General features: G+C 28.8%; 5 protein-coding genes across 11 annotated transcripts; 3 read left to right on the top strand and 2 right to left on the bottom strand.

Moving 5' to 3' along the window:
- The first annotated feature begins 21,596 nt into the window (after positions 1–21,596).
- On the top strand, positions 21,597–25,162 carry LOC113867340 (calcium-dependent protein kinase 24-like). Of its 3 annotated transcripts, none has more exons than XM_027502605.1 (5): positions 21,597–21,825; positions 22,258–23,134; positions 23,253–23,549; positions 24,033–24,443; positions 24,523–25,162. In XM_027502605.1, exons 2-5 carry the CDS (start codon positions 22,549–22,551, stop codon positions 24,786–24,788), a joined length of 1,560 nt encoding a protein of 519 aa, XP_027358406.1. In that variant the 5' UTR covers positions 21,597–21,825; positions 22,258–22,548; the 3' UTR covers positions 24,789–25,162. The 3 variants fall into 3 exon arrangements, with proteins under 3 accessions (XP_027358406.1, XP_027358407.1, XP_027358405.1); XM_027502606.1 differs by having other exon boundaries at positions 21,597–21,808; positions 22,253–23,134; positions 24,523–25,155; XM_027502604.1 differs by having other exon boundaries at positions 22,253–23,134; positions 24,523–25,146.
- A 4,531-nt stretch (positions 25,163–29,693) lies between these two features.
- Positions 29,694–33,282, top strand: LOC113867166. The gene is made up of 2 exons (XM_027502261.1): positions 29,694–30,393; positions 30,925–33,282. Exons 1-2 carry the CDS (start codon positions 29,938–29,940, stop codon positions 31,198–31,200), a joined length of 732 nt encoding a protein of 243 aa, XP_027358062.1. The 5' UTR covers positions 29,694–29,937; the 3' UTR covers positions 31,201–33,282.
- LOC113867165 (ABC transporter B family member 28) lies at positions 30,811–41,272 on the bottom strand. Of its 3 annotated transcripts, none has more exons than XM_027502258.1 (17): positions 40,826–41,272; positions 38,877–39,064; positions 38,661–38,684; positions 38,165–38,266; positions 37,784–37,874; positions 37,384–37,484; positions 37,223–37,273; positions 37,010–37,138; positions 36,703–36,765; positions 36,346–36,625; positions 35,764–35,912; positions 35,582–35,671; positions 35,354–35,488; positions 35,211–35,267; positions 35,046–35,102; positions 34,434–34,685; positions 30,811–31,234 (listed from the first exon to the last, which is right to left on the bottom strand). In XM_027502258.1, the coding sequence occupies exons 1-16, from the start codon at positions 41,199–41,201 to the stop codon at positions 34,449–34,451; spliced, it is 2,130 nt and encodes a 709-aa protein (XP_027358059.1). In that variant the 5' UTR covers positions 41,202–41,272; the 3' UTR covers positions 30,811–31,234; positions 34,434–34,448. The 3 variants fall into 3 exon arrangements, with proteins under 3 accessions (XP_027358059.1, XP_027358061.1, XP_027358060.1); XM_027502259.1 differs by lacking the exon at positions 30,811–31,234 and adding an exon at positions 34,132–34,327; XM_027502260.1 differs by lacking the exons at positions 30,811–31,234; positions 38,165–38,266 and having other exon boundaries at positions 34,109–34,685.
- A 10,237-nt stretch (positions 41,273–51,509) lies between these two features.
- On the top strand, positions 51,510–59,756 carry LOC113867155 (post-GPI attachment to proteins factor 3-like). 3 transcript variants are annotated; one of them, XM_027502234.1, is made up of 8 exons: positions 51,522–51,880; positions 54,357–54,618; positions 54,696–54,916; positions 55,365–55,552; positions 55,840–56,117; positions 58,700–58,799; positions 58,982–59,127; positions 59,412–59,756. In XM_027502234.1, exons 1-6 carry the CDS (start codon positions 51,786–51,788, stop codon positions 58,748–58,750), a joined length of 1,095 nt encoding a protein of 364 aa, XP_027358035.1. In that variant the 5' UTR covers positions 51,522–51,785; the 3' UTR covers positions 58,751–58,799; positions 58,982–59,127; positions 59,412–59,756. The 3 variants fall into 3 exon arrangements, with proteins under 3 accessions (XP_027358036.1, XP_027358035.1, XP_027358037.1); XM_027502236.1 differs by lacking the exons at positions 58,700–58,799; positions 58,982–59,127; positions 59,412–59,756 and adding an exon at positions 54,029–54,156 and having other exon boundaries at positions 51,533–51,880; positions 54,720–54,916; positions 55,840–56,348; XM_027502235.1 differs by lacking the exons at positions 58,700–58,799; positions 58,982–59,127; positions 59,412–59,756 and having other exon boundaries at positions 51,510–51,880; positions 54,720–54,916; positions 55,840–56,566.
- A 1,216-nt stretch (positions 59,757–60,972) lies between these two features.
- On the bottom strand, positions 60,973–62,569 carry LOC113867807 (dehydration-responsive element-binding protein 1A-like). Its single transcript, XM_027503290.1, has one exon. It carries the CDS (start codon positions 62,144–62,146, stop codon positions 61,502–61,504), a length of 645 nt encoding a protein of 214 aa, XP_027359091.1. The 5' UTR covers positions 62,147–62,569; the 3' UTR covers positions 60,973–61,501.
- Between the last annotated feature and the right edge of the window lie 9,520 nt (positions 62,570–72,089).

Raw genomic sequence — 72,089 nt, 5'->3', positions numbered from 1 at the left:
ACAACCTACCAAATAAGTTGATCACAAATAATGCCACTAATCTGAATAATAAAATGATGACAGGGTTATGTACTAATTTCAAGATTCAGCATCATAACTCTTCTCTATACCGCCCAAAAATGAATGGAGCAGTTGAAGCAGTTAACAAGAATATTAAAAAAATTATTTAGAAAATGGTGGTGCGTATAAAGATTGGTACGAAATGTTCCCATTTGCCCTACATGGATATCGTACGTCTGTCTACACATTAACCGGGGCAGATGGAAACTGAATTAGAAGAAGCGGAATGGGTACGAACTTGTTTTGACCAATTAAACCTTATTGAAAAAATAGGTTAAATGCAATGTGTCATGGTCAATTGTACCATAAGAGATTAAAGATAATGTTCAAGAAGAAGGTACATCCTCAAGAGTTTCAAGAAGGGGACTTGGTAGTCAAGAAGATACTCCCTATTCAAAAGAGTCATATTGGTAAGTGGGCTCCAAATTATGAAGGACCTTATGTTGTGAATAAGGCATTCCCAGTTGAAGCCTTGATTCTTTCGAACATGGATGGCAAAGACTTATCATATCTTGTGAATTCTGACGCTGTCAAAAAATACTACCGTTGAAAAAAAAAAAGGTGAAAGCTTGCTAGGTTGAAAACCCGAAAGGGCGATCTAGGCAAAAATTAAAGCAGCTCATTGGACTGAAAACTCGAAAAAGCGATCCAAGCAAAAATTAGGGCCAGATAACTCACCCTTAGGCTAAGACCCCAGAAGGCAGCCTAAACAGACATTTGAAGCGTCATCCAAACCTTTAAAGTTCCAAGACGAAGAATCAAAACTCTGAAATTAGGGCATCAAAATTGGTTGAAGTTGCAAGGTAAAACAATTAGGGGCTTGCAGCTTTAGAAAGCATATGCCTAAAGCTTTAAAGTGGGGCAATCAATGGTTTGCTAAAAGGGTGGTTAAGGTCATTCATGTATGGAGACAGCCACGTGCTTGCAGCTCTGGGAGAAACATATATCTAGAGCTCTAAACTGGGGTATTTCATGGTTTGTTTAAAGGGCAGTCAAAGTTATTCATGTACGATATTAGCATTGTTCATCTAGAAAGTGTTCATCAAACAACTATGTACTCTTACCCTCTCTAAATTTTCACTCATCCAACAAAGCTTGTTCATGTATATACATTCTCCTTATTGAGTAAATAAAGTTATCTTCTTTAACCTAACCATGGTTAATTCGTTGTACATTTTGTTAAACACATATCAAGAGGAAACAAAAATGGATTGAAAAAATAAAATAAAAATAAAAACAAAAACAAAAGGAATGAACGGAGAAAGAAAAAGAGAAAGGGGCATCAAAGGTGTCATGCATCATCATTGCTTTCAAAAATCTTGCATCATGCATCATCATTACACCATCTTCACATTATGCATCATTATGCATAGGCAGACACTCTTGTTCTTTTACTAAAGTCCAAAATCTAACTGGCACATCTACCTTTTGTCCAAAATCTAGAACCCAACTAGCACATATACCTTTTGTCCAAAGTCTAAAACCTGACTAACATGTCTACCATTTGCTAAAGTGCAGAACCTGATTGGTATATTTACCTTTTGTCAAAAGTCCAGAATCTAACTAGCACGTCTACTTTTTGTTAAAAGTCCAGGATTTGACTAGTCCTCTTTTTTCATACCACATATAAAATTGATTCACTTCTTTACCTATTTCTTACCATAATAATATGAAAAATCTTATTATTCATATCATTGAGTAAGAAATAAGTACAAAGGGACAACTGTGAATACTTAATTTTATCTGGGTCCTCTCTAAAAAATTAAATAAGATTTTAAATTTTAGATCTATAAGAAGTTAGGATTTTAAATTTTAATTAAATTTTAAAATATGTAGATATTTAGGTTAGTGGAGCAAAAAAAGATTAATGGGTAGATTTTAAGGGAAGTGGATGAGATGTTTAAGGAAAATGTGAGAGGTAGCCCTCGAAAAAATAGGAAGGTGGAACCTTTATTCGAAAATAAAAAATAAAAAATAAATAAATTAAATAGAATCTAGGGTTAAGAGGTGTGACTATAAATAAGAAGGTTAGGTCTTTAGAGAGGGAAACTTTTCACACTTTATCTTTTTACGGGAAATCAATAGAGAGAATCAAACTCTCTTGGAGAGCACGGGAAATGAGAGAGAAGAAGAAAGCGAGAGAATTGAAAGAATTTGAGAGACAAAAAAGAGAACAAAAATTCAAAAGAGCACAATGAGACAAGGAAGAGAGGATTGCAAATAATCAACATTCTAAAAAAGTCAACATTCTGAAAGCACTCAAAAGCACATCTTGAGATCAACGAAAGAGAATAAGGCTAAAGGGTTGAAGATGATATCTCATTGTAAATTCTAAACCGTCACAAGTATGCCCCTTTTTCTTCTTTTTCTTTCCTTTTTTCTTTTTTGTTGTTATTGTGTTCTCCTCTCTTATCCCCTAATTATTCATACAAGATTTAATGTTTTTTTAACCCAAACATTATCTCGTCTTACGAATCAAACCTTTCTACCCCCCCCCCTAAACAATCATTTTTTAAAACCCTAAAACATTTCCTACCTAAAATATCAATTTTGCAAATCCTAAAACATCTTCTTTCTAACCTTAAAATATCCTTTTTGCAATTCCTAAAACATTTTCTACCCAAAAATGTTCTTTTTGCAAACTCTAAACATTTGTTTTCTAACTTTAAACAAATCTTTTTTTTATAAACCCTAAAACATTTTCCACCCTAAAATGTCCATTTTTGTAAACCCTAAAATATTTTTTTCTAACCTTAAAACATCCTTTTTGCAAACCCTAAAACAATTTTCTTTCTCTCACTTGAAAATATCTTTTTTTTTTGTAAACCCTAAAACATTTTCTACCAAAAAGTGTCTTTTTTTTGCAAACCCTAAAAATAATTTTAAAACTCCAAGTATTCTTTTTTTACAGACTCTAAAAAGTAATTTTTTTTTCAACTCTAATAATTTTACAAATTATAAAAAATCTACATTTTTCAAATCCTAAAAGTTCTTTTTTTATAAATCTTAAAATTTCTAATTTCTTTTCAAATTCCAAAAAGAAAAACTAATTCCTAAATCAAATAAGAATTATTTTCTTGTTATTTTTGTTTGCACTTGTGTTCATTTTTTTATTGTTCTATATATTTCTTGTTTATTTCCTTATTGTATACAAAAAAAATTTCAATATTAATAAGACATTTTGGTTATCTTAAAAATGGTCTTTTAAATCCACACAACTGTTAAGTAATTTTGATAGAGTAGTGGATCTACCTCAACATTGTTTGGATTGTAAGAGTTTATTGAGTAGTCGTGTACTAACTTGAATCCTGTGCAAGATTTGATTTACAAAAAATAATAACAAAGTAAAAAAGCTTTAAAAAAAATTTTAAAACTCATCCAAACCTAATTTTCAAAAGAACTACATGGCAACTTTGATCCTTCCGTTGCATACAGAAGATACGTAGGAGCAGGAACCTGACCCGTCAAATCTGAAAATTTTTTATTTTTATTTTTAGGTTTAAATTATTTTAAAAAAAATTTTAAACTATGAGTAATTCAGAATAATTATAAAGAAGAAAACAAAATTTTTATGTTTATTTTAAAAAAATAATAAACAAATAAAATATCAAGAAAAAATGTTTTAATATTATTTTTATTAATGCCAAAAATGTAAAAAGAAAAAAGAAAAAGAAAAAAAAGGAGAGAGCGGGACAATAATATTCTATGATTAATCCATTCTTTCAATTCAAATTAAAATTTTTTGTTTCTTTATTTAAAAATAAAAAAATGTTTTAAAAAATAATCAAGTTAAATTTTATTTAAATACAAATAAAAAAAGAGAGAATAATATTTTATAAATATTCCATTTTTCCAAGTCAAATTAAATTTTTTTAGTTCCTTATTTAAAAATAAAAATATAAAAAATGAATTTTCATAAAAAAACTTAAAATAAGAAAATCAAGTTATATTTTGTTTGAATTTATTTAATAAGCAAATGAAAAAATGAGTAATATTTTATAAATAATTCATTTTCTGAATTTAAATTAAATTTTTTAATTCTTTATTTAAAAATAAAAATATAAAAAATGAATTTTTTACTTAAAAAAGGAAAAATTAAGTTCAATTTTGTTTAAATTTATTTAATTCAAAATTGAAAAAAAAGAGAATAATATTTTGTAAACAATCCATTTTTTCAATTAAAACGAAATTTTTAGTTCTTTACTTAAAAAATATACAAAAATGAATTTTTACTTAAAAAATAAAAAATCAAGTTAAATTTTATTCAAATTTATTTAATATGATAATAAAAAAATAATAACATTTTATAAATAATCCACTTTCCCAATTCAAATTAGATTTTTAACTCTTTATTTAAAAATAGAAAATATAAAAAAATAAATTCTTACTTTAAAAAATTAAAAAATATGTCATAGTTTATTTAAATTTATTTAATACAAAAATAAAAGAAAAAATAACATTTTTTATATTATTCATTCCTTTAATTCAAAACTTTTAATTGTATTTTTTTATAAAAAAATATATAATTAAAACCTAAAAAAAAATTGTGGAAATGAGAAACAAGACTAAAAAATAATGACAAATCAAAAAATAATAAAAAGAAACATTAATATTTTTTTTTTGGGTGAAATAAATATTTTTAAAGTTAAAATGATTCTTGCACAATTAATTAGAAAGTAATTGTTCTAATCAACGGACGTTATAGGATGTTAATACCTTCCCTATGCGTAAACGACTCTTGAGCCTAAATTTTAGTTTTGAAGATTATTTCTATTAAAAGTTTTTCCAATGTTTTTCTTTAATAAACTTTGATGGCGACCCTCTGTCATCACTATCTCTTCGTGTCTCTGATTGTGACAAAGAATAACCAGTAAAGAATATAGAGAGAAAGAGGAGCAAAATTACCATCAAAATTATCCAAATTAGCCGCATTTGATTCCTCACTGTTGCTTATACTACTAACGTTTTCTACTACATGTTAGGTTCCATGGCCAATTTGTGGACATAGGTGTTAAGGCTTTAATTTTTATTTTTTTTATGGAGAATTGTGATAGGATTCAAGCTTTTCTATTTTCAAGTACTTAGTATTAATTGTGATTTTAAATATACGAGATTTGTGTACTTATATTGGAAAACTTATTAAATGCATAATTTTTAACTAACATGCTTTTAATTTGAAGCATAAGTTTTAAGTGTGCACATTTGTTTGAAAATTTGAAGGGAATAAAATCATTAACAATAACATTCATGCATGCAATAATTTCTCTTTTGTGCATTTATTAGTGACTAATACTTTAAATATTAACTAGCATATCATTCTTCTTGTTGCTATTATTTAGCATCTTTGAAGAGTCGACAACATTTTTTTTGTTTAGCATTTGTTTTCTTGAATGAACATTTTAAATGAGTTGATTTTGTATCTTTAACTTAGACTTTATTTTAGATGTTTTTATAATTTATTCGACATTTGAGGACAATGAAAATAATGTTATCATCTATGAGAGAGAAAATATTAGGAATTTGAAAATATTTTTTTAAAAAGAATGAGCAGGTGGAGTATTAACACACACTTTAGTAAAGAAAAAACTTATCACACATGTTAACGACTATAAAATGTATCATTGTACACTTTTAAAAGTTAGAGTTTAAATTGTATATAACTAAATATATAAGAATAAATTATACCTTTTTTATTTTTTTATATCCTTATTTTTGTCATCATTTTTATATTTCATTTTTTATTTTTATTTTTTATTTAAAGTGCTCATATTTTATAATGTCAAATGATTATTAAAAATGTTATTTAATAATACATAATAACCATTAGAAAGATAATATCAAGAAGATTCACTTAAGAAGCTTTATGTTACATAATTTTTTTACTTGTTTCTCACACTTTACTTCTAACCTATATAAAAGGAATTTTTATTTTTTTCTATACAAGATTAAGATTTTATTTTTTTATCCTAATCACTCAATATTTGATAGAGGAAAGAAAAAAATAGAAAAATTAAAATATTTAATAATTATATTTAATTCCAACTAATTTTAGTAAATAAAAAAGTTTGACTCATTTTAAAGAATAAAATTTTCGTAATACTTCAATAATGCTTATATATAAAAAAAAAGTGAAACTAGAGTTACTACAATTCATTAACTTAAGATTCTTTATTATTTTTATAAAAAATAAAAAATATGTAAATTATTTAGAATTATAAATTTAGAAACTTTGTCTAAAGAATTATTTAGAGAGTAAAAATTGATATCCAAACAAAAGTTACAAATAAGCTAATTTATCTAAATTAACCTTTGAAATAATATGATATATACATACATAAAAACATTTATACATAATATAATGAATATTTCTTTTAACATGGGATAAAACACTTTTTCATTAATCAAAATATTATAAATCTCTATATTATAAATGAGAATATTATATTTAAAAATTGAAACATTTAAAATTATTCTTTTTCACAGTTTGTAATATATATATATATATATATATATATATATATATATATTAATATTAAAATTATATTCAAAATAATATATGAATTATATTTTTATTTATTCTTCACTTTTTTTTTGTTAATTTTATTTATATTTTAGAGATAAAAGTTATTACTTAAATTTTTTTAATACTTTATATAAATTTTTAGATATCCGTGTGAATATCTAAATTTACATTTATAAATATTTTTATTATTTTATATAAATTTTCAAATCTTCTATAAATATCTTTATTTATATATAAAATCCACGATAATTAATATTTTTAAAAATTGTTTTAAAATATATTGTTTTAAAATCATTATATTTTTATTAAATATTTATTATTTTTATATATTATTTATAATTGCAAAATTAAGTTTAAATATAATAAAAAATAACTTAAAATATTTTTTTAAATCAATATTTTAAATAATTTTATTATATATATATATATTTAATTATTTATTACTTTAAATTAAAATATTTGTATATTACATACTAACTTTTTATAATAATAATAATAATAACAACAAGAAAATGATTATCTATATCCATAATATGAGAGTTTTTATTATTTAATGAGGTAATTTTAAAAGCTGATTTTATCATAATTGAGACACATTAATTATTTTTATTGAGCATTTAATTTTACTTTTTACTTATATTTTTATTATTTTTATTGGATAAATTTTATTTTAAGATTAATATAATTTTAATATTTGCATTTCAATTTGATTTATAAAATTTAACTTTGATGCACCTTATATTATCAATAAATTTTAATATTTTATTTTTTAAAATTTTTTACATAATTTTATAAGTTTTATCTTTTTTATTTATTTATTATTATTATTATTATTTAATATAATAAAATATTTATTATCAATAATATAAATATTTACTAAGCTCATTAATTTATTTTTATTTAAATTTAAAAACATACGTATAATGCGTACGCGCAACTTGCTAATATATTAATGCTAAATTGTTATACAAAATAATATAATGACCTTATTTATATTGATAATTTCATAATTAATAAAAATTGTGAATACTAATATTTTAAAATAATAGATGAACAAGATCTCTAAAGAGAGAAAAAAAATAGTAAGAAGAAGAAAGAGAATTCAAAGAAATTAGAAAACAAAAGAAAAATAAAAAAATTATACCATCTATTATCACAAGAGTTACTAATAACCACTTCTTTAGTCACTTTACTGTAAGTTAGACTATGTTTCAAATACTTCTTCTCATCTTTAGCATAGAACTCCATTATTAACCATCATTAAATATTTATATTGAATGTTGAATGATAAAAAAAAATGAAGTTGTACGGTAGAATTTATTTGATAATAATAAGAAAATTCAAGTTTTTGTTAGTTTTATATAATTATTATTATTAGTTTTTAAAAAATATTAATTTATTATTTATTTTAATCTATATAATATACTAAACTTAATTCACTTCTGTATAAGTGGCATAAAGAGATTTTTAAAGAGTTTTTAAAATAATAAATTCTATGATATTTTTAATTTTAATTTTCGTAATAGTAAACAGGTAAATTTGTTTAATTATATTAATTTCTCTAATTACTAATTGACAAGAAATTTAAAATTTTTATAATAAAAATTTCTCTTTTTACTTTGAACAAAATGTGGTCAATATTTCAATGAATATTTTAAAAATAATTGTCTAGATAAATTATAGAGTAATGGTTAATATTTGTTTTTGAAAACTTTTAATAATAAATTTTTTTTTGAATTAGAGATACAATAAAACAATTCAAATGAAAATAACAAATAATTTAACCTAATACTCAACCAAACCATTTGTATTTTTTATTAACCTTAATTGTCCAGGAAAAAATATTGAGTAATGATTATTTTTGCTTTTGAAAACTTTCTAATAATAAAATTTTAATTAATTTCCTATAAATTGCATTAATTGTGATTTTCTTTTATATTTTTGATTTATTGACTAATTTAAGGATAAATTATTTAACCAAATTAATAATCAAATCAAACAAAAACGTCAACTACCCTGATTAGGATTTCTGTCATTCCTACGAAGTTTAAATATTTTCATTTATACTTGATAACCAGATTCATAGATTTTAAAATAAAGGGTGAAAGTCACCTTGAACAAGGACATGGTCAATGTGTCAGTAAATATTTGTTATATTTATCTTTGCACTAGCCACACTTTCAAGATCAACTTTTGTTCGTCTTTGTGAGCCCACTAATATTATTCATCAATTTGAGTTTATATTTATCTCATTTGATTATGTGTTGTCTTCTAGAGTTGATGAGCGAATTTTAGTTGGTATGTCATTCCTTCTATAGTACTTATAATAATGCGGCAAATAGTGCTTTTAATATTTATATAAATTTGGGTCTCTTATATTTATTCATATACTTTTGTGGGACTATTAATAATTATTTTTTCATCCATTTAGATGTCATGGGAAGAGTTAATAAGATTGAAGATTCGAAGGAAAATTGTAGAGATGGTGTGCGTTATAAGAAGTTGATTCTACATCATGAGGATATTGAGTAAGTGTGCTTTTGATTTATTATCTTCATCAATTTAGACTTGAAAGTGAGATAATGGAATTTCGTAATCAGTGAGTTTTTTCTAATATTAGCCTTTTATTTTAACCAAATATAACAATTACATCTTATGATGTTACTTGATAACAATTTATTCAATAATCTGTTAAGTTTTGTTAAAAGAAGTTTCTCTTGTGAAAAAATCAAGTTATCTATGGTAGAAGATGGGAATATGTCAACTCTAAGTCTTATTTCTACTCAAAGTGTCATGACACCTTACCAGGAGTTTGTGATATTGTAAAATGCTCTCTGAATTGAAATTTGCTAGAGGTATGTTGCCTAATCTACTTATGCTTATATTAAGGATATGTTTGATAAAGAGTTGATTATGTCTCTATAGAGTTCCATTTACGTGACTTTGGCAAGTATCCTACATGCTGAGAGTGATGGGAACTAGTACTATAATGCAACAAGCGATGCAACAGTTTTTCTTTTAAACAATATCAACATTGAATGTTGTTTGACCCTTAATAAGATTTTATTTCACAGTTTAGTGAAGCGGCTACCAATGCAAGAGACAATGGTTTGGCACTACAGGCGGAATGCCAGCTAGACAAGGTTAAATTTTATATGCTTGACTACATAAAATTTCCAATATTTAAAATACAATAACATGACTACACAAAAACTCAGTGTTCCCCTTTTGTAGACATCTATGAGTGAAAGTTGTGATGTTTTTGTTGAGGGTTTGCATAGTAGTTCACAAGATTTTGCAACAGCAAAAAATAAAGTGAGCAAGCCACTCGAAATCAGTGAGTCAATTATTGGTGGTGAGGACATGAACCTCCAGATGTCCACCAACAAGCGTATCATCAAAAAAGAAGTCTCAGAATTACTTTATGGTTTTTATCATAGTTCAAGTCCACTAGTTGTTCAATTTATGCTCATAACATTTCAATTTGGTTTAGGTTTCTGAGGCAATTTATTAAACAGACTTCTTTGACCAGTGTTTACATTTTTAATAAATAAGGGCGTGATTTTGTTTCCACTCTTATCATCCATTACCTATAAAAATCAATTAAATTTGATTTTTAGGCTTTTGAGCTCATTTAAACATATGTTTGGCCAACCCATAGCAAAAGTTGTGTATGTGTTCTAAGGTTATTTGAAAATGACACTTATCTTTTCAAATTTCTTTTAAAGAAACAAATTTCTTTTAAAGAAAGCTCTATACACCAGAGTTTCACTAATAAAGTAATAATAACCTTGAATTTCTTTTATTATTTGTTTTACTCTATAAATAAAATATTAATATTCTAATTTTTTTTATAATTTTAAGTTAAACTATTAATATTTATTGATTAAAATAGCATACCATATAATTTCATTTATTACGCATTACTTGATTTCAATTTGTTAAATCATAAATTAATAATATTGATATACTTAGACATGTTTTTATATAGTAGTCAAAAGTTAATATGACAATTATTCTTATGTATTTCTTATTATATTATTATTGTTGTTAATCTGACATAGATATTATGATTATTATTATTACATTATACTTAAGTTAACTTATAATACTATTAACTGGTATATAATAATAATTTCCTAACATTAATATAATGAAATCAATTCATCAACAATATTAATTTTTTAGAACAACTTACAGCAAGATTTTTAATGATTTTAGAAGAAGTAAACTATAAAATATAATAGACAAATCAATTCTGAAGGATTTAATGGTTTTAATATTATTGCGTCAAGAATGACATAATTTTGTTTTCATTCTTATCATTCATTATAAATAAAAATCAATTTTGGTGAAAGTTTCTTAATACCATACATAGTTATAACACTATCAGACTCAAAAATATCTTTCATATTCCAACATCAACAGTTTTTAATTATAGTAAATTTTGTAATAACTATAAATAAAAGTTAAGATCAAACTTTATCTAACGTTGGTATGTATTTATTAAAGCCTGTTTTTTGCCATAACAATTATATGGACTATCTCTAAAGTTAAAAATAATTTTTTTTTAAAAATATTCTTATATACAATGAAAAAAATATTATTTCAAACACAACTACAAATATTATTTATAAGAAAGTTTTGGATAAACTTTTATAATGTAATGATACGTAATTTCAAAAGTTTTTTTTTAATAAATTTTCTTTTTATTAATAATTATTATTTTCTTATTAGTGCATCGTACAAGTGAAAAGAAAGGATTTTGGGTGCACCACTCCTACACACTATGACCAGAGGCACGGATGATCAAGTATATATAAATCTTTTTGACTTTTTTTTTTTAACTGAAGCAAGCTTGTGTTTTACTTTTTTTTTTTTTTTTTTTTTTTTTAAGATTTGGCCAGTTTAGTCTGAATTTTTTTAAAAAGAACTAGATTAGTGTTCTACGATCCAATACACAAAAATCGAGGATATAAACAAAAAAAATATTTTTTATTATTTTATTTTATTATTTGTTAGTCTTTATTTTATCTAGCTTATTTTAGTAAAAATAATCCTATTTCTTATTTTTTTTCTTCTCTAAATTTATTTCTTTTAATTTTAAATAATAATAATAATAATATAGATTTAAAATTGATTGAAATATAATATTAATTTTCTATCTTTTTGAACCTATTATATTTAGCTTTTATTGTATTACTTGTAAAAGTTATTATATTATTGATTTATATTAATATTTTTTCTTCTCTTAAATGGTTAGTGAATTACATTTTTAACTTATATTTATAGTAAATAAATAAATAATATAATACTTATATCAATTTATAATATTAATAATAAATTTTTTATAATATTATAAATTGATAAAATTTACGTATATTTATGTTTTATTTAGATTTTGTACAATAAAAATTTAATATATTTTAATTTTAATTAATTAAATAAATATTTTTAAATGATCAAAATATAGTTATTTATATATATTTTTTTAGTTATCAAATAATTAACCGATTATTGTAGTAAGTTAAGAATTAATTTAAGATAGTGCTTTGTAATGTTATTATGTAATATTTTATTCTAAACCGTTAGGATATGCATGTACCTCAGTTACTTGTATGTAATACGAATTTTTTATTTTTTATTTATTTTTTTAAAATATTTTTATTTTTAACTAATATAATTAATTTTATGTTAATTTTTTAAATTATTTTTTTAATTTTGATAAATTGAATAATCAAACATTTGATTATTTAAATTTATTTCTCTATCTTATTATACAATGTTTTAAATCGTCTTTTGATAAACAAATCATAGAAGATTTATATATAGTTTATATTATGTTAAATTTTTTTAATATCAAATTTGAAATTAAAATATATATTCAAATATTTCTTATAAATTTAAATACATTGTCGTAATTATTAAATTTTTTTGCAACAACTTACACTATTGAAATGCAATCTTTCTTTGTTTTTAATATTGTTTATCCTAGTACATATGTAGTTATATTATTTTATGTCTTAAAAACTATAAATTTATATTAAAAAAGGAAAACTAATTTTTTAAACAATTTTTTTAAAATTTTATAAATTTTAAATTAATTTCATAATTTATATGATAAAATATCTTAATTTTCTTCATTGCACCATAAATATATAGGAGCAAGAACTAGATCAGTTAAATCAAAATTAAATTTATATAATTTAAAATAACTTATTTAAATAAATACTATAAAATGTTAATACTTTTTGTACACATACGTAACTCTTGAAAAAAATTTATTTTAAAAATCAATTTATAAATTTTACTAATATTTTATTAAACAAAATTTGATAACTACTCATCTTATTTTTAAAAAATATTCTATTCCACAAAAATACTTTTTTTTTAGAGTATCCACTTTCTCGTCACAATCCAGGATTGTAACAAAAATTAATATCTAAAGTGGGCAAAATAGATTAAAAAAAAGCATAAAGAAAATAGAGTGAAAATGATTGTTAAAAAAAGAAATTCATAAATAATATTGAAATTGAGTCATGAATATCGTATTTGAACTAAATGAGTTGAATGAATTATGTATAATTCATTTTTTGGCAAGATAGATCGGGATTGTAGAACATATTCGCTTCCCTAACTTAACCTCATGATTGGAGTGAAAGGGAATTGATTTTATGTAAATGTTAACTTTCAAATATAAAGTCTGTGAAATTTTAACTTGATTATGATCTGTTAGATTGCTTATTATGTGATACGTTGCCCACTGTTGTTGCTGTAGTAAATCTGTAGTCCTTGAATTTATAAGATAATATCTAACTACTTTTTTTTATCAGTCTGAATAATTTTTTCTAATTATAAACAAATGAAATTACGAACTTAACCTAAACATTAAATAAAGTATATTAACTCTGTCCTAACTGATACTTAGATAAATTAAATGGAGATAAAAAAAACCCCAAATAAAACAAGATAAAATTCTTATCAAACAAGAAAATCTCAAAATAAATAAAAAACTAATTTAAAACATAAATCCTAAATAGAATAACAAATAGCATGAACATAAACAACAACGTTGTTAACCTATTTAAAATTTGGCTCACGTTTTTAAGAGTTGAAAATATGTAATTATATATATATATATACCAGTTTGGTGAAAATCGATACAGTTCTGATTTAAACATGATGAATTAAAAAGCAAGTTTAATTAAATCTTTTGAGACTCTTTTCATGTCTCTTAATATTAAAAACTTTTCAAAGGTATTGTTTGATCTATAAAATTCTTTTTGACATTTTTTTAAAAGAATTCTAAAATCATGTGGGTGTACTATTAAAGTAATATTTCTAAATTCGTCAATATAATATGGCATTATTGAAAAACTTAAAATATAATGAAAATAGTATATTTATTGAAGATGTTAAAACTTACAATATGGTCGATACTTCTTGTAAACCCAGAAAGAAATTGATATTCTTACAAGGAAAGGTTTTCTTAAGACTATTGAGGGTAGTATATTTGCTCGTGCTTTCAAATGAAGCGGAACTTACAATTTATAGTAAGAAAATTACTATTCTAAGATTCTTTCAAATAATAATTTTCTCTTTTGTCAAGTCTTTTGTCAAATAATTTCTCCTTTTGTCAAGTCTTCTTTTTCTTTATGTCAAGTCTTTTGTCTTCTTTTATCCAATAATTTCTTCTTTTGTCAAGTCTGTTGTCTTTTTGTTACTATAGAGAGATTCCATAGCAATCATCTTCATTATCAAAATAGCCGTAATCATCGTCACCGGCTGGGCTGAGGCTTCTTCGATTATCCTTGTCAGAGGATATACTTGTAACCTTATCCTCTGGAGATATGGTTTCAATGATTTTCTTGAATTCTTCTTCACTTTCAGCTGTACTCTGACTAGCTAGAAATCTTGCTTTCTGTTGTAAGAAGGCCTGCTTTTGTTTGTCCTTTATTACATTTTCATTTAAAGGGGGATGTTGGATATTATTTTGTACCCATTGTATAATTTTTTCAGTGGTAAGTAAATCTAAGTCAAAATTGACCCACCACTTAACTTTTATGGTCCTGATTAATAATTGTATTGATGAATCATATTCCAATTTAGCAGAATCATATTGCCACATCATGATCCACGAAATGCCTTGCGAGGCTATAAAGGAAATAAATTTATATGGTTCTTGAAAATTGGTCTTTTCTTTAAAGTGTGTTAAGGCAATCTGGGCTCTTTCTAGTAGAATCTGACTAACTGGTCCAAAATTATGGAACCATGCTGAGAACCATTTGAGAAAATATAGGGAAATTCCCTGCTTGAACCAAATGAACCAAGAATGGGTATCTGGTTGAAGAAATAAAAATTTCTCCTATGCTCTTATATAATCAAAATAATTATATTGTGAAGGCTGATATTCTATTGTAATTTTTTGATAACAGTATAAATGTTGTCCCCACTCTTTTAGAGTGAGTATCTGACATATTTTGAATTTTGAAAAAATGATCTCTTTTTTCTTATGGGTTAATTCTATTGATTTTGAATCAATAAGGATTAACTCATAAAATTCTCTTTTTTGTTTTGATGATGATAGAACCACATGACAATCTTGTGGGAAAACTCTTTTTGCTATTTCAGAACAGTTTAATTTAAACCATTCTGCTTCTATTTCCATTATTGGAAGACCATATGGTTTTTCAAAGTATTCTGAGGTCTTATCAGTTATTGTGGACTTTTTGTAAGTAGATTCTACCCATGATGGTAATTTTCTAGTTTGGGTAGTAACTGTTTGAGTGTTTTGGTTTGATTTAGCTAAAACTGTATACTGTTTGGTTAACTCTGGTGGTTGGATTTGAGCTTTATTTTGTAATACTTGTAAACAAGTCATTGGCTTTTTACCTTTATCTCTGGTAGGAGTTTTTGGTATTTCTAGTTCACTCTTTTTTGGTAGAGCATAGTCGGCACTGGTCATTTTTGACATTTTTCCTGTAAAAATTCTCTTGTTAAATAATCGGATAAAAAATTCTTTTCTCCTTTAATATGTTGTATCTCAAAATCAAAGTTAGATAATAACGCTTGCCATCTGGCGAAAATATGTTTTGAGACTAAGTTTTAAACATCTTTTTGTAAAACAGAAGGAGATGCTTTGCAATCAGTTCTTACTAAAAATCTTTTGTTAAATAGATCATCTTGAAATTTTTGGATGCATAAAATAATGCTCAAAATTTCTTTTTTTACAGTAGAATATTTTTGTTGTGAAGGATGCCATATTCCTGAGTAATATCTTATAACTTGTTTTATTGTAGATTCTGGTAATTTTTGTTTAAGAATTCCTCCATAACCTAGATCTGAAGCATCTGTTTCTAAAATTAATTGGGCTGAGGGATCTGGTATTCCTAAACAAGGGAGACTTTTGACTAGTACTTTTACCTGTTGGACTATTTTAGTCATCTCTTCATCTCATGGTTGAGGATTTTTTCTAAGACGTTTATATAAAGGAGCACATATTATTCTAATATTTGGTAAAAAAATCAACCACATAATTTAAACATCCTAAAAATCTTTGTAGTTGGGTTTTATCTTTTAATTGGTCTGGAAATTTATCAGCAAATTTTATAGATGTTTGTATGGGTGTTATTGTGCCTTGATAAATATTGAATCCTAAAAATCTAATTTTATGTTGAAATATTTTTATTTTCTTGGCTGATACACACAGTCCATTTTGTTTAATCAATTCTATAAATTTGTTTAAATGTTGTATATGCTGATTAATTCCTTTTGAGAAAATTAATACATCATCTAAATAAACTATTGAAAAGTTCATGTGTGGATAAAATATATTGTTCATAGTTTCTTGAAATTCACTTGAGGTATTTTTTAATCCTTGAGGCATTACATTCCACTCAAAATGCCCAAATGGAACTACGAAAGCTATTTTATATCTGTCTTGTTCTTTTACAGATATTTGGTAATATCCTGATTTCATATCAAATTTTGAGAATATATTAGCATTAATTAGTCTTTTAATTAAATCTTGTTTATTAGGTATAGGATACCTAATCCATTTTAATACTTTATTGAGAGGTTTGTAGTTTATTACTAGTCGTGGAGCACCTCTTTCTTGTTCTGAGGCTTTATTTATGTAAAACTCAGTACAACTCCAAGGTGATTTTGATGGTCTAATTAAACCTTTTTTCAAATATTCTTGTAATTCTTGTTTGCAGAATTTTAACTGTTCTTCATTCATTTGTATTGGCCTAACTTTTGTAGGTATATTTGTTTCATTAAATCCTTCTTCATATGGTAATTCTATTTCATATTTCTTCCTATGGTGAAATGCTATAGGATTTAGATTAAAATCTTGTATAATTTTTTTTAATTTTTTCATTTTTTAATTGTTCTTCTTTTTGTTTTCTTTCTATTTGGTTTATTCTAGTTATTGATGCTTCTTGTACTAGATTTAGTTCTCTAATCTATGGTGGTTGTAAAATTCAAATTTTATTTCTTTATCTAGTATTACTTTACTAATAATTCTTGTGCTATTAATTTCACAATGATATAGTAATGTTAAAAATGGAATACCTAAGATTATTTTGTTTCCTATATTTTTTACTAATATAAATAATGTAGTAAAACATATTTTATTTTTACAGATTTTTTTCTTTTGAAAGCTTATAGTTTATATTAAGTTTGTTTCTTCTGGCTGCTGATAATTGTTCTGTAGTTTTTTCATAATATTTTGTGGGTATTACTCCTTCTTGTATACAATTAACATCTGCTCCTGAGTCTATTAATGCTATTAAATTGAATTTTTCTTATTCTACAATTAATGTAATTTCACACCACCATTTATGTGAAGTAATTAATGTTAATAATTCTAAATTAAATATATCTGGTTGATCCTTTATACCTGATGTACTAGTTTGATTTTCTTGTGATCTTAAAATTTCTTTTCCTTCTAAAGATAATAATCTAATTTCTAAATCTTTTTGGTATTCTTTTAATTCTTTTATTTCTGTTTTTAGATTTACTATTTCTTTTTGTAAATCTTTTATAGTTGCTTGTTGACTTGGGGTTCTAAATCTATTAAGTACTTCTGTCATCTCTATTGGTTTTATTACTACTTCTCTTGGCTCCTCTCTGGTAACAAATTTATTTAGTTTTTTAATAAATTCTGTTTTTAAAGGTCCTTCTTCTAATTCTTCTATTATTGTTATTAAAGACCGGGTTTAATCCTTAGTTATAGTATTTAATTGCGGGATTTTACAATCATCACAATTGCATAATCCTGGTCTTAGACAGAAATCTTGTTCTTTTTCAAATTCTTCTGAGGTATTATCTAATTGATAAATTTCATTTTCTTGTATATTTTCATCTTCAAATTCTCTATCTGAGAATTTTGGTTTTGGCTCAGAATTTATTAAAACCGAATAAAGAACTTGTTTAAATTCTCCACTTTCAATAGAGTTAATTTTCTTTTCAACTCTACATTTATCAGCACGGTGTCCATATTTACCGCACTTCCAACAATTTCCTTTAAATTGATTACTATTATTATTATTTTGTTGTTTAGGAATATTCTTCTTATATAGTTTTTTATAGGTATTTCTTTTGTATGGCTTCTTTTGATAATTAGGAGGAGTTTGATTTTGTTTTCTCTAATGAGTTTTCTTAATTATCCTACTAGGAGCTTGTATAGGTCTTATTCCATATTGTACACAAAAACTTCCTAATTCTGCTTTTCCCTTGCTTTCTAATTTGATTTTGTAATTTTATGTCTTCACATATTTTTATTCCTGTATCTATTACAAAACCATGCAATTGTCCTAAAGTTAATGTTCTATAATCTATGTGTTCTCCTAATCTGGTTTTAATATTTTCTATAACCTTTACTTCAAATAAGGAAGGAAGGCTACAAATAAATCTTTCCTTCCAATATGGTTCATTAGCATCTTCTAACATCGTTACTTTTGACATAAACATGTCCTTATACCACTCATAATCAGTCATAGTAGGACATCTAAGCTTATGTAGTTGTTCTCTTATTCTTTCTTTTAATACTATAGGATCTCCTGTAAAATGTAATAATATTGTATAGATAAGTGTTACAACAGCATCTTGTTCATTATTTTCTTGTTTAACATGTCCTAATATAAATTCTCTATCTGCAGGTGTTACATAATTGTCTCACCATCCTCTAAGCTGTCAAGTAAAGCCTTATACAATAGTTGCAGTTGTTACTCTATCAGAGGCATTTTTCATTTTGTAGGCAGTAGCTGCCATAGCCATCTGTTGTGTAATATCAAAAATTTGTTGTTCAGAAGCACCGTCAATATTCCATTCTACAATGTCATTGCCTCCATAAGAGTTTTGTACAAAGTGTGGTCTATTTTCTAAGGCAACATCTGATAGTGACGGTCTTTTGTAATAATGTTTAATTTTTGGATGTTCATAAATTTTACTAATTTCTAAGGTATTTATTGTTTGTTTATCTAAACTTAATTTAGCTATTTTTGTTTTTATTTCTTCTATATCTAATTCAAGTCCAGATTTTTTTTTCTAATTCTTTCATGGCTTGTGCTGACATAGTAGTAATTTGATATATTGGTTTATCTAAATAATGTGATTTTTTAATATTATTATTACTATAATTTTCTTTATTATTTTCTATTCTGCTTAATTGATTAGTCATTAAGTTTATTATTGTGTTAGAATAATTTAATTTTTGATGTATTTTATTTATATCTTTTTTATTTATTGGTTCACTATTTTCATTAGTCTTTTTATAAGGGCTAGCTTCTACTTCTTCATTTTCTACTTGTATTTTTATTTGTTCTAAAGGAGGATATTCACCTTCTATTATTTTTCCTGTGGTTGTTTTTCATATATTTTTAATTTTTTGTAAAGGATTTATCTCTTTATAAAATGGATAATTTATATTATTTTTAATACAATATTTTTCCATCCATGGAAAAAAATAAGTATTTATTTGTATTTCTTCTAAATATTTATAAAAATTTTCTCTAATTTCTGTCCTTTATTGTTGACTAAATGTTTCTATTAACCAAGTTTTTCTATCTATGTTGTGTTCTCCATCTATGTCTTCTTTAATCCATTTTTTATCTATAATAAAAAGTTCAATTTTTTCTATTGTATTCAAAACTTGAGAAGGTGTTGGGCTATAATTTATTTCAGAATTTTGGTCATAGACTGGAATAGAAACCCCTAGTCTAGTTATATTGTCTATTTTGGTTAGGTCTATATCTACTGTTGATCCGCTAATAGAATGTCTTGAGGGTTCTCTCATAGTGGATGGTTGTATTATACGAATCGATCTAGACCTATTCATTCTTAGTCTAAACCTTTCTGGTTCTTTTATTATATCCCTTATCTCTGTATTTTCTTGTTTAATAGAAGAGGGTTCTTCAAAAACCCATTCTTCTGGTATGGTTAATTGGTCATGTCTTAATCTTTTAGATACTTGTACTAAACTTCTATTGAGATTGGCTTGTATGACTACAGTTTCATCTCTATTTATTTGTCTATTTGCTTTAAATCCATAAGAGATTTTGGTAATTTTGTAATAGACTCTATAGATCACATGAAATGGATCAAACGAGTCATCTACTATATTTTCTTTTATTTTTGTAAATATTTTTATAGCTTTGGATGTTTTCTCATTATCTAAAGACATTGATATGTTGGGATAACAATTAAAGAAAACTGGTTCATCATGTAAATTACTTTCTAAAGCTGCTATTATTGAATCACTTTTATTTTGTAACTTCATATCTCTTAATAGTACAAGTATAGGAAGATCTACTCTTATCTTAAAGTTTGGTTTAACTGCTAATTGTATTAATCCTATATGGATAAATTTAAAACATTCTTGTCTATGGTTTTGTATAAGTTGATCTTCTAGAAGTTGAATTGCATCATTTAATTTTGTTCCAAGATAAGAATATTCTATTTTGTGAATTTGTTCATGATTATTTCTAAACGACCAAACAGATCTATCTTTGTATACATCTTTTTTTTTTAACTATGGGTATTGACCAATCATGTAAGGATTTTTCTATATCATCTATGGTAATCTGTTGTGGTGTTGTTGAAGAAGAGGAAACTATTTGTGAAGAGGAAGAATTTTCATCTTCTGCTCTCCTTACTCTTGTAATTATCTCTTTGTTTCTACCTAGAGTTAGATTACTCATTATTCTTAATAAATTTGCTATCTTGAATCCTAAAGGCTACGAGAACACCAAGGCTTACCAACGGTTTTATTATCCACGCTCAAGACTTACTATCGGGAACACCCTCTAGGCTTACCAATGTACACACAGCTCTCACTGCTACCCATTTGTATTCTAAATAACAAGCTTATATTAAACAAATTATAAACAACTCAAGATATGACAAAAAGAAGACTTTAAGATTAATGATGTGCATATGATGTTCAATTCTAACCATGTGCATATGATGTTCAATTCTAACCTCTCTCCCCTCCTGAAATATATATATAACATAAAATAATGAATATGTAATTAAATAGTTGGATATATATATATTCTTAAAGAATTTATCAATTAATTTTTTAGAAATGAAAAACACAAGTACTGATAACCTGGGAATGAATAGTTAAATGTTGCAAGAGAACAAGCCACTCCAACTGAATCATATATATATTTTTTATTAAATAATAAATATCTATTTTATATTTAAAATTAATTAATTTAATGTTTAGTTTTATAAAAATTCTACTTTAATTTTTAATATTTTAAAAATATTAATTTTATTTTTTATTATTATTATTTTATATAATTTTTTTAAATAAATACTATTTTGTAAATTTTAAAATTAAAATAATTTTTTATACTAGAACTATTTATATTTAGAAGGGATTAAAATAAATAATTTTTTATATGAATTATTATATTATATGAAATTAGATAAGAATCCCATAATAACGAATGTGGTGGAAAGAAAATTTATTAAACTAAATTAGAAGTCGGCGTTGAAGTCCGATGAGCCTTCAATTTCAAAATGCACAACCAAAGAAAGCAGTAACAACAACGTTGGTATTATTGTTATTGTATTGTTGTTAGTCTTTGAGTTGAACCTTTGTGAGGTCCCTCCTTGGAGCCCATGGTTGGTCTCTCTGTTGTGGAGTTCAACCACTGCTCCAACGGCCTCCTTCTCTCTCTTCAAACCCACCCTTTTCTTCAAGCTTTTAAGGTTTCTCTTTGCAACCGGTGATTATTCTTGGTTGTACTTGGATCTGGGGTTGTCTTGTTTCGTATGGATTCTGACGGGTCTGCGCTGTTTTCATTCTGAGCTGTTTTGCCTACTGGGGTTGCTTTTTCTTTTTTTTGTAGAGTTCATTAAGGATAATTTGTGTGCCATGTAGGTGATTCAGGTTGGACTTTTCTGTTTGTAGAGTGAAAAAAATCATTTCTTTGGGGGTTTATGTCGGGGATGTGCTAGTTCTAGAAGAATCTGTCGCCAGTTCATGATGTAAAATTTGAAACTGGTGAAGCTTGAATTTTCAAATTATTGTAACTTGTGATCTGAGTACTGTTAGGGAAGGGTTGTTGTTTGCTATGAAATGTGAACATGTTTAGTTTTCTTATTTTGGGTATTGCAGTGGTTGATGTGAGTCTCATTGTCACTGTTTTGTAGATCAGCTGATTTGAAAAAAGAGAGATGTGGTTTTGAGTCCTGACTGGTTCAGATTCTGGCAATCGTGTGCCATACGTTGTGTCTCTGTCAAATATCAACCAACTTGACTCAGAAATGGAGGGTTTTGGTGTGTAAGCTAGAAAAATTCAAAGGTTGACATTTGTTTTATTTTGTCAAAGAGGCTGGTGATGTCTCCTGAACCACAATTTTCAACAATTCAGCAAGAGTTTTGCTAGGGTAAGTAAGTTCAATTGTTACTAATATTTCTGGGTTCGTTGAGGAAGGAGGAAATTGGTATGGCTGTTGCCAAGAGCAACAGCAGCAGTGAACCTTGTACTTCATACAATTGTTACAAAGTAGGAGGCTTGACTGAAACCATATTAGACACAAATCATATCTCTAATTTGAAAGATCGGTACGTTCTTGGGGAGCAATTGGGTTGGGGGCAGTTTGGTGTCATAAGGGCATGCTCTGACAAGTTAACAGGAGAGGTTTTGGCCTGCAAATCAATTGCTAAAGATAGGTTGGTTACTTTGGACGATTTGAGAAGTGTCAAACTCGAGATAGAAATAATGGCTAGGCTATCTGGGCACCCCAATGTTGTAGATCTCAAGGCAGTTTATGAAGAGGAAAGTTTTGTTCACTTGGTGATGGAGCTTTGTGCTGGAGGAGAGCTGTTTCACCGATTAGAGAAGAACGGACGGTTTTCCGAATCTGATGCCAGGGTTCTCTTTAGGCACCTAATGCAGGTGGTTTTGTATTGTCATGAAAATGGGATTGTTCATAGAGATCTCAAGCCTGAGAATATTCTCTTAGCTACACGAGCCTCCTCATCTCCTATTAAGTTGGCAGATTTTGGGCTTGCAACCTACATCAAGCCTGGTACTTGATTTTTTCGCTTCCTTTGCACTTTGCAGATTATTAATCTTCTTTGCAATTTCCATTGCTTCTATGAATGTGTGTGGTGTTCATCTTCAAATGTTGGGATTTGTTTAAGCAGGTCAGAGTTTACATGGGTTAGTTGGGAGTCCATTCTATATAGCTCCAGAGGTACTGGCTGGTGCATATAACCAGGCTGCTGATGTGTGGAGTGCAGGTGTTATTCTTTATATTTTATTGAGTGGGATGCCTCCATTTTGGGGTAAGACCAAATCACGAATATTTGAAGCTGTTAAAGCTGCTTCCCTGAGATTTCCATCGGAACCTTGGGATTGCATTTCTGAATCAGCTATGGATCTGATCAAGGGAATGTTGTGCACAGACCCTTCTCGAAGGCTCACTGCCCAAGAGGTTTTAGGTAAGTTTACTTTGTTTTTTCTTTCCTTCTTCCCTTTCCCCTTGTTAATGTCTTCCGGCTGAAGTGATTTTATTTTGATTCATCCATTGGTGTTCAAGGGAGCATTTTAGACAAGCAGGGTAATGGCATTTCAACTGAGATATAGACTACTGATTAGAATTTGAAAATAAAAATATTATTACTATTTATTGAACACGTGGTAACCTGGAGCATTAAGAATGTGCTAATGCTGCTTATCAACCCCATACGATAACTGTTCCATTCAATTAGATTATGGCAAATGGTTCAGCAATGAAATTATGCTGTAACACCAAAAACTATTAAAACTAAAAGAGGTTGCTTATAGTGTGGAATTCATCTTATCCTGTCATTTTTGGTATGTCTGTTCAAAAATTTATTGTTTAAGACAATTAAATAGAAGAAAAGAAATGAAAAACGAAACAAATACATTTTTTAATCTTCATCTGAACTTTCCCTTTCTAGATCATTGCTGGATGGAAAGCGATCAAACAAATCCTGAACAACTGAGTGAACATAAAATTAAAAGTTATGAAGAATGGGATGTTGGTGGCAGCTCATTCTCTGCCTCATTTATGTCCAGGAATCAAGACATCAGCTTTGGCACTGGTTTGCCTACCTGCGACGCTCAATCACCTACATTCACTTGCAGATCTTCATTTTCTTCTTTTTTGGTGGAGCCGGTGTCTCCTTCTCTAGTTTCTGGTGGTTTTTCATTTCAGAGCACAGGCGATTCCCCTACTGGTTTGGAATTTTCTTCGCCTGTTCCCTCTATGCTTAGCTTTTCATTTGTCAGCCCTGCATCAGTTGCTGAGCAAAAGGCTTGTAAGTTAGAGTGCTCAGCTGACATGTCAGAGGTTAATGCAATTGCTGGAGGTATGCATTGAAGTTTCACATTAACAGTTTTTACATTTTCTTAGCCCTTTGATCTGATTTTGCTTGCAATTTTTTGCAGAAGCAAACTTGGGAAAGTTACTTATGCTACAAGATTCTCCCTTTTGCATTGGACATGATGTTAAAGAAATGGATCGCAGGCCAGTGGAGACTAAAAGGGCAGGTGGAATGAATGGACATAGGGTATTGGGAATCCACAGCAAGAGGAACAGGACAATTGGACTGGGCGAGTGTGAGCAACTTGACCTTGTGGTCACTGAATCAGTCATCCGTTGGTCTTCATGCACTCAACTCCCTACATCTTTGAGATCATCTCTTGTCTGCTAAACTGATAGAAGACTCAACTCGACTTGACTCATTGATCGATTTGCTTCATGTTGTGCCTAAATTCTGGCGTACTTGTGCAAATTTTGGTTGCCTTAACACATTGTACATGTTTTTCTTATTTGTATTGATGTTAAACTGTCTTGTGGCTGGTGCAAGGTTTTGTTCAGTTTTGGTGGCGGTTTAGTTGTGTCTGATTGAGAAGCGGTACTACACTAATTATTCACTTTCTTAGTTTTTCCTCCTCCTCCTTTTCCCTTCTCATGTACCAAGTGTGAGTAAAAGGCATTCAATCTGCCTGGTTTGTAAATGTTGTTGTATCTTGATGACGGTACTTAAGTTATCTTAATCTAATGTTTCTGTTACACGTTTTTTCCTAGATTGCCAAGATATCAGTATTAATGTGTGTTTCATTCAGTTTATGTTGAAGTTTTTTTTTTCTTTTTTGTAAAAGGAAAAGAAGTTATTATTTCTCTCGAAACAATGTATCCGAAACATGTACTTAGCTTTTGTGCTTATTTTCTTTCTACATAAAAAATATTTTAATCATTTATGAATTATAAAACAGCTACTTATGAACTGTGCTAACTACGTAAATGCTGATAATTTCCATGTCTCTACTAATTAACTTTAGTTCTTGGTAGAGCTGTCATATTATGAGTTACTATAACCAATGAGTTGGGTAAATCGAGGCATGAAAATTCACGATGTTATCAGCCTAGTTTGTTTTTAAAATTGTGGGACAAATTGTCCATTTTGTGGCTCCAGTTCTTGGCACAAAAAATAAGAATAAAAAACTATGATTCTATCAATTTGTAGTCTGGACTGCGAAAATGTTGATGAGTGGTATAGATTATGGGGTAGGACAATTTCCAGTAGAATTGAATGTGTTGAAGGTCGAAGCGAGCTTGTGATAAATAATTGTTCGTGACATCTCAGCTCAACAATGATTAATGGGCATATATGTGGGAAGAGAGAGTGGGTTGGTTTGGTTTGTCATCATTCATTAGGCCATAAGTCAATGCACCTTTTGTATATTATATTATAAATGTCTGGATGCAAATCATTATGGCTAACATGACAACTTCGTGATTCCAACACCTGTTTTTTACTTAATTTTATGTCCGAAGTCGTAGGTTTTAGATCTCCTTGTATATTATATTATACACAACTTTTCTTTGTAAATCTCTTATAAGATATTAAAATGTAACATATAAAATTATGAATAAACTAGTGATTACAAGTAAATCTAAATTTAATGAGTATTTAGAATATCTATTCATTGAATAGCTGCGTGCATATATATATATATATATAATTTAAAATAATTAAATAATAAAATTTTATATTTTTGTAAATAATTATATATACACAAATATATATTAAAATGATAAATATTTAATAAAATTGAATAATTTTAAAATATAATTTATGTAAAATAATATTTTTATTGTATAGAGTTAATTTTTTAAATAAAATGTCAATAATTAATATATGTTAATAACTATAAATTTAAGAGATAAATTTTTTAAAATAAATATTAAATTATATTAATTAATTAAAATATAGTTAATGGCTGGACATGAATATATAGATATCCATACATACGGAAACTAAAATTATGTCCAGAATTCAGGTACGGACCTTTTACTAAAATATGGGTACGTGAGTGTGTGTGTTCTAATACTATATTCATTGATCCCTCTTGTATATATATTTTTACTATTTTTTTAGGCTTAAATTTAGAAAAATTAGTTTTTTTAATAATTTTAAAACTTTGAACTTAGATTTTTAAAAGGCGTTAAACACATCTACTCGGGTATCATGTCATGTGGCTTGCAAAATTCTATAAATTATATATTAAAAAAAAAAGAGGAAGAAAATGAAAGAGCAAAAGGGTATTATACCCACGAGTGTAAAGTACAAGAACAACTCTGTGATAGTGAGGGCCTAATCGATTTTGTGATGTGAAAGATGCCACTACATTAGGCAATAACACAAGACCATTAATAATGTTGTTATGTTACCTTCGTTTCTAGAGAGACAGGGAAACACCTCAAAGTTAAATGTCTGCTTTGTCAAAAATGCACACATGATTCTGTCCCTTGACATCCACCACCACATCTTTTGGGGACGACACAGAGAAAAAGCTGTGACAAAATTAAATGGGTATATCCCTTAGTTTCTAATGCAAGTTTATTTATACAAGTGCCTCAAATATACTTGCACGTCTGCATATATGGTGAATTATTGTCCAATCCTTTTTCAGTTCACATCCTGTTGCAAAGATCAAATAAACTAAGCAATGGCCCCTACCACTCTATCCAATGATGTAAAATAAGATTTAAAAAAAAAAAACTTCGATATATTATGGCTTAGCTAAATAAGGTTGATCCAGTTGGTAAAAACTAGATTCGTATCTCATAAAAACATGAATTTAAATCTATTAATGTGGAGCTTTATTGATGAACGATTTGTAAGTGCTTTTGAATCTTGAAGCATGCTTTAACTTTTATAAACTTGAGGAATAAACTCACTTAAACTTTTTAAAATAATAATAATGACTTGATACATTATACGTGCATGCTATGCTATAATTACTTCTCATGTTCTCAAACATAATGATGAATTTAATGCCAAGACTTTGGAGTAGGGATGGCATAGCATTTGCTTTTCAAAAGGTACTTCTTCAGTTGTGACTATAACGATAGCAAGAGTTCTTTCTATCAACACAAAGACAAAGATAGTTACAAAATTATAGGATTTCTTTTTCTTTGCTCATAATGTCTAATATTATAAAGATAGTTGTTAAAGACAGCTTATGAAGATGGCATAATCTTAGTATAGTCATGCAAGGAGCTTTCATCAAATACAAATATTGGAGAATCCGATTGCAATTTTTAATAAGATAAATACCAATTTCTAACTTTAAAAGCATTCCCAACTGATTCTTCATACTCATTACTCACTTAGTCAGTGAAACAACAGAAGAATATGCCAGCAATAATGTACAGGTATAAAATCTAAAGAATGAGAGCTTTTGGCATACTGATACACATGGTTGGGCCACATTGAAGAAATTATCATAGTGCTACTCCAGGAAGCAGCATAGATATAACATGAAATACAAAAACGACAGAAATACGGTAATATTTTAAAAATCATAGGATATAATATGACTATGATACAACATATAAAATTAATCTAAAAACATTAGACAAGATCACAGGTATTGATGATGCCAAAGCCATGACAAACAAGTAGGAGCATTAAACAATTACAATCAGAGCTCTAAAAGCATACCTCTGAGCTGCTTTTGTATAGAAGATCTCACCAATCTCATTCTCTGCAGTTTTATTGATGTTTACACTTCAAAGTAGACATACTTTTGCATACTTGATGGGATGTGTATTGCTGGAAAACCAAATGATGCATGAGAACTCTTTTCTTGTATGCTAGCTAAAGGGTTGCAAATTGATTTTCATACTTGTACTATGGTCTACGTAAAGAACTACATGACACACTGAAGAAAGGCTTACTTATGATTTGTGAATGTGGAAGAGAATGGATTCCCCCTAATAAATGCACATATCATGTCTATGTAATATTTCTAGGTCAACAAAATGCCTTCATATGATAAAAGGCATAGGTGTTTTCAGTGGATGCTACCACAACAGAATTGCTTATACTTATCAATTATCAACATCTCTGCTAATAAAGGAGATGAATGGTGATGCATTTGAAGAGTTTTCTGTTTGAATCAAAACCCCTAATAGGCCAATAAATAATTTGATGTGTTCATATTTGATTCTTTACAAGTGGTGTCTCCTACATTATATAACATTGGGTGATAGAGTAATGACTCAATAAGCACCTTCTTTAGTAAATTGTGGATGTTGCACTTGGATGTAGTTGAATATCAGATTTTTGCTCAATTATCATATTTTGTGGAATTGAGTCTTAAGACATTTATCTTTTTCAGCCTTTTCATAAGTCTCCATTTCAAGGCTGTTTCAAGTTTCAAGGGAGTTTTAGATATTAAAGTGATTTTATTTCTCATTTTGGATTCTCTTTTATTTATTTACTTTTTTTCCCCTGCCTTTTTAATTTTGGTCAATGTTTTTCTTATCTTATTTTGTGTTTCATGTTATTATGACCCTCCCGCCCACTGCATACCCCATATTTAATCATGTAGTCAGCTAAATACAGGATTTACTTTTTACATCACTCTTTTTCTTCTATTTGCACATAAATTTTAAAAATTATTAATAATACACTTCTAGAAATTAAATTTTAAAAGTGATTTTATACTTTAGAAATTTATTTTTAAAATTTATTTTTTGAAAAGTATAAAACTATTTTCTAAACTAAATTTCAAAAGTGATTAAACACACTTTTATAAATTAAATTTTTTAAAGTGATAGTAAAAGAGATGATGGGAATGATAAAACAAGGTGGTAAAACAGTAATTTTCCTAAATATTTTTGTTTGTGCCCAATTGCTTTTAACGGTGTGTGCTCCAACCCAATTTTTTATGAGCCCAAAACAGAGAACCCAAAGGTTATGTAGACAAAAAAAATTTCTTTAAAGTGCTCGTCCTTTTTCTTCTTCCTCTGCATAAATGATTGATATGTTTATATAGTTTTTACTTATAAGTCTGGGGATTAAACTCGAAATGGAATCGACTGAAAAAAAAAAAAAAAAACGAAAATGTGGAGATTAACACATACGCACACATAAATTTAAATGGATAAAAATTATAATATTATAATCATATTTGGACCTTAACTTATTAGTAATTAAACTAAAATAATAAGAGAGTATCAACAAAATAAAGTCTTCAATAAAACAAGCCTTAATTATCTAAAACATGGCTATTTAATTCAATTGGGAAATATATTGAATTCTAAATGAATTAATTGAAAAAAAAAAAAAAAAAAGAGAGAGAGAGCATAGCAATCCAATTTGTCATAGCAGCTCTTTTCAATTTTGGAAAACAAATTATGTCCTCAGATGAAAAGATAAGATTCATACTGAGCCACAAACCAAACCAGCCTCGTGTTCTTTTGGGGGCTTCAGAGAGTGAGTTTATGGTTATGTTAATTTCACTGAGACTATCTCTTTGTTTTAGGAAGTAAATCACACACACTAGATGAGTTGCAAAATAAACTCCTTAAGCCCACCGATTCCATGCAAATTGTACACAAAGAAACCAAAGCTTAGAAGAAGAAACACCATCATCTTCTCTTCCTTTACCTCAAGTGAAGAACAGCAAAAAACCAATTCCATTAGCACAACCACTGAAACCACAGCAACTGAGGCTTACACTGTGAATTTCAAGACAGAAAAGGGTTGCCAACTTGGCATTTCAAGATATCCTGACTTTGAATATGACGCTGAAGGGGGAAAGGGAACTGGGTCTGGTACAAAGGTGTCAGAGAACCCAGCCAACAATGACCTTCTTGTTTCATTTGATCTTGAAACTTTGTATATTCCTCCATTAACAAGTTCTACAACCAAGTTTCTTGGATTGCCTTTGCCACCATTTTTGAAGATTGATATAGTTCCTCAAGCATTCCAAGGAACTATTAACCAAGAATCTGGCAAGGTAAAACCGCATAGCTTCTGGAGATTAATTTCAACTTCAAAGGATTAAGCATTATGTGTACAACTTCTAGTGAGCCTAATACTTTAGGTAGTTTTAGCTTTGTTATTATGATTTTCTTCTCCTTAAGAAGAAAGTTTGGCTAAACACAATTTGGAAAAAGTAACTTAATTTCAATGAACTTTTACTCTTAAAGAGAAGAGAAGCTTAACAAAGCTGGTCCAACATTGGCCAATTTTTAACTTGCCATAGGTATCTCTAACTTCAATAAGTATTTATAGGAAATGAAAATCAGAAAATAAATTAATTTTTTTATAAATTAAAATCAACTTATGTTACTGTATTTTTTAGAAGGTCTTTAATTTTAACTTCTTAGAAACCTAAAATGTATAAGTTAATTTTAACAGACAAGAGAAGTCATCTTCTCATAAGTGCTTTTTAAGAAGTTTACTCAAACTTACCATAATTCCATAAACACCCAATTGATGATATGATTGCATTGTTTTTTTTTTTTTTCTTTTTCTTTTTGCAAAGGTTGATCTTGAATTCAAGGCCAAGTTCTTGTTTTCTGCTGGTAGTCTCTATAAGGCTCCCCCATTACTGGTGAATACAGTGTTGACATCTGAAGAATCAGAGGGCACTACGAAGAGTGTAAGAGGCAAGAGATTGGATAAAGAGGGAAAATGCAGACTGGTTGGTGTGGCAACAGTTGATCCTATTGATGATTTCCTTATGAACTCCTTCCTTGGCCTTCCAACTGAGTGTCTTGCCAACCTAAATGCTGTAATCTCCATTTCTTCCTCATCTTAAGATCTCATCACAAAAGTTGAACATATTTTGATACCTATATACAGTCATAATATCCAAGTTGAAAATTCAATGTGAAATAGTACAAGATGATGCATTGTACAGAACAGTCAAAATTGAACTAGTCGCCCTTTCCAACCTTGTGGCCTGATAGCCATATACAAAACTTTAGGTAAAGCAATTCTAATGGACCGAAATAATAATGAGTAAAGTGTAATACAATATCCTTCAATTTTTGTTATCTCAAATGTGTTTTTAACACTATTTTTTAAGGACTGATTTCGTGTATAAGGAGATGAAAGATTTTCATACAAATATTAAGAATCTATACACTTATTGCTCTTGAAATGTTTTAGTATACTGATTTTATACATGGACATGGAATTTTACAAAGCTGGTTCATAACTATTGCATGAGAAATTTGAAGAATTTTCATATTTGAGGGAGCTGAATCTAACCAGCTTGAACCGACAACATTGGTTTTCAAAATTCAAAAACTGAAATTTGTGGTTTCTGTGGGAATAAATTATACGAGTACTCATGCAACATTTTGGTATTAAATTCAGAATTTGACTTGAGAATCTTCTATACTTTGACCATGATTTTATTACTACATTGTAACCGAGAAATCAATCTATTTTGCATAAGCCATTAGAGGTGTGATGTTTGACGATTTTTTTTTACTCTATTTAAACACACACGAGCACATGACTATTGAACGAAAAATTGAACATGATAATGGCTAGATAAAAATTTGTTTCATGATTCGTGCAGTACTAAAATAATATTTTATTAACCATCATTCTCCAACATGAAAAGAAAAAACTTTGTAGTTTATATGTTACTGACACATTATTCTCCAGTGATAGTTTCCATGTGTCAAAGCTAAATAAGAAAACATATATATACAAGAGGTATAAACAAGGGACTCAGGCTTTGTTAGTAAGAAGTTTGAAGGAGAAAGGGGAAGCATAAAATGAAGTAAAAACTGAATAATTTGTAAAGTCTCTACCTAAAGAATAAAGAGTTGAGAAAGCATATAACTTTCGGCAGCTTATGACCTCAAATTATGATAGTGGGGAGTTTTGAAGTAAATACTCCATTATCTTGTTTACTGCTTCATCAAATATTCTAAATCGAACTACATCCTACCTACTAAAAATCATATATAAAGTGAAGGACTCTTCTGTTAGATGAAAGATAATTAATTACATTAAAAAATCGAAGTAAAATTCAAAACAAGAAAGAAAAGACTTGGGTTGTGAAATAATATTATTTTTAGCCTGAAATCTGACGACCATTTACTTATCTAAATTTATACGAAAATGACTTTTTCTCATCTCTCATTGTGGTAACGGTTTTTTTCACTCTAATGACCTCTCTCTCTCTCAATCTTAAAATTTCATGTTCACTTTTATAAATGAGATAAAGTGAACTAGCTAATTTTGGCCTTTTTTTTCACATAGAATGAGAGAGTAATATTTAATGCAAATAAAGTTAGATGAATCCTCTTTGTGCAGGAACAAAATGTTTAGTTTTATTTTCACTTAAAGTGATTAAATTCGCTTAAGCCACCCTATCCTGACATTTTCGTTTGAGCAGAAGTCGGATGACTTAAGCAAAATTCGTTAAAATTATTTTCATTTAAATAAATTTAAATTACCTTAAGCGAAAATCTGGAATTCATATTCCTGCGCTAGATCCCACTTTATGGGTTTTTAGATGTGTCTTATGAAAAACATCTATTATAATGTTTCGACAAATAAATTGCAAAGATAACTCCAACCGGTTAACTTGATGAAATGTGTTGTTATTTGGATGAAAAAATGCAGATAGACATGAAAAGAATAAAAGATAACAAAGTCAAATATAAAACAACAAAGTACCCGCTGTTATGCATTAATTTATTGTTTCGTAGGTTTATGGTGCCGGAGGCCTCCCTTGAAAGGGAAGATTGATTTTGTGATAATGTTGTTTTTATTGGCATGATAATTTTTAACAGCAAACCATGCAAAATAATGGTACATTACAGTAGTTTGATGCATATAGAAAATCTTCGTGGACTCTTTCTACATGACAGAGTTTAAGGATGACTTCAATGGGTGAATGCAAGTCAATTACACTGTAGTTATAAATCTTTTAAGCTATTTTAGTGAACATCTTTTGCTACTTTAATGAACAAATTTTACCACTTATTCTTCAAATTTTAGTTCATCTAGTTGCAAACTTACTATTGTTGAGAAAGTTGTTGGCCCTTTTACATTAAAATCCTGTGGCTTTGCTTGCTGTAGGTGCCAATAGGTGGTTTGACTCTATATATTTGTGCCCAACTAAATATCATCATATTTTTATAATAATAATAATAATAATTTTAATTTAATAAAATTTATACATTTTACTATAATATTTTTCTAAATACTTAATTTTTTATATTATACAATTATTATTTTTCCTTCCACTTTAAGTTAAAAAGATTCAAACAAATAAAAAAACTTAATTTTTATATTAAATTTCTATTTCTATTTTTTCTTGTAAAATAATGCCTCCAAACCAAATATAAATGTTAAACAACTTAGATTTATTTAAAAACTAGAAACAATTATGTTCTGTTTGGTTTATCTTAATATAAACCACTAGTGTCCGCTGTATCAAGTTCATGTTAGCATTCTCATATGATAAGGGTTACAGAAAAAAAAAATTATTCATTTTTTATATTGACTTCTATTACGAACTTGTCTAGAAATTTACACAAACTTAATTTACTTTGTTTGAACCTTTGTTTGAAAAACTAGCGCAATTTAATATGGATTTATGCATGTGATATACGAATAAATAAGTTTTTTTTTTAATGTTTTCTCAATGTTTTAAAGTGGAGTATTTTGAAATGAAAATCAAAACTCGGTAAAATGGGAGTAATCTGAAATTCATTTGATGCAATTAGATGAGACCTTGTATTCCAAAATGCCATGTGAGTGGTACAGCCAATCATCCATTAATTACACCATTTCCCACCCTTTTCTAATGAAACACTTCTCATCCATTAATCCTTACTAAGTCACTGAGATTGAAGCCAAACACTTCTCATCCAAAGTGTCATCAGGAAACATTTGCTTTGAGGCAAATATTTTCTCTGCTGGTGCCAAAGATAATGTGTTTAGTTTGAAAACTTGACTAGCCAGTAAACTGTCCAGCTCTACGTATCATGCATTGCTATTTGGTATAATAGAAAATATCACCTTCACAATATGAACTTATTCAAATGCAAGCCTTTGAGTACCAACCAGCGATGCATATTGGCCCTTCTTAGCCAATAGCTCAAAATGGGTGCCCAGTTCTGCAATCCTCCCCTCAGAACAGACTGCAATTTGATAGGCATTTTGGACTGTGCTTAATCGATGAGCTATTACTAATGTTGTCCTTCCCTTCATCAAATGGTTGAGAGCACCCTGGACCAGGCGCTCACTGACTGCATCCAGGGCACTGGTAGCCTACAAGCAGCCAAGAATATTTAAATCACGACAGGCATAGATAGGGTCATATCAAGGTTTTAAACTGCAGTTGCAGTTGTGTTGCTGATGCATTGAAGTTGTTGTCGTGTTATCTGAGTCAATGTAGTCTGCAATCATGTCTCAATGCACTTAAATGTTGCAACTGTATCTTACGATGTGGTCTGTGATTTGAAACAATGGATCGAGTAGATATCTGAAGCTTAAAGAGCAACAGTAAAGGTTCTAATGGCAGCATGATGCTGTGTGCCTTGGCTTTCCAGTGAATCCAACCTCATGTTATGATGAAATGAAGCATGGAGAGAGTATATAGAAATGCATAGAATTAAACAAAAATATCACCTCATCAAGTATAAGGATGGGAGCATTCTTTAGGAGAGCTCGGGCAATAGCAATTCTCTGTAATTTAGAAACATTAGAGTCAAGATTCAAGAACATCTGAACATTTCCATGCATAAAAAAGAACAACATGCAAGTGAAGGGTTGAATATGTAAACTATACTGTACCTGTCTCTGTCCTCCACTCAGTAGGCCACCACGCTCACCAACAAGTGTATCATACCCCTTTCAAGAAAAAATGCTTAATAAGAACACAATTTTATATATTATACCTATATATAAGCATCTGCTTAGCTAGAAGACAAACCAACCTGTGGAAGTGAAATTATAAAGTCGTGAGCATTTGCAGCTTTCGCTGCCTTAATCACATCTTCTCTTGAAACATTTTCATCTGGAAGTCCATATGCAATATTTTCTCCAACAGACACAGAAAACAGAACAGGCTCCTGTAGTATCTCAGTATTATTTGCAAAATAATGAAGCAACATGTTTAATATCAAACATAAGATTCTTTTCTTATACATATTTAGTTTTCATACTTGATTTACAATAGAGAAAACCCGGGCCCATTCACTTTTGTCAAATGTTCGGACATCCTCTCCTGCAACTGTTATACACCCTCTTGTTGGCTGCAGAAATAAAAATATTTTATGTATGTATTTTCAACACAAAAATCAATCAGATTCATCTTCGCTTGTAAGATAAGAAACAGAAATCAAACCTCATAAAAACGAGACAATAACTGTACTACCGTACTTTTTCCAGCACCACTAGGACCCACCAACGCAGTTACAGTTCCACATTTTAGTCTTAAATTTAAGCCGCGTAAGATTTCCACATCTGGCCTTAAAGGATAAGAGAAATACACATCTGCAGTGTAACATAAACAGTCATTGACAGAGAAGGAAGGAGTATACATTACAAAATAAATTGGATTATCATACTAATGTAATATTATTATAGAGCTAGTTCACACTGCTAAAAGTGAAGTTTGTTTGCTTATGCAAGAGAGAGAGAGAGAGATTAAATAAGAAACTTAGCTTCATATATCAGATTAGAGATAAATAATAAAAACTAAAAATGGATGATTATGTCTTCCTCAAGCAGAAAAAAAACAGCAGTATACAGACAACCTCCCACAAGAAAATTCATACATTTTGTTACTGAAGTCATCTCATAATTAAAAAAAGAACAGGTAAGCTCCCATTACAGGAGCATTAGCAAACAGAGCAGTTCATACAGATAAGTCATATATTAAAACAGCACATCATAAGGAATACAAATAAAATTGCAAAAAAGATACCTTCAAGACAAACATCTCCAGACCAAGCTAAGCTAAATAAATTGCTTGATGTTTTTAGTGCTGACATGTAATGCAAATAATTTCTTTGGTTATTCTCCACAGAAGTATTAGAGAAAAACAGTTTATAGTTGTCATCGTCCACAGTTTTTTGTTTCAGTTCTCTTTCTAAGCCATAGGCAAGGGCATCATCAACTTGAGCTCCAGACAAAACGGAGTTGATCCTCTCAACAGCAGCAAAAGTTCCCCGAAGATCACCAAAAGTATTAACCAGTCCTTGAACCTAAAAGACATGATATCAGACAGTAAAGAGAACAAAAAAATAAAGTGAAACAAAACTCAAGAACTAAATTAGCTTACGGCGAATGTTAAAGTGAAAGTATATCCAATAAAAGATGCCATAGTTCCAACGGAGAGGTCACCCTGAGAGCAAAAACAGAGAGCAACTCAGAAATATTCAAGAATGATTTCAGTGGTAGAAATTCCTGATAAGAGAATGATGTATATGATCATAAGGATAACATATCATATAAAAGAATGAAGTTAAGTAGCAATGGCAATCATGACTGATAATATCTGTCGCAGAAGGAAAGCAGAGAAAAGACCAAGATTAGATTTGTCATTATAGAGAGAAATGAGAAAAGTTTCATAGGCTAGAATTGTTTACCGCCTTAACTTTGCTCCCTCCAAGACAATATAGTGCTATTAAAGAAATATAAACAGCAACTCTAGTCAAGGATTCATTTACAGATTTGAAAGTCCCAAGCTTTATCCCACTTGATTGGAAAGATAGAACCTGCATGGAACAAATAATTAACATGAAATATCTAGAGGCTGTCATACCTTTGTGAAATTAGCTATTGGTCCTTGATAATCTTACCTGATTAGCAAATGTAAACATTTGACGTTTTTCCCCACCAAACGATCTTACCTGTAAGTAAGCATGTATTATCACTGTTTAAGTTGTGAATTACAAATCCTAGCCTTTATAATGCACAAGACAAATGTTCATCATAAAAATATGGACCACAGGGAACTCACTGTTCGAATAGCAGCAAATGTTTCTGTCACACAATCAGATATAGATGCTTGGGCCATCCCATGGGCTTTAAAAACAGGCAAAGTTGATCTCTTGTAGACAGCTTCAGAGAACCAAAAAGAATCAGTGTGAGGGAAGGAAACATGAAATGGCAAATAACATGACTAATTTTTATTTACAAATTATGGTGTATTTATAATTCAAGCTACATACAACTGTCAGCTTGAATAAAAAACCTATTTGTGAAATTATGAAACCTCTTACCCCAACTTTTAAGAAAGGATGAGTAAAAAGATGGGTAAATTATATTTCTGCTTTTTACTATACCACAACAATGTTAAAAGGGCAAAACCAAAAAGAACAGTCATTGAACTGTTATCATCGGATACAAGGGATATTTACCAATTGAAATGGAAACTGCGAGCATCAGAATACCCAGAATTGGTGCCAGTTGAGGGGATAAAGTAAAAAGTATGAATATTGTTCCAATGACCTACAAGAACAAAGAAAACAGGAGAAGCACTGACAAGGATGAACTTGAGAAGCAAAATGCAAACTGAAATATGCATGAGTACAACATAAGTGACAAAAAAGAATTGAAGTTCTCTTTTGAAAGGCATGAAAGCATTTCTTCCACACTCAAACAACAGATTGGTGGTAAAAATGCCACTCCTCAAGAAATGAAGGAAAGTCAACCCAACAAAGTGAAAAAGGAATGAGTTATACATATGCTTAAATATAGGAAATATAAAGCTCACTTCTCATTGGTGTAGAATTGCTTGCCTCGGATAATGCCCTGAATCCACGATCCCTTGAAACATTCTCGCTAACAATATTTTTAAGAGAATCCAAATCAGATGTTAACAAACCAGTGAGTTCACCAACCTATAAAAGGCAAACCCAAGAAAGTGAATTGTTTTTGCACCTACTTTGTTAATTTACTATCATTAAGCTAAAAAAAGGAAGCAGTATTATATAACTTAAAAAAATAAAAATTTAATATTTTTTCAAAAAATATATTAGTACAAATAAAATCAAGTCACAAATAGATCAAGTTGCTGCAACAGATGGGAAGACAAAGAAAGAAGAGAAGACAGAAGAAGGACTGAAAGGAGGGAATGAAGACAGTGACAGAAGAATACTATGCACAACAATCGGGTTAAAGTGACAGAACAATAGTTATGTGCACATGGTCCCAGCACTCAACTCCAATATCTCAATAGATCACACACGTGGAAAAGTAAAAGCAAATATAATGAAAGGAATTCCGTATACATACCTTGTATTTGTCAAAAAATTCAATCTGCATAGATAAAAAGAAAAATGTATGATTAAACAACCAAAGGAAAATAACTTCTATCCAATAATTCAAACAACCATAGACATTCTAAGTTTCTAACAAATATCAATCCTCCAAGCATTATCAAAAAGAAATAACCAAAAACAGGAAAAGAAAATAAAAATGATCAGGACTGTCAGAAAGATTCAACTTTACCTTCTGAATCAATATTCTTCCAAAGATCTGAGCTCTTAGTGTTGACATGACTTTCTCCCACACTATGTTCATGTTTATAACAAAAATAACAGTTAAAAGTGGCTCCAGGGCATACAGAACTCCAATTTTACTGAGCAACCTCCATAACGGCTCAGGTCTAGCACCAATAAGAACTTCAAAAAACCGCCCTAAAAGAAAAATAACACATAAGAATGCATATACACCATAATCAACATCGAAATCATACATGAACAGTTAGTAAAAAGGAATCAAAGGATAAAAGATAGCACCCTAAATGGATAGTATCAACTACTGCAATAGCAATACCAACTTGCACAACAACCCAAAATATTTTCCATGAGGGAAAAAATTTCATCATCCCAATTTATGAAACACCAAGAAAGAATGAGAGTTTATTCAAGCCCTTCAAGAACAAATTTTCACATAACCATTTCTTATGGGCATGTAACTGAAGCAATTAGATAACAAAACATTGAATAAACAGAAAAGTTCTTAGTTAACCACTCCTTCATTGGCATGTTACATAGAAAAACAATGACTTTTCACCAATAATAACAAATCTAAACATTTCTTTTTTACTAAATAATTAATTTAGTCCCCCAAAGAGATCTAAGATGTGCTTGGATATATAGTTTAATTAAACACTAATCAAAAAGTTTTTATTAGAAAAGATCTTATTCATAAACTTGACAGTGAAGCTTATTAGACTAAACTATGAAGAGCTTATTTGACGAGCTTTAATACTTTTTGAATAGGTTAAAAAATGATTATAAAAAATCACTACATCTAGTCTTGTATACAAGATGTTTTTTAACTACTTCACAAGAATTAAGAAATAAAATTAAACTCAAACAATATTAAATTTATCAACAATTTTAATAATTTTTTCAAAATTACCTTAAAGATTAGGACTCGTTGTCTTACTCTTTTTTCACTTAATTAATTGTTTTGTCTCCACTAAGGATATTTTAAAAAAATTAAACCAAACGCTAAGACACCAGTTAAAAAAATTAAAAATAGAAGATTTTGTTAGAAAATGTATTTAATAAACCTTTCTCCGTAATTTTCAACATAGTTCATCGTGTTTTTCATTTTCAAATTTTTAACTAGTGCCCTTAGCAAGACCAAAAACTTAATGCAAGAAATAACTTGAAAGAAGTCTTATAGAAAGGACCATGAGTCCATGACAATCTCCTCAGAAGGTCTTGCTCTTCTCGTCTCATGTTAAATGTCACTTAATATCAAAGCACATATTTTAAGAAAATGATTGATTTGATTAACCAGTATGCTAAAATAAATTAATCTCATTAAAATACTCTAATTAAAATTATTGAAGTTATGACAGTAATTCATTAATAAAAATTTAAGAGTTATTTTAGTAGTTAGAATATGTTTGAGAAGGCATTTCAACTAGTTAAAAGCTTATTTAGTTCATTAAAAAATTTATTTAACAAAAATAACTTTGTTTGGTAAGGTAACTGAAATAGGCGGTTACTAACGTTTTTTATGTTATTTTTAATACTACTCTTGCTACTTTTCAGCTCCTAGCTAAAAGTAAATATTTTTTTAAAAATTTTTGCCTCTATTACTTTTTAATAATTACTCCTTTGATACCTATAATTTTTAAAATCTTATTAATTTTACCTTTTACATTCAACTTTTCCAAACAACCTTTGTCTAAATCTTATTAAAATATAACAAAATCATTAAATTTATAATAAAATTTAATTCTAAACTACGAATATATATATATATATATATATATATACTATTTTCATCTTTTAATATTACTGTTATGTATCTACCAAATTTAACAATTAATTCATTTCTCCTATTTTAACAAAAAATTTATCTTTAGAAACAATTATCGCAGAATAAAAAAAAAAAATGTTTGAACTTGAGGGAATTACGAGGAAGAGATGAGTTACCAGAAAAAATGGGCATGGATAGGGTGCAGGTGGTGCAGGCGAAGAGCGTCGCAACCGAAACAGCGAGGCGCAGTTTGTGCTTCATGAGAAGTGTGCAGAGGAGGTTCCACGTAATCACGTTCCGTGGCTTCGTCTCCTCCGGAGCCAACCCGAGGAGCTTCGGATCCGGGTCGCATAAATTAGGGTCAGTTGCGGGTCCGGTTACGTAGGCGCGTGGCGGAGAGAAGCAGCGCGCGTGGAGATGGGGGATGAGAAGGGTTGAGAGTGAAAGAGAGAGTGGTGGTTTCATAGTTCTGATACAAAGAGAAGAAGAATAAGAACGAGTAGGAGGAAGAGGAAGAGGGAGATGACAGTGACACAGTGTTGCAGAGGCCATTGAAGCTGCGCAACACCACCAGTGAAGAAACGTGGTGAAGTGGAAAACAAGGAGAACGAAAAGGGGGGATTTTTTTATTGGACATGATCACATCGTTAATTTATCAATTTTTATTTTTAATAGTTTTTTATTTGTAAAAAAAAGTATTGAAAAGGCAAAAAGTCTTAAATCTTGTTTTATTTTTCTATTTATTAATTTTTTCAGTTATTTCTGTATTTTTTAGCTGTTTTTTCTTTATTTTGCTAATATTTACTTGTAAGTATGTTTAAAACATTTATGAGAAACTTATAAATCTTACAAAATATTTTTAATTTATTTTAATAATTTTTGACATTATTTATTAAAATAAATTGTTGATAAAATTCATTATTAAATTTATAACATAATTATTACTTAAAAGAAATATTTAAATAAGTTACCTATCTAAACTTACCTCATAGGTTATTTATGCATGTTTAGTTATAGAGCTTGAATTTAGTAAAAAACAAATAATTAAAAAAATATAAGTTGATAAATTATTTTTAGTTATAAAAATAAGAGAAGTAAATGGCCTCTTATGATTACCTTTTCTCATTTTAGATAAATAAGTAAAAATTCAAAATTATGAATTGCTCGTGGAACGAGTCGAAATAGATTTATTTTTATTCTTAATTATCCCAAAATTGGATACAGATCCAGTGCAGTTAACGCGAGAATTGCACGTGCAGTTTCATTTTTGCTTAAGCAAAAATACAAAAAACGACAAAATTTTTTATATAAAATTGGCTTAAGCGAATTTTTTTTTACTTAAGCGAATTTTACAGATTCGCTTAAATGAATTATGTTTAGCTTAAGGGAATTTTGAGTTTTTTTTTTTCTCAATCTTCTTTTCTACTTCTTCTCATGTCTAATACTCTTTCCTCAACCTTTATATTTAACATTCTTTAACCTTCATATTCAACCTTCTTCCTTCTCTCATACCTAACTCATTTGTTCCTCTTACAACTCCCTCTTTCATTCACCTCATGCCCAACTCTGCTCTTCTTCTTCTTCTCACTCCCTTTCTACCTCATACCTATATCTCTCTCTTTGCTCCATCCCAAACTCTCCACCCTCTTCTCCCTTCACCACCACCCTTATACCACCCATCTTCTTATCTCTATCTATTCTCAATTCTCTCTACTTCTCATACCTAACTTTTATATCTTCTGCTTAAGCTAATTTTATATAAAAAAATTTGTCGTTTTTTGTATTTTCGCTTAAACGAAAATGAAACTGCAAGTGCAGTTCCCGCGTTAACTGCACTGGATCCGTATCCTTAATTTTCATATAACCTATATATTTACTACTAATTTACATATTAACATTTTGTGTAAATTTCTTATTTATCTTATAGTTTAAAAATTAATAATATTTTTAATGTCAAAAATTATCTTCGTGTGATGTGTAACATCCTCGAAATTAATGAAGGGTAAAACTATTGTGCATATATAAATATAAAAAAATTTATAGATATAAGAGACTTATGATATAACAAGAATATCACTACGATTTATCCTCTTTTCATCCCAAAGGGGCAAAGGCCAACTTTTTTACAATTTTCACATCAGTAAAAGACAATCAAATGCCTAATTAGAATTGCATATGCGGTTGAATTTGAAAGGAAGTAACATGAAATAGAGTAAAAGACAACTCATCAGTACTCTAGGGTAGGAGAAAAAAATAACCCATTTATTTCCATTCTACATTCTAGTTTTTTTTTTATTATGATAATCATTTATTATTAGTTAAAGATGATGTTCATTTTTTAATACGAATCTTTATGTTATATAAAAGAGAAACTTATCCTTATCTTATCTCTTCTTATTTAAGAAGGTTGATTTTACGTGGAATTTTATTTTTAAGATACTCAAAGTGTTTAATACAAAAATTAAAATGAGACTATTTTAAAATTTTAGAATAATTTAATTCATTATTTAGGAGAGAAAACAAAATTAAGATTTTATGTGAAGCTTGTAAATAGCTCTTCTTTCTCATAACTAGACAACATTTGGTGTTTATATCCTTATTTTGGTTCTTTCAAAGACGTTGAAACTGCAACACTTGCATAGCATACCTCAAATGAATAAATTATTAGGATATTGACATTTAAGTGTCATTTTACTGCATCCATTATAGTTGTTTATTACTGTTATTTATTCTTATTTATAAGAATTAACATCATCTTTTATTATTTTAACCATTTCATAGATGTTTCATAGATTATATGAATTAAAAGTCTAAGTAAAGTGCATATATGAAAATTTAAATCTCTTACATTTCTCTTTTTATCATCATTTTCTTTCTATTTTGAGACAAATGTTTGTAAAACTCCACTTCTCATCGAGTGCCTAAGTCCAACAAATTTATTGTAGTAATTATAAAGAGCAAGTTGGATGGTAAAATTTCATTGTCAATATGCCTAAAATTACTTATGAGAAAATAATAATACCCCATCACATATCCATCAAATTTTACGCACTCTTACTAATACTTTGACATAGTTACGAAAGTAATTAATTCTTTAACACTTTTATTACTCAACATAGTTGCTACAATTGTAGAAATCAATCTTATGAGTAATGCAATTTTTGGAATTAGTACATTTTCATTTTTATTTTTTAAAGACACGATTAAGTAAGGAGAGATCTTTATTTCTTTTCTTAAGAGTTTATAACTCTAATTACATGTTAAGTGTACTTTATTTTAAACATATATTCTTGTTTGTATGTGGAGTAAAGAGGATCAAAGAATTCAGTTTTATTTTATTATCGATCCCTTAGAATAATAAATTTTCTTTTATCTATGTCACATACTGATGATGCATATATCTTCGAAAATCTGTAAATAACTCTTCTTATATTGTATTTTGTGTATAAGAAACTGTTTTTTAAAAATTGAAGAAATTTTGTCTGTATAGTCTCTGCTGGGGATGAGCCAATAATTTGCTCCATACTCGTACTTTATCGATACATGGTTGAAAAGCATGAAGTAAATATTATTTTATTTGATTTTTTATTATTGAGTAGGACAAATATATAACTAAAGTGAGCATGAAAAAAACAAAAAAGGAAATTTTGATACAAATAATTATATTGACAAATATTCTAAAATGTGTGGACAAATGTTGCAATCATAAATTAGAAAAAATATATATATATGGACGCACTTGTAATTAAGAGCATTAATTGAAGGAAGATGCAACATGTAATAAACTATAATGTCATAAATTAGAAGAAAAACATGATACATATAAGATGAAAGAATTTGATCTTCCCAATTGAGGATAAAGTGCATTTATAACCTTTGTTGTTAAATTGGCCCAATCAATTTGATTTTCTCAAAATTAAAACTACAAAAAATATTTTAAAAATTGGGTAAATCGATCAGAATTAAAAAAAATTGATAAAAATTATTCCCTTAATGGTTTAAATGGTTCATGAAAAAAATTCAAAAAAATAATGTTATTGCTGATAGATGGGTCACCTTAAATTCTTCGATACTAATCATACTATTTTTTTTTCTAATTAAAAGGGTTAAGAAACTCAAATAACAAGCATAGAAATTAAAAATCTATTTTAGGGGTCTAAATGTTTAGAGAGTCAAAGCAAATAAAGGAGGACAAAAAAAAAAGAAGTGAATCAATACAAGAGAATGACAATAATTCATCTAAGTTTAGTTTGGCCAAGTGGTCAGCATATTAATTGGCTTTCTTGTACATATAATAAATCTAACAAATTGAATAAGTTTAACAACATTCCTAATTCTAACAATTAAATCATATAAAGGGTGAGCATAATTCTAAAATTAATGATAAGAAACAAATCTTCTTTTAACTTTCGTATTATTCTCTATTCAAATAGTGTGAATCTCTTTCTGGATAATAAGATCAAAATTTAATAGGATACTCTAAAGTTAAACAACTATAGGAATGCAAGAATTAAGTTTTTTTTATAGAAACTATAGATGAATGGACCTTGAGCATTCTTGATTAAGCCACTACAAGCAACAACTTTGGTTTGCAGGAGCAGCTTCATCAACATTAAGCTTCTATTAATGAATAGGGGGAGAAACCCATTTTAATTCGAGCTTGATCCTTCACAAGCTATTTAAAAGTCCTAGCTATGTTCCCATAACATGTAAAGAAAGCTTGCAAATTAAAAAGAATTTTTTGAATGAGGCCCAAAGGATGGACAGAAAAATTATTAAAAATAAGATTATTTTTCTCCTTTCTTAGGTATCAAACAACAATCCCAAATAAATTTTTCCAATTGGAAAATTTACTAAAATTTTAGTTTGACAGATTAAATATTATCTAATCAGAAATATCTTTACTAAACAAAGAAACTCACTGTTCAAACAAAATAAAGGACTCTCATACTTCCTTAACATAAGCACAATATCTAATAACACAAATAACAAATTCATCTTCTTCATTACATCTGGTACATGATAAAAAATAACATAAATAACAAATTCATCTTCTTTATTACATCCAATACATAAAAGAAAATTTGACAGACCTCGTATGCATCTTTTAACATTAGTGAGGAATTTATTATGAACTAATTTTTAAAAAAAGATTTTAACTTTGAGAAGACCTTCTCATTTCCAAACCGCATCATACAAATTATGCCAATAATAACATTAATAATGACATAATATCTTCACACTTGAGATGAGAATGTTATCAAATATTATCTTTATATTAAATGTAAGATTATCTGAGACATTAATATAACATTAATTTAAAAATATAAATTTAAAAACTTAAGATTATAAAATTAAGAATTGTAAGAAAATTTAAATTTAATTTTTATTTTTATGCATATCAACTAAACTTATTTCAACTAATTATTTTTATTAAAATTAAATTTTTATCATTCCTACTTTTATTTTTAAAATTTTTAATTTTATAACTCAATCAATCATAAATTTAATTTATATTTTTATAGAAAAATATGTCAATTAAATTTATCACAACTTTTTTTATTAATAATTAAAATATTTTTAAAATTGTGATATTTTAAATATTGTTAAATTAATATCACCGTTGAACATTTCGGATAATGTTGCACATTGAATACTTGATTTAACAGATAAATAAATAAGTATCACTCGTGAAGGTGTGCTACACACCCCCTGACGTGGCCACACAAATAAATAGTTTTAAGTAATAAAAAAGCCTTCTTCTGTTGCTGCCAACAAAGGAGAACCAAATTGTTGCCGACAGAAAAATAGATGAGACAACCTCGCAAAACAAAACTATCATTGTATGGTGATATTGACGCCATGGTTAATGATGTCGTGGCAGAGAGTTATGGACAGTCACAATGGTGAAGGAGGAAATTTTTTTAATATATTATTAGTACACAATCAACTAATAAAAACATATCATAATGATATGACAATTTAAGATTAAATGACTATATAAATATTTTTATATTATTTATGACTTTATGTATATAAACTAAATTATTAAAAACAAAAAGAAGTATCGGATATATGAATAATAAAATATTAATGAGTATGATTTTTATTATAAAACTAAAAAAAGTGATGAAGTGGAGAGTAAAAAAAAAAAGCGAGACAAGAATAAAAAACTACAGTGTAAAGGTGTGTTTTATTTCTGTTTTTAAAATAATTTTTATTTTAAAAATTAATTTTTAATATAAATTTGTATTAGAATTAATTTTTAAAAACATAAAACTGTTTTAAAAACAGAAATCAAACATGCTTAAAAGTGAAAAGTTGTTTTTCACTTCTCCTTTTTTTTAATTTATTTTTCATTGTTTTTATATCTTTTTAGTGTTAGAATTTGATCCTACGTTGCTTAGTTAATTTTATTTACAGATATTGTGTGTAATTTTTAATATAATAAACATTTATAAATAATTTTTTTTTGCTAGATAAATAATAAAATTTATTGAATATTATTAAATATATTATATAATGTTAAATATTTATTAAATTGTTTTTAGTTATATCATAGTTTAATTGCAATTAAATTGATAAATTTAAAACGAGTGTCTTATCTGAATACTGATGATTGATTTAGTTTTAAAATATTGCTTATAACTATTGATTAAAATATTATTATTTAAAAATTTATCAAATGTAAAGTCGGTCATACTCAAATATAAGTCTTCAATTCCAAAATTAAGATTTTTAATATATTTTATTTTATATTTTTATGTAAAAAATTTATGTATCTTTATTATTTGTATAAATTAATAAAATTTCATATTTTTATTAATTATTAGTTAAAATTTTAGGATAAAAGACTTAAATTTAATATTTAAAAAATTAAATATGAACAATTAAAATTAACAAATTAAAATTACACCTACATTAAAATATAGAAACTTAAAAATGTAATTAAACAAAAAAATATTACACTTAAAATAAACAATAAAAACCGTTTTATTTTGTTCATCATATTCAAGTATAGATAAAATATATAAAAAAAATAAAACTACTAGTCTTTAACTTTACTTTTATAAGAGTATTAATTTTCTTCAACTTTGATTTTATTTTTATGCTTACTTTAACTTGAGAAGTTATATAAAACCTATTTAAGTTTATCAAAATAATTTATGATTTTTTATAAATTTAAATTAATTAATTTAATTAAACTTGTGGTATACAATCTTATATGAAACAATTATTAAGTAAATATTTGATTAAATTATTTATCTAGACGCTATGTATAAACTCCTGTGACTAAGCCTATTTTGTGACACATTTTTAAAACCTTACTAACATGTCACACCAAGTTTAATAATATGAGATTTGTAACACCTTCAATTTTATTACTTTTGGATAGGAAAAATAAGAATTTGGATAAAGGATATCTCGCTCAAGTGACGTAAGATTTTCTAAAATAGAACGTTCTATAACCCCTCGCTCAAGCGAGAATGAGATAACATTGTCCCAACTGTCCTCTCGCTCAAGCAAGAAAGGGATCTCGCTCAGGTTGGGAGCAGTTTGTCCAAGCGAGATAGAGCTCGCTCAGGCAAGGAGTCGCAAGAAAGATAGGTGCTCTCTGGACTCAATCTTACTCAGGCAGAGTTCAAACATCAATTTCATTCAAATCTAAATAAGTTTCTCATAACTTAGATCTCTATTTTATTCCTTTTCTTCTGTTTTCTTCTCATATTAAGACATCTATCTCGAAATACTTAAGAAACTACATCTTTTGGACGATATCTTCGTTGATATTGTAGAATCTCTCCGTAGATCTCTCAGAGAACTAGTTTTTGAGGAACCCTTACGAGGTAAGGAGAGTATTCTCGAGCTGTAGTTTTATATACATATATAATGATCCTAGGAGAATCTGACTAACCTATTTTGGTAATAATCTATGATTTTTATGAAATCGTATGGTGAAAATGTATTTTTGGTAAAAAGAAAGGTTTTGAGTTATTTAAAATTAATGAAATTGGACTCTTAGAGAAAGCTATGGGTTAGAACAACATTAAGAAATTTTAAGGTTAAGTTACTTAAAATGTATATGAGTTAAGTAATAAAAGACACAAAATATTGAACTTTAGGATAGAAGACTATATGGAAATTATACGAGTTGGACTGAGTTCGAAAGTATCCGACCTTCGACATATTGTACTGATTGTATGGTGTGGTATTGTGTGATAATTTCTATGCTAAAATTAGTATATTGTATTGATTGTATGGTGTGATATTTTATGGTAGATTCTGTGTTAGATTGGCCTATTGCATAGTGTGATATTGTATGATAAATTTCTATGTCAGACTGGCATGATACAGTAAGTATAGATATGATTTGATAGCTGAAAGGTATTCAATTGAGTAAATTCACATGAATAATTAAAGTGCTGATTAGTTTTGAAAATATATGATGTATGAAAGAGAAGAAAAGAGATACATGATTATGATGCGTGGGTCAAGTAATTTAAAAAAGGTGATTACAATATATTATAGCACACTAAAGGGTGTATTATAATATATATTGTGATCCACAAATTTATATCAATTGTAATTCACGTATTATGACACGCTGATCAATAAAAAGAATATGAAAATGAAAAATGATGAGAAAGAGAAAGAGAAAGAGAATAAGTATAGATAGTACAACGATATACTAGGGGTATAGAGTCTGGAGAAGATTTAGAAAATCTTGAGGAAATGAGGATGGTAAATGCTAACGAAAAAAAGGTGCACAATAATTTATTGAAAAATAGAAATTCACAGGCCATACCCTCATTTCCTGATTATACATTTGCTAAAAGGGGTCAGGACGGCACACGTGTATTCGTGATGTTGCGGCCAACCAGCGACTATTTAGGAAGTCCTCAAGGGATCCCAGAGACAATTATTATGAAAGCTTTATAAATGTGAAATAGTATAGAATTTATATGATTATAATATATGTCTAACAAATCAATTTATATTGTTACGATATGTGTGTTGTAGTATATCGACAGGTGTGACTGGGACATATGTATTGTGACATATTAATTGAGACGATATGATACATGTATAATAACAGGTCAACATAGAAATATATGTGTAATGAATGGAATGTTGCATATGCTCTGTTTGATGGTTGTATTATTGTATGTACTTAGATGTGATGAGTGTCAATATGAATTGTGCAACATTGATAATGAATTAGAATAGAGTAATAGACAATAACTTTAGTTGTTTTTATAATAATTCATAATAAAAGAGATTTAGTGGGACGAGAAATACTCACCTTACTGATATATTTCAAGTAATAAAAGAGAAGAAATAAAGATGGATGATCCGTCCTAGGATTATACTCGTTAATAATTGTAGGAATAAGAACTGCTTAGATATAATAAATTTAATGTAATAGATGTATAAATCTATTTATGTATTTTTATTCATTGACGGGGAAATCTTTTGTTGAGAGATTTTGTAAATTTGTCAAATTTTATTAATTTGTATTCTCATATTGTATCATTTATTCAAACTTGTACTATTTCTTACAAAATTTCTTATTTATATTTTTAATAATGTAAATATTTAAAGAAAATTATTTAAAGAAGAGAAAGATGTTACAAAATGGTATCAGAGTAGTTTGTCCTAACAAGGCTGGGGTATAAGACTAGTTTGCTCATGTTATGTGTTATTTGTAATGATATTTAGTAAAGTAAGAACATAATATAATTGTTGTTAGTGTGACCTGTTTGATACTCTAAGTAGGAATTTTATGTGAAATGTTTGATCTGAATGAGTGTATGTATATGTATGTGAACAATAGGCTTGCTAACATACGTATGATGTGTTTATTTAAATTAAAAAATGACAAGTAGAGATAGATCAGTTGAAGCAACCGCTAAGATCCTGACGAATATAACTCAAGTGTCAAAACTTTTAGTGTATGATCAAAATACAGAAGTAGTTAAAAGTCATAGATTACCGACATTTATAAAGTATCGTCTTCCAAAATTTGAAAAAAAAGTTTGACTCAAAAAGAGCTTAGAAATAAATTACAAATATTAAACGAGTCTTTAATACAATGTACTGTCAAGAATAACATAAAATAGATTGTGCTACGTTTATTCTCATTTTTATATAATATATATAAATTAATTAAAAAACTAAAAATATTAATAAAAAATAGTAATTCTAACCATAGTAAAAAAAAAAAAAAAGCTTCACTTTTTATTTTATAGTTCAAAAATAATTAAAAAAATCTTAAAAAATAAGAAGATATTTACATTTATTTTAAATAAATTACGAACTTCATTATTTATTAATATAAAATTAAAAATTATAATTATTTTACATGAAAAAATATAAATTATCTTTTATTTTATATTAATTTTATATAATTTACCTTAGTTTAAAAAATTAATAATCATAAAATTTAATTAAAAATAAACATTTATTATATTTTATAATTTTAATATAATAAATATTTTTAATATATATTTTTTAAATTTTAAATACTGAAATTTAAATAAAAATAAGATGAACTAACTTGTTAAAAAATATTGTTAAAAAATATGGTCACGATTGAAGTTCAAAATAGTTTTGATGATAATATAAATTTTTTTTATAGTATTATTATGCTTTTATATATTTAAAACAATTATAATTATTAATTTTAATAATAGAATTTACAGTATATTTAAAAAAGACATAAATATTTTTAAGTTTAAGAGTAGAAAAAAAACGATAATTTTTTTTTTACAGTTTATTATTTATTTTTTGTATTTTATAATTTGTAGGTACACGTAATAAAGTTATTTATTATCGATAACTATATAACGATAAAATAATAATGTTGTGCTGTGACCGAGAGATATCATATTCATCTCTCCACGAGGTTCTGGTTCTGTTTTCGCCACACACACGTTCACCATCATTCTCAACTCGTTCCGAGTTGACTCACTCCTTTCCCTTTCAAGATCAACCACCACCGTCTCCACCACCGCGCTCCGCCGTCATTGCTACCTCCACCACTCTTCTCCGTCAATGCGAAACTCGCCGTCGATTCTCGCCGGAACCTCCTTTTCCTTTCCCTTTGGACTTTGACTTTGCTTTGTCGTGAATCCGATGGGTCCCTTTCGCTCTCTCTTGCTCTTCGCCGCCCTCTTCTCCCTCCTCCGCCCCCTCGCTGCCAGCGACGGCGACGCCGATCCGCTTTACATGTCAGTATCTCTCTCTCCCAGATTTGGAATTTTCAGTCTGAGTTTGATTAGATTTTTGGGCCTTACAGAAATCTGGGTTTGGTGTTTTGATGTTATGGGGGCCGTAAAAATTGGAACTTTGAATTTTCAGTTTTTTATTATTTTTGTTTATAAATGTTTTAGTGTGGACTTGGAAATTTTTAAGATGACGTTATCTATGTGTTATGTAGTTGGTTTTGGTGGTTGATTCTAGGATTCTCGGTTGTCTGCATAGGTGCAATGAATGATGATGCAATTTTTTTGTTTTTTGTTTTTGGTTTGATGTCAATTATCAAGCATGGAGTGTGTGTGCGCGAGAAAGAGAGAGAGAGAGAGATTAGACCTTTTTGAGATGAGTAATGCTACCACCACACTCTTGAGCACACTTCACATAATTGATCTAATTTTAAAAGCTCAAAGTATTTGTCTCGTAAAAATTAATATTATTTTAAATGTTAATAAAAACGACTCAATCATATGAACTGTGCTGAAAAGTTTGTTCAAACGAGTGTGTTGCTAGCATTCCAGCAATGTTTTGTTAGTACATGATTAGTTTTCTTGGGGTTCCCTTGTTTTATTTGATTACTTTTGATAATTTCTGGAATTTCCACTGTTTGCATAAGTTCATTGGACAAAGTTATTGTGCTGTGTTAGGCGGAGAATGTTGGATAATTTTGTCTTTTTTTTTTTGGGGGGGCAAATGCTAGCAAGTGTCTTATGAGTTAAGTAAGAAAACAAAAGTAGAAAGTATTTAAGGAAAAGAAAAAAAAATCATTTATTTTATTGAAAATACAAATATATTAGGAAGATGCTAACAAATGCCCTAATAGAAATATTTTAATGAAAATGTAAAAATGCACTTACTTTCAGGATTTTCAATCCATTCCAATGTTCAATAAAATCTTACTATTTATTGATTTCTGAACTACTGCTCTTAGGGTACTGGTTAGCAAGACTTCAAAATTTAACACTTGTTCTTTTAAGTAATTGAAAGCATTTGACTAGTTTTATTAAATGTTTCTTAATTAGTGTCCTTAGGACACTTATGAGTAGGAACCTTTTTTTTATTTGTTGAGCATTTTAGTGTTATCTATGCTAATTGTGAGATGCCTTATATTTGTTTGCAACAATTTGTATTGTTATTAGACAAAGGTTAAAGTGAATATTTTATAGAAAAGTGTAATATTTAATATTTAACTAATGTTCTTGGGATACCTGGTACGCTTTATTTGCTTGTAGACATCTTTACTGAGTACTAGTAGAACATATCATAATCAAAAGTTCTCAATTTTTTTTTTCGGGGGGGGGGGGGGGGGAGAGGGATTAATCTTGGTATGTGCATTTGAAATGTTGTGCTACCATCATGGCAGTTGTAATGTGTCAGAACTTATATAATATTAATATAAAATATGGATCTGTGCAATTGAGATGCTCAAGAAAACAGTTGAGGGCATTTATGTTTCATAACTATGTACTTGCTACTGTTAACTGTGAGGTGTAGATTCATTGCCTTGTTTTTGCTTTTATATATCCTGATAAATAAATATACTAATTTGAGATCACTACAATAGGTAGGCCTGTGTACAGCTGATCTTCCTGGCTATATGATTAGGATAAAACCTTGTTCCAAACAAAGAACTAACTTGATTTAAACAAGGATTTTATGGCAGCTTTAGTAATATTTGTATTGCCTGGAACTATATTTTAGTTATTGGGCTATAGAAGGCTTTAGTGTCAATGGTTTTATTACTGTTGTTAGAAGCTTGGATTAGTTTCATCATCGTTTACATTTTGCTTAAGGCTTTCAGTTCAAAGTTTTCAAAAATCTGGAGTTTCATAATGTAAGATCATAGCAAATTTGAATGTATTTCAGCATCATTTGCTTTATCTAGCATTTACATGAAAGTGTAAGTATTGTGCTTTACTGCTTTATAACATTTACCGTGTGCTCTTTTAACTTCTCCCTTTCCTTGGAATGGAGGCATTTGTGGCATTTTCATATCTGACCATTAGTTGTCATGATATTAACCTGCTTATGCAGCATCAATCATGATATTTTTGTTTGAAACTTCAACTAATACCATATTATTCTCTTTATTAATTTCTACAGTTTTGTATATATTCATACAGGTGTTGAGTTTAATCCATTCCCATATTTCTGCTTTCATGAAGGATTTGGAAAATCTAGCTGTTCATTTTGATCGGCATTTTTTATAATAAAGAAAATGGTGAAGCTTAAGTATTGTCATTAGTCAGTAGTAAGTAAATGAGGAGCTGAATGGCTGATGTAAAAATTATTCATATTCTGCCAATTCATCAAGCATTGACCTGTATACTAACATAATTACTAATGGTATTATGTGTTTCTGTATAAAATAACGGTAATATAACTATCTTATGCTCTATTCTTATCTTGCCTACCTTATAATTGATTATGCTTGTGATTATTAAATTTCAGAGGTTGCGTGGAGCAGTGTGAGAAAACTGGATGTGTAGGGGATAGATGCTTTCAACATTGTAAATTCTCATCAGATGGAAAACCAATTGATGGTCCATGGTATATGCATGAACCCCTCTACCTGAGGTGGAAACAATGGGACTGTCGCACTGACTGTAGGTATTACTGTATGCTAGCTAGAGAGGAAGAAAGAACAAAACTTGGCGACAAGCCTGTCAAGTATCATGGAAAATGGCCATTTTGGCGTGTTTATGGAATTCAGGTTCTTTCATGAATCTCCTATGAATGATTTAATGGTATTGTTGCTAAGTTGGTTTTGGTCTTGATTTTTTATTGTAGCATGGATATATTATATGGTTTCAGGAACCTGTGGCTGTTGCTCTGTCTGCCCTCAATCTTGCTATGCAGTTTCATGGCTGGGTATCCTTTTTCATTCTTGTGTACTACAAGTTGCCTTTGAGGCCAGATAAGAAGACTTACTATGAGTACACTGGCTTGTGGCATATTTATGGGATTCTATCTATGAATTCATGGTTGTGGAGTGCTGTTTTTCATAGTAGGTAAGATGTTCACTTGGTGATTTACTTTATGGTCTATGCTGTATATGTAAAGGTTTGATTCAGTGTTGAGGTACTAGCCCTCATAGCACAGTTGTTTCTTCTTAGAGCCTTAATATTGATCTTCCTGCACTTTCGTGTAAATGGTATTGAGGACTGCATAAAAATTCATTTTTATGCAACAATGATGAATGATCACAAAATTCATTACGCCCACCCACACACAGACAGCATCAAAAGGCTTGTACCTATTCTAAATGTACTGCACTTATATATAATAAGCTTTTATTTGAAATCACAGGATCCAATGCATTGATAATATTAAATGTTACAATTTTCAATAAAACCTTGGCTATTTATTGATGGCACACTTTAGAAAAGCCATTTTAATTTAATCTTTTATTTTTCAGTTTTGGCTTTTGATCTGTATTTCAAACTTCATTATCTGTAGAGCTGTGGAATTAACAGAGAAGCTGGATTATTCTTCTGCTGTGGCCTTGCTTGGATTCACCCTCATTCTAACAATAATGCGAGCTTTTAACGTGAGGGATGAGGCTACAAGAGTCATGATTTCTGCTCCCTTGATTGCTTTTGTGACAACTCATATCATGTATCTGAATTTCTACCAACTTTCTTATGGTAATCTTTTATTTTTAAACAAAGTGTTGCTGTCTACTGAGTTACACATCTTTAGTTTTTATGTTCCCTACTAGTCATGCTTCATGCTTCCTCGATTGCTTGAGAGAACTCATACTCTTAATCTCAACTTCTGTGAACGAACTTTTGGCAATCTTTGACTTTCAAACAAAATATATTTCAACATAATATTTTTGTAAATATTGCTGAAAAATGAGAGGTCTACAGAAATGATGCAGCTCTGCTCTTGGGGAGGGATCTGTTGCATTGACCCCTTTTTTCCCTTTCAGGTTTGAACAGGGTAGTTTGCACGGCAATGGCCGTAGTCCAGCTTCTCACTTGGGCAATTTTTGGTAGTGTTTCCAACCATCCAGCACGATGGAAATTATGGACCGCAGTGGTTGGAGGAAGCTTAGCTATGATCTTGGAGACATATGACTTCCCACCTTACATGGGATATGTGGATGCTCATGCTCTATGGCATGCAACAAGCATTCCTCTCACCTTTCTCTGGTGGAGTTTTGTAAGGGATGATGCTGAGTTTAGGACCTCAACACTTCTTAAGAAGGTAAAATAGTGCTGTTGACACAATTTGACAGAAGTTGGATCAAATGAAGGACCTTTTCATATGCTGCTTACTTTGATTTTGTACATCTGAACTCTCTTCATTTTCCTCGTGTAAGCGTTTATTTGAAATGCTTAACGCGATGGTTTCTGTGTTTTTTTATTATGTAACCTTTTGTTTTCCTCATGCATGAGGCACACTTAGTGAAATTTTATTATGCAATGTCTTCCATGCCTTTTCAAAACAATGATAACAACCACCATCATCTCCAAAACCTTGACTAAAAAGAATAAAAGAAACAACAAATGGAGTGAGAAGTTGAATGGACTATGTCATGGTGATAGACCAATAATTATGTATGAGTTTGTGCAGAAGAAATGGAGAAGGTCTAGCCTGAAATTCATACTTGCTTTTAAATTCATGTTTAATTAAATTTGTATGTCATGGTTAGTTCATTTTCAGTATGATCTAACATTGTAAACACACATTTGACAAAAGTTAGAGTCATTAGGTTTAGAGCCAGTTCAGTTATTATGGATTGAAGCATTTCAAAGTGAAAATACAGTTTTAAGGAAATTAGCTAAAAAGCTAATAAATAAAACATTATTAAAAATTACAGTAAAGATTACCAAACCTTTGTAGAGGTAAAATAGAAAGGATTAAAATAAAGATGAATGAAATAAAAATATTTTTTGAAAAATAATGCGGTGATTGGATGAAATGGAATAAGAATGAAAAAAAAAATGTTCATAAGTTTGGATTGATTGAACTGTAAATGAAAAATGAATCTAAAATATTTTGAGGCAATTTTACCCCCTTGGATAAAGTGTACCAGATTCTCTTTTCAGAAATCTTATTTTGTCCCTTGGGTTTTTTGCAAGGGTAATTTTGGAAGACTAAGGGCAAATTTATTTCTGTTTTAGTTTTTTATTTTTAAAAATTAAATTTAAAAATGATTTTCTAAAAAATAATTGAAGAAGAAAATAAAAATAAAACTTATGTTAACAAACAAATTTTATTGTATTTTACTTCTAAAAAAGTATTTTTTTTAAAAACAAAAACTAAACAAGCTCTTAACTTTGGGCTATTTCTCATCGCCATTTCACGCCAACAATATTGAGCGATTGTTATATGTGAGACCCACATAAATTGCACTATTTTTGGTTCTTACAAACGAATGATATGGGCTGAGGTTTCTTTATTTCACTTCATGATCATTTTGATGTATTGTTAATGAAAATATATTACACTAATAATTAATTAAACATTGCCTTACATATGATTGTTATAGTACTTATTATAAAAATTGATAATTTTTATTATATGATAATTTATAATTAGATGACAATAGAAAGTTTTTTTATATTGTTAGTGTATTTTTAAACACCGTTTCTGCATAACTTGATTTAGTTGTAAAAAATATATTACTAAATATTTCATGGGTAGAGCCAAAAAATATGAACTGTATAAGTTAATAATAACATTAATTAAATAAAGATAAAATGAAAAAGGGGATGAAAAAGGGGCTCTGGACCTAGTCGTTTAAATATATAATTTTTTATAATCATAGTGCTGGAATAATGAAAGGGTGGAGGATGAGATAGATCTTGTAGAGTCTGTTGTTAAGTCTCTCAGGTCACTAGCAAATGAAAGACGTGACAGGTATGTGGAAGAAGGAATTGTAGTTGTTTTCATCTCAACTTCTTCATTACTCTTCTATATCTCAACTAACACAGAATTTTAATGAAGTTAATATAGGAACAAATTCTTATAGTCCTTCAGCAGGGAAAACTCCATATTTCTGGAAATATAAAGAGCCATTTGGTTTCAGAAAATGATTTTTATTTTTACTGTTTTCTGTACAAATCTTTAAGAAAACAAAATTAAAACAAGGTGCCATTTTTGTAATTATAAGTGCAAATAGAAAATGAATACAGAAAACGTTTTCTGATACGAAACAACCATGTTTTCTTTCTCGTTACCTGTTAAACATCATTTATAATTTATTTTTTCTCTCCCTTTTGTGATTTACCAATCAATAGCAACTCTAGTGTTGTATTTTATCTGGAAAGCAAATTGAAAAATGTGTTTTAACTTTCTTTACATCCCTTTTAACATGTGTAATCACTGGACACATAAAGAGCAGGGAGAGAGAAATTTAAACTCCTTTCCAAGGGGTGTAAATGTGAGTGTATTAAAAGGAGATGTGAAATAATCAGGGTTTAAAGAAATCAACGGAGTTTGAATTGATCTGTATAATATATTACTATTATCTTCATTGTTTTTTTTTTTTTTTTAAAACACAATACAAGATATATGTTCACACTTACATTTCAGTTTTTTTACATGATTACCTATCTCCTAACTTATGTATAACTTAAAAAAAGTTACAATTGCTTGAAATAAATTCTTTTTATATTTCATTTTTGGCAGGGTGAGGTTGAGGGTTGATCTTGATCATGATCATTTGTTATATATAGCACTATGATTTTTTCTGTCCAATGTAAACTGATTTCTCCACTAATTAGATTGTTATTTAATATAACATTCTTTGCTGATTCCAAATTTGCTGCTTATGTTGTTAGGCGACCAGCTTTTGCTCTCTGCCAAACTCAAAGGGTGGCAGAAATTATTAAAAGATATAAACTAGAGATTGTAACTCTAGCTAATCTATCTTCTTTGACTGTAAGTTTCATAAGCTTCTCAAAATGACTCTCATGTACACATGTCAATGATCTCATGCATCCCTTATTCTGTTGAGCAATTCTATAATTGGTTTTTGGTACATAGGGTAACAGAGTGTAAAACTAGTGCACTTGATCAGATTAACACCTTTTTCACTTGTAATGATATTATATGATTTACAGGTAATCAATGAAAATTACCCTGTTCCATCTAGATATGCCGTATCACTTGTAAATGAAAGCCTTTCTGTTTATTTGGACCTTCAAGGAAATATTTCTTCAGAAGCAGGGCAAAAAGAGATCCAGAATCAGATACAAGAGTGAAGGAAGTAGGTTTATTTTTAAGTTATCCAAGCAATTATGAAATTACAGCTGCATACATACATATCCTTTGCATTTTCTTGTATGTTGTCTTTTCATAATGGGATAGTTAAGTAATGCTTAGATGGTAGATTTTGTTGGGGGTTTTATTTTATTAGCTGCATAACAAATAAAGTGATTGGGTTTTCTTTTGTTTCCAAAGGGAACCTTTTTGGTGCATAAACTTCTACCATTTTAGTTGCTTTTAATACACAACTTGAGCTCTTACAAGATTGGAACGTTGACTGTGCAGGGGAATAGAAAGACTAGAGAAGGCTATGAATGCACCAGGGTATGAAGATAAGGTTCAAGATGGAAATAGAAAGAAGCTAGAGTCCTTTCTAAAGAAGATGGATACCCTTCAAAATATAACTCCTGAGGAAATAGCTAGACATATTAATTACTAGCTTCTGATTAAGTATACTGAACTAGATTGACCATTCAAGTTCCTCTCATGGTTCTTGAATGAAGCATGAGAAAGCTAAAGTAGCAACATCAGCATCGTTTTACATTTTGTATATTTACAAGTTTCATTATTGTCTGTTGTAATACGTACCATGTCTTCATTCCTATGTTAATTTAAGTTTTTCTAACTTTTTATTTCTGTGAGTTTGTCTGTTGGGTCAGCTTCACTGCTGTCAGTAATAGAATGATTCTTTTTATTTCTCTTTTCCTTTCCTCACCATTTCTTCAAGTAGGAAATGAAGAGATAGTGGGCACAAGACATAAGAGAAGGGTAAGAGAGAGACAAAGAAGTTACCCCCTTTGACTTAAATTAAGTAAAGGCGAGTAAAAATAGATTGTATTTTCTGCATCAAAAGTTGAAATTGCACAAAGTGTATGATTGGTTACAAAAGGTGGTTTATGAAAGTAGGCACATGAAATTTGTCCTATTTAGATAGAAATTTAGAAGTAGAAACTAAGAAAAATTTATACCATAATATATACATATATGTGTGTGTATCCATGTATGATATTCATTTACCTGGTAACTCAGTTGTTCTTTAGAAGTAACTAGTAGAAGGTCTAAAATATGAAAAAGTATAAACTCTTGGCCATACATTTACAAGTTAGCATCTTCTCAGAAATTTAGTACTTTTGTCAAAACTAGTGACTTGGTTTTGGTTCTATTCAAGAGAGCAGGGGTCATCAAAGCACGTTTCCACCGAGGTCAAGTTGGCCACTTGGCTCCTTATTGCTAGGAAGAAAGGGACTTTGGTTTTAAAGGAAAGTTCAAAGATATTATTTCTATTTCAAAGTCAATCCTCCTCAAGTATGGCAGCACTGTAGGGAGTCTCCTTCCTGAGGAGGCTTTATTTAATTGTTTTTTATTTGAATAACTAAAATTTAACCCTATATATGACACTGTATAATTATTTCCATCCTTTTAGTTAGTTTTTATCTTTTTCATACACGAACATATTAAAAATATACTAAAATAGTAAGAGGAACAACTAAACGTTGTCTCTTAAAGTTGATCAAAAAACATTTTTGTTTATTGAACTATCAATTCAGCTCATGCATTAGTTTCACACCTATGTCAGCAGGGACATCATGTAAAATAGAAAAGAAGAAAAAGAAAAGGGGTTGCAGTACTGTTTACATGGTAATTTTCAAGATAGGAAGACAAATAATTAAAGAGCAATCTTTTCACAATTCTCTTGTTCCTTGCTCACAAGAGCAAGATATATTGTGACTTCTTAATTATAAGTTAGTAACAGTCCCAAATTTATTTGATTGGACTAAGGTATGGTATAAACTATAAAGAGCTCAGGTTCTTCTGTCAAGCATATCAAGCACTTGATTTGATGCCAAGAAGGGCAGGAGTCAATTTAAATATATATAATTCAACCAGTGAAGACTTCAACCACTGTTTGGAAGGTTAACTACTTCGAATTGAATAGGTTGACCCAATCCAACTAACTAACATGAGGACATGGACCCCCACTTCTTATTAGCTTTCTTCAACATAAACATATTAATCCACATGGAAAAAAGTGTGGTCCTCGCTTGTTGATAGGCACCTAGTACCTTACAGAAAGAAGATCTAGTGGTCTACTATTATTCTAAATCCTAGGTTTGTTGTTCCCCTTTGTAAAGGAGTATATCCTATTCTTCTTCAGTTCTTCCCCTTTGTTGCCTTACATATTCACAACCCAAAATTAGATTTTTCTTTTATTTATACATAATTCTGAAGTGATGCACTTGATATTACATTTACAAATAAAGGTAACAAAAGAAAATTTCCTTTAGTATCCGTACTACTAACAAAAACACAGTACAGACACTGTCCAACACAAAACTAACATAAAAAAAAAAGAAAAGAACAAACCAAACACACTACTAAATTGAAAAACTCCATAGTGACACCTCAGCATCTTGAGCATCCAAGTCAGCATCTTCATACTCAAACCCTAAGCAATGAGTAGGGGACATAAGCACCATATTCCTAAGCAACTCAGGCATCTCCAACACTTCCTCTTCTTCTTCCTCCATATAAAACACACCCTCCCCTGCCTTCGTCACCGCCACCTCAACACTCTCTTTCTTAATGTCACCATTGTTTAAAGTCTGACTTGGCCTAAAAGTTTCGGCAGCCTGTGCGGCTGCCTTTTGGATATCTTTAGCCTCGGCGGTGGCGGGAATCGGCAACCGCCATGCCGAGTCGGCAAAATTTAGATAAGCATACCTGCCCCGTAGGGCCATTGCTGCCACATCGTGGGCCCGCGCCGCCATCTCCGCCGTGGGAAAAGTCCCTAACCAAATTCTAGTCTTCTTTTTAGGCTCTCTCACCTCACACACCCACTTGTCTGAGCTCCTCCTCCTCACGCCCCGGTACACCGGGTGGCGTGTCTCCCGGAACTTCTTCCTCCCCGCTCGCTTCTTCGGGTGGCGCACCGCCAGCCGCAGCTCCTTGGAAAATGCTAGTGATGACGTGTCCAAAAAAACTGAACGTGGATCATGGGAGAAATTATTCGAAGTAAACATATTATGATGCTAAAAATGAAACATAAGGTTTTCCTTGAAATGAAGGCGGACTAGAGAATGAGAGTGGGAAAGGGTTTTGGCATGGAAGGTGAGAACTAAGCTTTACGATACAAAAGTGTTTGAGCGTTGGAAGAAAGAGGAAAGCTATATATATATATATATAGAGAGAGAGAGAGAGAGAGAGAGAGAGAGAGAGGAAAAGAGGGAACACGGAGAGTGTGATATTTGAGGGAAGGAACCTTGTGATTGGGTTTTGACTGATTCTGAAAAGGAAAGAGGAAAGTGATGAGAAAAATGTGCATGCGTGGGAGTGAGTGAAACAGCGAGAGTTCTTCATGTGCCATCTGTGTGTTCTAAGAGTCAAAGGATATATGGGAATTCGAGCTGAATTTGACGTAACGTAGAGAATGGTACGAGGAGGAGCCAACTCACCTAGCTCACTCCTCCAATTATATATATACATCATACCTTTGTTTATTTTTCACTTTTTATTTTTTTAATATTATCAAACATATATGAGTCAAAATAAAACCAGTTATTTTAGTTTAACTTATGTATGGTGTTTTAATTTAAATAAATATAATTATGTTAAATTTATTATTTGTAGTCATTCTATTTTATTGGAATAATTTTTTTTAGAAGAGATATACAGAAAAAATAGATATAAAAATAAAAATAAATAAATCAAACAAAATTTTTGTTTTTTAAAAAGTTATGATTTCCATTTAAAAAAGTTCAACATAATTTCATTATTAATATTTATTTAATTTAAATTTAAATTAAAGTTATTTACAATTTCATTAATTAAAAATATAATTAATACTTCAAAAAAACTATAAAATATTTTAAAAAATTAAAGCATCTTGAAAAAATTAAATGAATAAAAGGAGTTGTAGTCTTTAAATTTAATTGATAAACATTTTACTTTTATTTGTTCTCTCATTTATGAGTGTCCCAAAGATGTGAAAAATAAGTTAGGTTATTAGAATAATAGAGTTTATTGGGTAGTTTTCGGTTGTAAAAGGTGGATTCGTGATGGTTGGAGAAGGACAAGTCTTGTGGCGGTGGCGATCCTGCCGTGGAACCACGTTTCAAGTCTAAAGGATTGCGCGTTTCTTTTCTTTGTCGGTTTCTTCTCAAGAGTGGGCCATTTAGTATTAATATCCAAATAATACGATTAAGTCAACAAGAGTATCTATTTATTTAATACACATTTTATTACAAAATTTCAATTATTTAACTGACTAAATATGATAAATATTTTTATTTAATAATATATTAAAGGTTTGTTGTTTTCTCTCTCAAAAGTATTTGTAAATCTTCTTATGATATTTTTTTAATAATTATTACAATTATTAAATAAAAAAATTACCCCTTATCTTCTGTAATATTTTGCTTTCTCAATTTATTATCTGTATTTTTTTATATCATTAAAATCTCTTATATTTCAATTGCTTAATTAAGTAAATATAATAATATTTTATTTTTGTATTTAATTTAATAATTATTAAATAATAACCTATGTTTGGAAAGATAATTTTAGAAAGAAAAAGAAGATATATTTTTTAATCTTAAATTAAAATAATTATATATCACTTATAATAATAAATATATGATTTATATATTAAATTATCTCAATATATTTATTTATATATTTTATTTTAAATAAATATTAATTTCAAATATATTTATTTAAAATATAAAATTTATCTTTCCCTCTTCTCTTCTCTAAAACTTTCCTTTTCAAATAACCTTAGGAAGGTAAGTGTGTTAAATTCTGTTAATTTGAATAATTTTTAATGAATATTTATACAAAATAAATATATAAAAATAAAATAAATAAAATTTATTTTATAAGTTAAAATAAATTTATGGTTTCTATTTTTTTAAATTATTTAATTTTTTAAAACTTAAAATATATAAGCTGATTTTAATGTATCAAAGAAGTTTCAATCATTTTACATTTTATTTTCTTCTTAACATTCGGGAAGGAGTTAAATGATGGAATTCCTAGAATTGTTAAGGTGCATAAATTTATTTTAAATTATAAGCAAAATTTGAAGTTAAATATATTTTGAGTCTTCATTCAATTGTTAAATTTTTATTTTAGCTCTTGATTTAATTTTATTTTTAGTTTCAACCTAAAAAAAGTGATTAATTTACAGAATTCAAATACAATAGATTATTCTAAAATCACTTTTTATCTGACATATTTAAACACAAAACTATTCCATATGACCAGTTATTACAATAATTAATCATTGATATTATTATTTGTTAGTTATTCCAAACATTAAATGCTAAAATTTTTAATTAAACATTTTTATTTACCTATTTAGAGAGAATAAATTACATAGATTAAGGAATTTAATATTTCATTTAAAAAAAATAGAATTTTACTCTCGTTCTCGTCTTGCTTTGCAGGTTTAAGGTTGTCTTATAGTTGATACAAATGATCCAAAGGGCATGGAGCGTGGTCCTGGTTTTCGAAGTTTAAGAAGTCTTAATGATGCTTATATGTCAAAGTTGGGTTGGGCTATTGTTAATAATCCAAATGCTGTTTGGGTGAAATTATTAAGGATGAGTACGGGTGTGGTGGCATTACTATCTAAACCATGAATACAGGTAGCAAATTGTTGTAATTTCATAAACAACTTGTAATATAGCAGTGAGTTGAGTCTCGTATCCATAGGAAACAGTAAGATTAAATTCTTTCAAGCATTTAGTTCTTTAAATGATTTACAATAAATGTGATTTTGAAATAAGTTTTCTTTTATTTCAATCAAACATAATGAATGTAAATTGAGGTTCTTAACGCAAGATTTTACTTAGATTAATTGACTTGAGATTGAATTTTGATCGATCTCACTCTTTTGTATTTCACTTATATATAGCAATCAAAATTATAAGTCTTGATGCAACACATTATTTTCACTTATATTGATTCCTTAAATACAGGATCTTAAGATAGATTTATTATATGTCAACTCCTTAGAAATACAATAACCTATCCAACATTAAGATGTAGTATTTAAATCAATTAATACATTGATATCTATTCTTAAACTATCAACACATTAAGTGATCTCATTCAAATCTAAATTTAAGAAATATTTTTTGTTATAACTCAAATTTTAACATCAAGAATATATAAGATAAATTCAAGCATTAAAAACAGAAAAAGAAAACTAAGATCTGCAACATTGAATAATAGATATATATATATATATATATATATATATATATATATATATATAGGTGAATAAGTCAAAATACATCAAAATTTGATGATTACATTCAATCTTAGTGGAAAAATTAGTTGTTCATGACAGCCATTACATGTATTCAGCATATTAATTGATTGATACTTTTTGGATGAGTAAGACTCTGAGTGTTTCCACTCTTCTCCTTTGAGTTCCTCATGCTTTTCTCCCTAAAAGTTATGAATTCAGTTACAGACGCTTTAAATTTGCCTCATAGTAAGTGGACTCTCATTTGTGCGTTATTTCTTACTTTAGTGAGAAGAAGACTTCATCCTAGAAAAAGTTATCTCGCTCAGACTAACTAAACCTTACTTTAAGCGATAATGTAACGACAATGACCTTCTACTTTGTCTTTCTCTCTTGCTCATGCAAGAGATACCTTGCTCAAGCAAAGTGTGGCGAAAGCAACTCTCTTCTTCTGACTGAGTCTCTTACTTAAGCAAAAGATTCCTAACTCAAGCGATGGATCGTGATTACTAATTAGTTTTAGCATTTCTTCACTTCGTGCCCTTCTTTCCTCTTCAATTCTATTCACCTACTAAATAAGATTTTTAAGATCCAATCTCATTAAATTCATATTCAACTTTTAAGGAACATATATATGGCTACAATTACTTACAATTAAGAGAGTTTGAGCATAAATACATACAATCAAGTGTAGTAGGTGCCTATAACTATGACAATTTTCATTTAATATCAACACTTATCACAAATCATTGACGCTTTGGTGGGCTATTATAAAAAATTGGCATGTTGTTAATGCTAGTTTGCTCTGGCAGATTGGTGATGAGAAAGATATTTGCTTTTGGAAAGATAATTTTATTCCAAGAATCTCATGTCTTAGTAACTATGTTACCCAACCCGTTTTCAAAATGGATGGAAAATTGCACGATTTCCTTAATGCTTATTTACCTAGGGATATCATTAATTGTTTATCAGTCTACATCATTCCATTAGATCCCTAGTAGGGAGATAAAGTGGCTTGGAAATGGGAATTAAATGATAATTTTTCTACTTGATCAACTTATAACTATATTGTTGGGGACCAAATTTTTTAGATTAATGACTCTATCACGAAAACAATTTGGACCTGGAAGGGTCCATATAAATTAATCCGTTTTGTAGAAATTGCTTAATGGGAGGCTTGCTTCTTTGGAAGAATTGAGCAAGAGAGGAATAAACATTGATGCTACTTATGTGCATTGCAATGAGGCTCCTTAAACTTTAATGCACATCATGAGGGATTGCCCCCATGCTAAACAACTTTGGAAATTTTTCATTAAAAATGAAGGGTGAGTTGCGTTTTTCAGTAGCAGCAAAACAAATTGGTTCAAATAGAATCTTGAAGAAAATATTTCTACGAAGGAGGAGAGTAATTGGAAGCTACTTTTACCAATTATTGCTTGGAAGTTAAGGCAAGACCGAAACAACTGAGTTTTTAAAGACAAAACTTATAGTGTGCAAGATTTATATAAGACTAAACTCTCACTTTAGTCCTTGAGAGACTTTGAGTCCAACATTTTAGTTTCTGAGACATTTAAAATATGACGTTAGTCCTCAATTTCTTTCTCTATCATTTTTTTAGTCTCTGACGTCATGACAAAAGGTTGTTGTCACGTTAAGTGTTACATCAGAATTTCACTTGACAGAAACGACGTCGTTTTTGTAAGCTATCGTGACACCTTTAATAGTGAAACGATGTTGTTGTGATCCCAGGACCCAACTCAGTGACCTCACCCAGAATAGGAATCCCACTTTCCTAACCAATTGTTGTCTTCCCTTCTGGTATTGTGGCAAGATTTGCTAAAACAGCAACTGTCTTATCAACCATTCCAGCTGCAAGGTCCATTAACTCTATAAGATGCTTCACAACACTGACTTGCATGATCCAATCCTTGTTTTCACAACAGTGGCAACATCTTTCTTCCTCTTAGGGGTTCCATTCCCTAATAAATTAACCATGGTAACATCTTTCTTCCCCCTAGGGGTTTTATTCCCTAATAAATCAACCAGTGGTCTAATTGTTTTAAACCTCCCTATCCTGATTTTGTTTTTCTCAATAACTGATAAGCTGAAAAGTGTGGCATCTGAGTTCTCCTTGACTTCTGGACTCCCTGTCTTAAGGACATGAATCAAAGGTTCAATGGCCTCAACATTTGCATTTGCAGTTTTGTTATTATTGATTGATAAGTTAAGGAGTATTATAACATAATTTTTCTAGATTGTAGTATCAGTTGATTTAAGTAAATCAACTAATAAGCTAATGACATCAAAATTTGAAATCACTATGTTGTTATCCATATTGTGCTTAGTAAGAAGGCGGAGTTATGTTGTTGCATCTCTCTTAGTATTAAGAGAATTGCTCTTTAACTGTTCCACTAATTTTTGAACATGGGTTTCAGTAGCAGGTAGATGGGTCACCATCCCCAAAACAAAAAAATGACTCAATAAATTAAGAAAAAAATATTTTTACTAAATTCTCCATCTATTGGCCCTTCTTCCACTATAACGAACTTCAATCTATAAATATTTCACTCCCAAACAGAACGACGAACAAGAATTTAGGCGAGGTTCTATGTGCACTTAGGGTAGGGTTCTTCTTCGACATAAATGAGGAATTATGTCATTAAGTTAAGGTAAAAAGGGCTTGGATCACAACAACACCGTTTCACTATTAGAGGTGCCACGACAGCTTCCAAAAATGTCGTTTCTGTCAAGTGGGATTCTGACGTAGAACTTAACGTGACAACTCAGCCTTCTGTCACAATTTTTTAATGGAGTTTAACGTCAGGGACTAAAATGAATGACAGCGAAGAAAGTTAGAAACTAACATGATATTTAAAATGTCTCAGGGACTAAAATGCTGGATTCAAATTCTCTCAGGAACTAAAGTGACGGTTTAGTCTTTATATAATCAAATTCTTTGCTATGCAGATAGTATCAAGTATGTTCTTCTCATGAACAGAGGCAGGCTGATGGGGGACTAAGTGCAACACTTAAAGATTAATTAATATCCTAAAAGAAGGTTTTGTAAAAATTAATACAAATGACATAGTGCATCAAGGCACTCAATTAGCAAGTTATGGGGGCATCATAAGAGATCAATAGGATAAATCGATAAGTTATTTTGGTTCAAATCTAGGTTATTTTACACCGATTAAAGCTGAACTTTTGGACTTATTAAAGAGTCTATGTATTGTAAAGGATCATAAAATAACTTACTTGGAGGTTAAATCTGATTTGAATATTGTTGTTAAGTTTTGCATCAAGGCCATCCCAGTTTGCTAGTAAAGAAGATTCAAAATCTTCTTAAAGAGTTTCAAGTTGTGTTTGTTAGCCATGTCGACAAGGAGACTAATAGATGTGCAGATTGGTTAGCCAATTTTGTTCATTCTCTTAATTTAGGTAATACTTTAGTTGAGTAAATTTCTTTTCTTTTAAATGACTATGTCTGTGAAGATAGTAAGGAAGTTTCTATAACTGACATGTGAATTATTTATAGTTTTCTTGGGCGTTAAGCCCTTTCTATTATTAAAAAAAGAATTAATATATTTATTAGAATTAATTGTTAAATTTATTTATTTATCTTGTATTAATAAAATCTTTTAGCCTTGAACTACTCAAATAGTGTAAATATTTTAAATGGTTGAAAGGATATTAATAAAAAAATAATTAATATTATCTTAAACTTTTGCATAGACAAATAATGAATAAAATTTGACTTATTTTCCCTAATAAATAAATAAATATAAAGATAATATTTATTAATTTTTATCATGTAAAATTTAACACATTTTACAAATATTATAAATAATATGAGTTGTACCATTCATGTGAATCATTTGTTAGCTATTCATCAAGAGGCAATTTTTAAACTTCTATAAACGGCTAAATTGATTTTCTGTTTTTTATTTTATTTTAAAAATAAATTGAATAAAAATAAAACCATTTATTTTGACAAAAAAAAAATTAAAAAGTCTAGAGTATAGCATTTTTTTGCATAAAACTCAACTTTCCTCTCCACTGAAATCTGATATAAATAATACAATTAACTGATTAAGTGCTAGAATTCTCAAAAACTATTCTAGAACAATAAAAAAATAATTTATTTTTTATTTTGTTATTTAAACTTTTTACACAAAGATTAAGAATGTTTTACTTTGACATAGTAGATGAGAAGATTGTGACTAAAATATCTTTGTTTAATATTAAGAGAGAAAAATAAATAAATAAAAATATAGAATGACTAGTTAAATTAAAAGAAAAACATTAACATCAAAGTTAAGTTTAAATAACTTATAGTACTAAGATTTTAATTTTAAAAAAAAATTGTTGAAATATATTATATTTTTATTGAAATTTTTGAGAGAAAGAGAGAATTAAGTTGATGTGAATGAGAAAAAAAAAAAAAAAAGGAGATAGAAAAAAAGTTGTCAAAATATATTATATTTTTAGTGTAGATTTAAAGAGAAAAAAAATGAACAATATTTTTTTAGAGGAGTTAATACTTTTAAAAAATTAAATTATTTAAAATATTTTTTATAAGTTAATAGACTGAATTAAAATAACACTACAAGTTAAGAAATTTTACTTAAAAAATAATACTAACATCACATTTTTTTTAATATACTCTTAATTATTAATTAAAACATTAAAAATTATAAATATTTTAAATTATACTAAAAAAATGAATTGCTAACTATAAATGAATTGCTAACTATCTACTTGCTTTATTTTGTTGCTATAAGAGCTAAAAGCTTAAAGAACAAAAAAGATTAAAGGAAAGTTCTACCAAACCAGTTATCGCTAGCATCTAAATAAAGAAAAGGGAGTAATACAAATGGAGCAGAATCAAAACATGAGAAAGGTAAAGAATCCTCTAGACCTAACTTAGTAATTTTATCTACACAAAAGTTACTTTCCCTAAAAATGTGGGCAAATCTAATGAATTTTTAATGGGTTTGATCAAATTCTTAATCATATTAGTCAAGGCAATTAATGGGTGATCAGGATGTTGAACTTGCAGAACTAAAGACAAAGCTTCTTTGGAGTCACTCTCTACTACACTAATTGAAGACCACATAGTAAGCCCTATAACTCAGCAACAAGAGAGGAATATCCATCTAATTTGTTGTAAAAACTAAAGATAAATTTTCCATTGCTGTCCCAAATAAGGATTACAATGAGGCGGGGTGAGGGCGGGTACTAGCCCTCCGTCACTCGCCTTCATGGATGCCTGCCATACTCGTCTTTGCCTCAAACCTGTCAAGTATCCATATAAGCATTCCTCGTAGATTTAAATGAATATCTGCAGATATCCATATCCGCGAATCTGCTAAAAATTGTAAAAAAAAATAAAAATACAGTATGTATATTTATAAAATTTAAGCGTAATACCTGAATAATGATAAAAATATAATATATAGTCATAGAAATTTAATTATCACCGTAACAAACCCACATAACCAAGTCTATTAGTTAACATCATCAAAGTCAAGTCTTAAAACTATAGAAAATCAACACTTAGTCTCAAATTGAAAATAAATAGTACAACATTTAATCATAGCAAACATAATAACTACCCTCAAATATAAAACATAATTATAACAATAACATGCACTTTATGATTCACAAAGTAGTAACTCCAGTAGCACCAGTCGCATCACTTTCTTCCTACAAAATAAAAATAATATAAATAATATAATAAGCATATTTTTGTGAAAATTTTGAAACCAAAATTATGAAAATATACTAACATCAACATCTCGATATTCTATAATTGTGCCACATGCCAAGTCTGTGATTGCATTAGAAGAAGAACAAGAAAAAGAAAATATAAATTAGTTAAAGTTATCAATTATCATTGCATACATACTTATATATAAAGTCGAAATGAGAAAATTTTACTACCTTTGACATGATTCCATAGCCAATCTTGGATACACATCAATGCCTCTAATGTGTTAGGGCATGATCTACTATGATGAGGAGTAAGAAAATGACCACCGGTACTAAATGAAGATTCTGAGGCAACAGTAGAGATTGAAATAGCCAAAAAGTTCCTTGCAATCATTTGCAATGTTGGATATTTTAATCCATTTGCCTTCTACCAACCTAAAATGTCAAAATCTTCCTCTGAATCAGGAAACACTGGCTCCTCCAAATAATGGTCTAGCTCTGACTTACGATATGTAATGGCATTGTTATTTTCACTAACATATCTCGCAAAATTTGACTACCAAGTTGTCTTTCTTCCATCACTCACTTTCTAAACATTTGTGGCTAAACTTGAAGACAAAGAAGCATGTTCTTTACCCTTGAGTTTCATATCATACTCTCTTACCAAATCTTGACAAATAGATCTAACTTTTTCAATTTCAGAAATAGTCTTCTCCATAAATTTGAGGGAAAAAATAGTCAAGCAAAACCATCTTCTACCTTGGATCTAATACCGTCCCAACAACCATCACCCCATTAACTATACCCCAATACTTATCAAATTTAGCAATTATTGTTTCAGCCATTTTTACAATAACAACATTAGGATTGCTACACCAATCAACCAAAGTCAACTTGATTTCACATATCTTTGGGAAATAAACATTTACAATTGGAAACAAAGTCCCAGAAAATAATTGAGTTACATCATAAAATACTTTCAAATTTTGATAAATATCACC

This window comes from Abrus precatorius, unplaced genomic scaffold, assembly GCF_003935025.1.
Source record: "Abrus precatorius isolate BTA unplaced genomic scaffold, Abrus_2018 Scaffold5, whole genome shotgun sequence".
NCBI lineage: Eukaryota > Viridiplantae > Streptophyta > Magnoliopsida > Fabales > Fabaceae > Abrus > Abrus precatorius.
Note: the sequence above shows the minus strand (reverse complement) of the source record. Positions and strands in the feature narration are given on the sequence as shown.

What these genes read in the sequence shown, in the direction of transcription:
- LOC113867340 (XM_027502605.1), top strand. Translation starts at nt 22,549, where the DNA reads ATGGCTGTTGCCAAGAGCAACAGCAGCAGTGAACCTTGTACTTCATAC. An exon ending in TGCAACCTACATCAAGCCTG is followed by an intron (nt 23,135 to 23,252) that starts GTACTTGATTTT and finishes TTGTTTAAGCAG; the next exon opens with GTCAGAGTTTACATGGGTTA. An exon ending in CACTGCCCAAGAGGTTTTAG is followed by an intron (nt 23,550 to 24,032) that starts GTAAGTTTACTT and finishes TTCCCTTTCTAG; the next exon opens with ATCATTGCTGGATGGAAAGC.
- LOC113867166 (XM_027502261.1), top strand. Translation starts at nt 29,938, where the DNA reads ATGAGTTGCAAAATAAACTCCTTAAGCCCACCGATTCCATGCAAATTG. An exon ending in TTAACCAAGAATCTGGCAAG is followed by an intron (nt 30,394 to 30,924) that starts GTAAAACCGCAT and finishes CTTTTTGCAAAG; the next exon opens with GTTGATCTTGAATTCAAGGC.
- LOC113867165 (XM_027502258.1), bottom strand. Translation starts at nt 41,201, where the DNA reads ATGGCCTCTGCAACACTGTGTCACTGTCATCTCCCTCTTCCTCTTCCT. An exon ending in AATTTTTTGACAAATACAAG is followed by an intron (nt 38,267 to 38,660) that starts GTATGTATACGG and finishes TGCCTTTTATAG; the next exon opens with GTTGGTGAACTCACTGGTTT. An exon ending in TATTGTCTCGTTTTTATGAG is followed by an intron (nt 35,672 to 35,763) that starts GTTTGATTTCTG and finishes TTATTTCTGCAG; the next exon opens with CCAACAAGAGGGTGTATAAC.
- LOC113867155 (XM_027502234.1), top strand. Translation starts at nt 51,786, where the DNA reads ATGGGTCCCTTTCGCTCTCTCTTGCTCTTCGCCGCCCTCTTCTCCCTC. An exon ending in GACGCCGATCCGCTTTACAT is followed by an intron (nt 51,881 to 54,356) that starts GTCAGTATCTCT and finishes ATTAAATTTCAG; the next exon opens with AGGTTGCGTGGAGCAGTGTG. An exon ending in AGTGCTGTTTTTCATAGTAG is followed by an intron (nt 54,917 to 55,364) that starts GTAAGATGTTCA and finishes CATTATCTGTAG; the next exon opens with AGCTGTGGAATTAACAGAGA.
- LOC113867807 (XM_027503290.1), bottom strand. Translation starts at nt 62,146, where the DNA reads ATGTTTACTTCGAATAATTTCTCCCATGATCCACGTTCAGTTTTTTTG.